The 72,089-nt window shown below is 39.7% G+C and overlaps 2 long non-coding RNA genes and 4 pseudogenes across 2 annotated transcripts; 4 read left to right on the forward strand and 2 right to left on the reverse strand.

Moving 5' to 3' along the window:
- Positions 1–4,312: 4,312 nt before the first annotated feature.
- Positions 4,313–4,888, forward strand: LOC130134816 (uncharacterized; annotated as a pseudogene).
- Positions 4,889–6,501: 1,613 nt separating this feature from the next.
- LOC130134817 (uncharacterized) lies at positions 6,502–7,468 on the forward strand (annotated as a pseudogene).
- Positions 7,469–9,432: 1,964 nt separating this feature from the next.
- LOC130134797 (uncharacterized) lies at positions 9,433–10,141 on the forward strand. Its single transcript, XR_008814300.1, has 3 exons — positions 9,433–9,552; positions 9,621–9,681; positions 9,766–10,141. It is a non-coding gene; the product is annotated as an uncharacterized LOC130134797 (long non-coding RNA).
- Positions 10,142–28,346: 18,205 nt separating this feature from the next.
- LOC115666535 (uncharacterized) lies at positions 28,347–37,032 on the forward strand (annotated as a pseudogene).
- Positions 33,383–34,835, reverse strand: LOC130134801 (uncharacterized). The gene is made up of 2 exons (XR_008814309.1): positions 34,002–34,835; positions 33,383–33,780 (listed from the first exon to the last, which is right to left on the reverse strand). It is a non-coding gene; the product is annotated as an uncharacterized LOC130134801 (long non-coding RNA).
- A 110-nt stretch (positions 37,033–37,142) lies between the features above and the next one.
- LOC130134818 (uncharacterized) lies at positions 37,143–39,590 on the reverse strand (annotated as a pseudogene).
- Positions 39,591–72,089: the final 32,499 nt, after the last annotated feature.

The raw sequence follows: 72,089 nt of genomic DNA on the forward strand, positions 1-72,089 counted from the left end.
GATATGCTTCAAGGTTTCTGAATCTTTTGAAAACTTGGAAGTAATTTCTAAAACTTCCTTTTTCAAAACAGCATTTTCTTTGGAAAGAAAATCTCGACTTTCCTTGATTTGATGAAATTCTTTTTGAAGGAAATCGATTTTTTCTTTTTGAGAAACATCCTGTTGCCTCAGTGATGAATTTTCCTTTTTCAAAGAAGAGATTCTTTTAAGAGCAGTCTTAAATTCAAAACATAATTCATCAATATAATTTGATACTTCAATAGGCATATCAGAATGCTTTACCTCAATTTCCACTTTAGGATCAGAATCTGAATCTGAATCTGAGTCTGAGTCTGACTTAGCCATTAGACAGAAATTAGAGATATCTTCATCACTGTCTTCGCACTCTGTATCACTCCAGGTTTCTGCTTTTAAGGCCTTCTTTGCTTTCTCAAATTTGGTCTTCTTATTCAGAAGTGGACAATTTGGCTTGATATGTCCACGTTTCTTACAGTGAAAGCATATAACATCCTTTGATCTCTTTGTTTCATCGAAAGACTTCTTCTTCTCAAAAGGATTCTTACCTTTGAGGTTTCTTCCTTTGATCTTCATTTTCTTATACTTCTTAATAAAGAGAGCTAGTTCTTCATCGTCAACATCTTCATCTTCAGAATCTGCATCAGAATCAATGTTAGTTTTTAATGCAATTGACTTATTACCTCTGGATTCATTCTCCTCATTCCATTTCTCAGTCTCATATGATTGAAGAGTTCCAATTAACTCATTCACTGATAGAGGCTCGATCCTTTGTGTTTCTCGAAGAGATGTTTTGATATTATCCCACTGCTTTGTCAGTCCTCTCAGTAGTTTGTTGACTTTCATCGCATCTGGGACTGGTTGTCCTTGATATGCAAGACCGTTTACAATGTCAGCAAACCTGTCATACATATCAGCAACTGATTCTTCAGGCTTCATATTGACCAAGCAAAAGATTGATTTGAGTTTCCTTGGCTCGATCTGTTCCTTCATAAGTAGTGTGGAGAGTATCCCAGATTTCCTTGGCTGATTCACAAGCAGCAATTTTTTTATATTCAATAGGTGATAAGGCACAATAGAAAGAATAAATTGCTTTGGAATCTAAGGTTTCTCTTTTGGATATCTCAGTTTGAGATAATGGAGGATCTGCTGCTTTGCTTGCATCTGCCTTTTCTTTTGAATCAGAAGATTTTGGATTGACTCCTTTGATGATGACATCCCATTGCATGTGATCAATTGACTTTATGAATATCTTCATCTTATTCTTCCAGACACTATATTCCTTGCCATCGAAATATGGTGGTTTGTTGTTGCTCTGTCCTTCAATGAGCCCTGGAGCACTCAAGTTAGCCATATAGATCGTTAGCTCAGAAGTAAAACACTTCAATAAATGAGCAACCTGCTCTGATACCAATTGATGTAGCTAGCAAGGATCGCCTAGAGGGGGGTGAATAAGTGATCTTAAACAAATTTTGAAAAATTTATGCGGAAATGAAAGAACACAGTTGAGTCTGAATAAGATTCAGATTCAAGCAGATTATATTAGACAGTGCTCTTGATGTGCAGAATGTAAATAAAGAGATAAGGGATAGAAAATCTGCACACAAGTTTATAGTGGTTCGGCTTATAGCAAGCCTACGTCCACTCTCCCACGCTTACAGCCTACCGGCTGGATTTCACTATGAATTCAAGAGGAATTTACAGATTCTGAGTGATAGCACTCTTGTGTATGATAGGACTCTCTATCTCACACAGTCACTCTTACAAAGTAATCCTCAAGATCTTAACTTTTGGCTCAGAAAGACAAGAGAAATGATTGGAGTATGCTCAGACTTTGGACTTATTGATTCTTGAATCTATTGTTTCTTCTGCTGCTCATTGATCTCCTTAAATACTCCTTTGCTTCCAAACTAGCCATTGGACAGCTTTCAGAGGATCATTTTCCAATCTTCACCTTGGACAGATTTGTATAAAAAGGATTGAGAAGCAGTTGGATGACAGATTCTGAATCCCGCTGATTCTGATCGCCCATACAATCAGAATCTTGGTTTCCATAAGTAGAGCTTTATCCGTTGTAATGCATGCTTGTCGTAATCTTTGATTGTCAATCAATTTGATTGAGATCAAAGCTTTCCTTCTGTGAAATCCATACCAGATCACTAGCTGTTGTTTTTCGTTCTGAGTTCTGCATCTGAAGAATTTCTGCGTCTGCGTCTGCTTCTAAAAAATTTCAGCTTCTGCATCTGCTTCTGAAAATTTCTCCGTCTACATCTGAATAATTTCAGCGTCTAAATCTCAGAACTTAGATTATGTGGGTCTTCAATAATGTATTTACTAGCTTGTAAAGTCTGAAAAATTTCCTTATGAGCTTCCAGAATATACATACCTGGAATAAATTAGTTCAGAATAAGTATCAGATTTACAATAACATGAAAGGTTTTGTCAACTTCAAAATCAATAGGAGTTTTCCTCAACATTTCTCACTTGAGAATTTTCAAGAGCATTGCCTATGCTCATGTCCCTGACTAGAAAAGATCGAAGTTAGAAGACACAAGCAGAAAGCTCATTTTTATTGGGTATGATTTTTCATCCAAACCTGATAGATTATTTGATTCTAACACTTTGAAAGTGTATATCAATAGAGATGTCAAATTTGATGAAGAAGGCACATGGGAAGAAAATCCAAAAGATGAAGAGAATGCTCATGGTGATTCCTTCCAAAGCCTATAGATTATTTGATCCTACATCGGTCAATATACTGATGGAATGCGGAACCAAGCTTTCGAGTTTGATAATGGTATCGATGTTGATTCAATGTACTATAGAAGCTTGATTGGAAGTTTGAGATATTTAACATGTACGAGACCGGATATCATATACAGTGTTGGAATTGTGAGTCAGTTATGGAGAAACCGTAGTCATCTTATCTTAAAGCTACAAAGAGATACTTCGCTACATCAAACGTACTATTACTCATGGCTTACACAACTATCAATCTCAATTTTGTCAGCTTAGAGCATATTCAGACAGCGATTATACTGGAGGTATTGATGATTGAAAGAGCACTCAGGCTTCGTACTTTTCTTGTGTGACACTGCTTCCACGTGGTTATTAAAGAAGCAACCTAGTGTTACTCTTTTGACATGTGAAGCTAAATATGTTGTAGCATCTTCATGTGTTTGTCATGGAATATGTTTGAGAAGACTACTTAAAGAAATTCGTATGGACCAGAAGAAAGCAATAGAGATTTTTGTCGATAAAGTTTCTACTATTGTTTTGGCGAAAAATCCAGCTTTTTATGAATGAAGCAAACATATCGATGTTCAATATCACCATATTCGAGAACAAGTGAGAGAAAATGAAATTGAAGTGTCACATGTGAAGACGGGAGATCAAGTAGGAGATATTTTTACTAAAGTTCTAAAGACCAATGCTTTTTGGAAGTTCAAGAGTCTGCTTGGAATGATCGATGGAATAAAATTTGGTTTAAGGGGGAGTGTTAGCATTTAGACCAAATTCATAAATGTTGTTGATTCAAGTGAAGAGGTTACCGACTCATTAAACGAGTTGTGGATCAGCTAACTGGTTGTCGATTTAGAAGAGATGATTGTTCAGTATATGAGTTAAATAGAGTCTTAATTATAGTGCTGTTTTCAAGAGTCTGTTTGGGTTTTTATGGCAAATCAATGTTTTGTAAATTTCGAGGAATCTATGTTCTTGAAATGGTAGATATGTTTATGAGTCATTTAAGAGTAAGGGTCATGTAACAAGTCTATAAATCGGCAAGTCTTGTAATCGTATCTGATAAGGTGAAATAAGGTGAATTAAATACAAAAAAGCCTATACGTCTCCTTCTCTTCCTTGAGTTGTGTGAGTTGTGAGTGATTTACCTTCAAATTATCCCAACACCAAAGGCTTTCACCAAGAACTATGAGCAAGGTAGCCGAGGGCTTTCACCAATAATTTTCTGCAAGCCAGGGCAATTGAAGGCTTTAACTCCTTCACCGTGTTCTAAGCAGCCAAAAGCTTTCGTTTTGAGAACACTCATGATACAGTCCCGGGCGGCCGTTGGCTTTCGCTCCCAGACAGTGTTCCAATGGACTACTAGCTTTTGCAAGAGAACACTGATGATATGGACCTAGTCGGTTGGTGGCTTTTGCTCCAGGACTACGGTCCGGTAGCCAAAGGCTTTTGTTAGAAAAACTTTTATGATACAGGTTAGGACAGCCGCCGGCTTTCACTCCAAGACCGCATTCCAGCGGCCTTAAGCCCTTTTTCATCCAGGAGCTACACAGTCATGATCTCTATTATCGGACCACCAAGGTTTGCCTTTCACAGATCAGGAGAAGATGCGTGCACAGTAGTGAGTCCAGCGGCACATCTGCCTCGGCCAGACGTCCTTTGATTCATTACTATGGGCTATTCGTGGCCTTAGATGAGCATAACCAAATAACAACTCTTGACGAGAGAAAGGCTCGAATGCAATCGCCCGACTAGTTCTGGGGCAGAATTTTGTAAGTTGTCCATATCTCGTGAGTGTTCGGGCTCATTGCTGGTGGCTTAGAAGATATTGTGCAAAGGGCATAGCACCGTGAAAAACATCTGACTTTTCGAAGTGGAATTAGAGAAGGGGACTCAGGAAGAGGTCAAGAGCTTGGGGAAGGCGACTCTCTTCTTGAGTGGCAACTCTGCGATCTCGGTGGAGTTCAATGCCGAGTCTTGCCTTCCCAGAATCAAGCCAAACGGCGTCTATTTCTTAGAGTACTTAGATAGGAAGATGAAGAGTTACAGCGTGGACGACAAAAAAGTGCAATTGGCACTCACATTTATGCACCCGAATGGATCCATAGAAGACTTTTTGAGTAATCCTTGATTCCGTGGGTCTGACCCTATCATAGAGTAGAATATGCCTAGTCAGTTCGCTTCTCTCACCAGAAAAGGAAATTTGACGTTGTAGGCATGAGCTTATTGATTAAATGTTAATAATAATTGCTCTTTTTCCTAATTACTTCTCCTGACACTTAAGACTCATCAGAACCGAAGCTGCAAACGGACGTTCATGTTCGTGGCAACTGAGTTTAGTCAAAACTCTTGTTTACCTAAAAATATGAAAATTCTCACTTGATGCAACTAGTACTCACTTTAATGTTGTATTTTTTTTTCCTTCCTGATGTCGGACCTAGGTTGGCTGGAATGGGCCCATCTCCACCCTTGATTGCAAGGGCCCTACATGTGTGATCCGCGGGATCAACGGTCACTACAAAATAAATATATTTATTTTCTATTAATTTAATAAAATGACTAAATTATGCATCGGCACAATCAAAAGTTGCGTGTTGACGATAACTTTCACTTTTTTTCTTTATCTTCTCGTTTGCTGTGGTTGTCAAAATAATTTGCCCTAGCCTTCTCTGCAAAGATGCTCCCTTAAGTCATCGGCCGAACAAGTTTCAACAATAAAAGTTGAGAGTCAAAACAGAGAGAGACTGAACCTTTTTCTAGTGCAGTCTTAGTGAATGCCCGCGTGATTTCCGATCATCAAGAACTAATAAACAAATCCAAAAAGTCATAGGTTGGCTTAAGTATGGGACACCGAAAATGATTAGAAGCGAAACTTGCCGGATATAATATGGAGGCACAAGCACAAAGATCTAGTTATCCAGAGGACCATAAAACACCTTGAAAGAACTAACTGGATAATTCTACATTAGCGTGATTTCAGATGGTCCGGAAAGAATAAACAAATCAACGAAGTCATAGGATGGCCTTAAGTAATGGGACATAATGAATGCTTGGAGGCGAAACTCGCGATCTATAATCCAGAGGCACAAACACAAAGATCGAGTTATCCGGAGGACCACGACACACCTTGAAAGCTATTTGATTGATCAAAGGAGAGGACTGTTTTCAACGATTAGAAAATGTTGGACGCACCTCCCTATTGTAGACACCCTTGGATTTGTTTTTGTTTATTTTTATTTTTTATGTAAGTAGATTGATTAGTTGGTATTTGTGACAGAAAAATTTCAGGAAGCCAATTGATGGGAGGGGGACAATTGAAAGTTTTAAAGCAACCCAGGGACCTAATCAAATTGATTGAAAGTTCAGGGGGAAAATTCCGCATATAACATAAGTCGAGGGACCGATTTACATGATTCCAAACTTCATGTATGTTATAAAACACGGGACAAAAATTTAGGATATCCCCTTCAAAAAAAAATCATGTCAGCAGGAGGGAACTATATCTTGCGGCCAGCCACGACAAAGGAACATTCATTCAAGGAAAATAAAAAGAAGCAATAAGATTTGTGAAGCAACATGTTGAAAGAGGTAGTTAAATTGGGGTCATCCTCATCGGAAAGGCAACTGAATTCCCAAAAGTTGTCTTTCCTCACATAAGAAAGGTTCTGCCTCATGTTTTGGGAAATAAATTCATCAAAGAAGTTGCACACAAGGCGAATTGATCATTCAATCGACGACGAAGCAATGGTGAATTGGGAACAACTCCCACAAGAGGTCCTAGAACTCATCACTCGTTGGCTAGGCACAGAAGACTTTTTAGCTGTTGGACGGGTGCGCACCTTGTGGCGGTCCGCTGCCGCCAAAGAGATGTACAAGGCGAAGTCCAAATCCCCGTGGCTCATGATATATGCGTGCAACCAAATAGCTGAGTTCTTCAGACCCTCTAGAGGGAGAATTCAGCAAGTGGAGTTGCTAGGATCTGGAGCCGAGGCCTTGTCGCCACCAGGATGGATACTCGTGTCAAACTCGGGCTGTGAGTACCGTATCTTCAATCCGCTTTTAGGTGTCAGCATCGAACTCCCTGCCTTGGAGAAGCTTCGCCACAAGTCACGTCTCAGTGTGGAACTAGAAGAGCCAGAGAGGCTCCTGGGCAGCGCTCCTAGAATCGACAGGATCGTGTTGTCCTCAAGCCCTTTTTTGTCCAGGAGCTACACAGTCATGATCTCTTCTACGGGATCACCTGGGTTTGCCCTTCCCAGATCAGAAGAAGATGGGTGGGTGGTAGTGAGTCCACCAACGCATCTGCCTCGGCCAGCTGATATATTATGATGGGCTGTATGTGGCCTTGGATGCGCATAAACGAATAATGACCCTTAATGAGAGAGAGTGTCGCATACAATTGCGACTCGATCTCGGTAAGAACCATATCTCGTGGAATGCTCGGGCTCACAGCTGGTGGCTTGGATGATATGGGGCGGAAGGGGTGGGACCGTGAAAAAAATCCAAGTGGATTTGGAGAATGGAACTCAGGAAGAGGTCAAGAGCTTGGGGAACACGTCTCTCTTCTTGAATCGGCAACTCTCGGTTCTCGGTGGAGCTCAACTCCGAGTCATGCCTTCCGTGGATGAAGCCAAACCGCATCCCAGATTACATAGATAAGAAGATGAAGAGTTACGGCATGGACGACGGAGATGCACCTCGATGCACCTAGCATTCGCATTTATCCACCCGATTGGTTTAACCTTAATGTTGAATTTTTTCCACTTCCTCAGTATGAAGATTTCAATGTCATACTAGGTCGGCTAGCATGGGTCCATCCCCACCCTTGATCGCAAGGGCCCTACACGTGTGACCCACGCGATCAACGTCGTCACCAGACAACTATGTCTTGGAAGATCGTAGCTATAGAATATATTCATGGCCGACTTTGCTTTAATTGCTTTAACGTGTGCCAAACGTAAGAAAAGGTACCTTACCAAAAAAAAAAAAAATCGTAAGAAAAGGTCTTTAGCGGCTATTTTCACTCGGGGCTATTCTAAGGACCGCCATCAGTGAGAGGGGAACTCTTAAGATGCACTGAAGCATTATTGGTTTGCCCATCAGTCATTTGAATTATAAGAAGAATCATGCAAAATGATGCGCATTATTGGTTTGCCCGCGTATTGTAGTAACCACTCATCTAGATTTCTATTTTTGATCGACTCGTTTCTCCGCATGATATGGATTTGGATATTTTTGGCAGGAGAATGTGTTAATATGAATTTCAAACTCGATAAAATTGAAATGGGAGATTTATTAGTTAATCGCCTTGAGATATCAAATTTTAATTATTGATAATATCTAATGTCAACTTTACTTTTTTATAGTGAGATTAATGTAAAGGCTTTTTTATCATTTGAAATAGGCTGCACAACAAATAGATTAAGAGAACTTGCAACCTACCGAAGAAATTACGAAGTTTGCTTCTTCTTCTTCTTCTTCTTTTTAGTTAATTCTTGAAGAACATGCAAAAGATTCTTTGAACATAGATAATTGGACCGTATGGAACGATAGTGAGAAATCTTGGATATCTAACTCGGCGTAATCCCCATTTGTGATTTAGAAAAGAAAACTAGTAAAGCAACCGAATTACAACATTGTGAAAAGATCCACTAGGCACATTTGTGGTGGGTTGTACTAACATGTCACTTAATTACTGAATGTACAATATAATGACCTTCCTACTTACTAGTACCTGAATTGCGTTTGGTGTGGAATGGAAAATTGATGCACTCTCGGAGAATTTTGACCGAACAATTGAACCGACTGGGTTGGCATTAATAGAAGTACGCATATGCCCCTTATTGAGCCGAGACACCGGTGGGATAGACATGTGCATGTATGACGAAAGAGTCGCCCAAACCGGAACCTGACCCCCAAAAAAAAAAATGCCGGGTCTTTTTTCATTCGGGTTTCCTTTCGATACGGGTAGTGAATAGAATAATGGGTTTCTCACAGTTCAGTATCAGCCGAAGCCGATTCGAAGCCCAACTGAACTTATTTCGAAACCAAAGCAATGAGAGTAAAAGCTTATCAATTGCCATTCTTTTCTCTAACAATTCGTAAGCTTATCATATGTTCATGATATCGGAAGTCACCATTGCCGTTGGGATGTTCGATAAACTTGAACAATGTAAAAGTTTGCCCCGTAAGATTAGAGTAAGTGCATAAACTTGATATCTTAGATGATGGATCACAATAAATCGGTACAAGTGAGCAGCTAAGCATGCATTAACCTGGCTGAAATTTGGATTAAGACAATCGAGGATGGTTGCCCAGTTCTTAAAATAAAAAGAATAATAATAATAACAATAGAAAAACGATAACCCAAATTAACCTGTTTTTTCAGTGTGGGTTCTATGCAAGTCGGGTTTAAAGGAATTTAAAAAAAAAATTCATTTACTTTGGCTTGGCATTGAGAAAAAAACTGAACTTTGTATGGTAACTACACCAAATGTCCCGACAATTGACGCATACTTTTGTATTCGCAATATAATTCGCGTACGTACGCGTGCGAGTGAACGCAACGCGCTGAGCCAATTTGACGCAGACCGCGGAAAAAATAAGAAAGAAACATTACAGAAGACAAGAATTCAACTTGAACATAAACAAACTCTTTTGTCTCTCTCGCTCGCTCGCGCGCTCTCCCGGACACTGTGCACATTTGTGATTTGGTCTCGCTCTTCCCTCTTCAGGTGTCGCACAGCGGGAGAGATATCGCTTCCCTTTGCTTCTCCTTCGTCGTGCTACCGTCAGGTCTCTCTCTCTCTCTCTCTCCCTCTCTCGACTTCGTTTGTGATTTGGTCTCGCTCTTCCCTCTTCAGGTGTCGCGCAGCGGCAGAGATATCGCTTCCCTTTGCTTCTCCTTCGTCGTGCTACCATCAGGTCTCTCTCTGTCTCTGTCTCTGTCTCTCTCTCTCGATCTCTGTCGACTTCGTTTGTGATTTGGTCTCGCTCTTCCCTCTTCAGGTGTCGCGCAGCGTGAGAAATATCGCTTTCCCCTGCTCCTTCTTCTTCGTGCTGCCATCAGGTCTCTCTCTCGACACTTCTGTGAATGTGAATATGAGCGACGATTATTGGTTTACGAATTCTGGGCATTTCGATTATTTCAAGTCTTTTCCCTCATTTTTGCAATCGTGTTGTTTCTGAGTGGTCAGTTGCAATTTTAGAGACTCTTTATTCTCTTCAGGAACCAATCTAGTGTATAGGGCTGGAGTATACTCTGTTCAATGTCAGTTGCCTCGTATTTCGGTGCAGGGTTTTGATATTGCTGTATATAGGATTTCCCTCTTCTTTTGTGTACATATATAGGCTGAGGAAGCAGACATGCCCAGACAAAGATCCATTTCGGGAATATGTAGAGCTTCTTTGTTGGAGTTGGCGAATACTTCGGTGACCCTTGTTCCTCATACCGGGAACGCCCACGTGAGCTTAGGGAAACCAAAGTATGGTTCGACGACATGTGACCCCCAAGCATGGAATGCGGGGGTTCGGGGGCAGCGCTCCCGACACGGGGGTCCCGCTGATCGGACAGCGGGCGGGGGTTCCGCTCAACGGGTTTGGGCTTTTATTTGAGCTGGCCCGTATGGTGCGAGATTAAGGTAGCGAATGATAACCATTCTGTTCCGGAATGAATTCCTGAAACAGAAATAGATTTTTCTATTTCTGGTTCCAGGATGAGTTTCTGAGAAAAGAAACCCGTTTGATAACAACAAAAAATTTCTATTTCTGGAACAGAAACCCGTTTGATAACAGCACAAAATTTCTATTTCCTGAAACAAAAACTCGTTTGATAAACAACACAAAATTCTATTTCTAGGAAAAAAAATCCATTTTTTTTTAAAAAATGGAATAAAAATAATTAGAAAATCCAAAAAATTCCTAAAAATCTCAAAAAAAATTCAAAAAATCCAAAAAAATTGAAAAATTCTAGAAAAATTCATCACAATTTCCAAAAAAAAAATTCAGATTTTTCTAGAAAATAGGAAATTTGTTGAATTTTTAAAAAAAAATCAAAAAATCAAAAATTTCAAAACTTCATAGAATGACTTAAAATACCTGTGGCCACCCACTTTTAGTGAAACTTAAATTTTTTTAAGTGCCCAAAAAAAATCAAACAATCAAAAATTCCAAAAATTTTAAAAATTCACAGAATAGTTTAGAATACATGTGGCCACCCACTTTGAGTGAAATTTAAATTTTTTAAGGTGCCTACAAAAATTCAAAAACTCAAAAAATTCAAAATTTCACAGAATAGCTTAAAATACCTGTGGCCACCCACTTTGAGTGAAATTTTAATTTTTTGAGGTGAAAAAAAGTAAAAAATCAAAAATTTCAAAACTTCATAGAATGACTTAGAATATCTGTGGCCACCCACTTTGAGTGAAATTTAAATTTTTTTAGGTTTCGAAAAAAAATAACAACATAAAAAAATCAAAAATTTTAAAACTTCACAGAATGACTTAGAATGCCTCTAACCACCCACTTTGAGTGCAATTTAATTTTTTTAGGTGCCCAAATGGTATTTTTGATTTTTAAATTTTTTTCGGCACCTAAAAAAAATTAAATTTCACTCAAAGTAGATGGCCACATGTATTCAAAGCCATTCTGTGAAGTTTTGAAAATTTTGATTTTTTTTCTTTTTTTCGGCACCTAAAAAAAATAAAATTTCATTCAAAGTTGGTGGCCACAGGTATTCTAAGCCATTCTGTGAAGTTTTGAAATTTTTGCTTTTTTGCTTATTTTTATTTTTTTCGGCACCTAAAAAAATTAAATTTCGCTCAAAATGGGTGGCCATAGGTATTCTAAGCAATTCTGTGAATTTTTGAAATTTTTTATTTTTTTATTTTTTTCGGCACCTAAACAAATTTAAATTTTGCTCAAAGTGGATGGCCACAGGTATTCTAAGCCATTATGTGAAGTTTTGAAATTTTTTCTTTTTTGCTTATTTTTATTTTTTTGGCATCTAAAAAAAATTAAATTTCGCTCAAAGTGGGTGGCCACAGGTATTCTAAGCCATTATGTAAAGTTTTGAAATTTTTGATTTTTTTATTTTTTTTCGACACATAAAAAAAATTTAAATTTCGCTCGAAGTGGATGGCCACAGGTATTCTAAGCCCTTCTGTGAAATTTTGAAATTTTTTACTTTTTGCTTTTTTTAATTTTTTTCGATATCTAAAAAAAATTAGATTTCGCTCAAATTGGGTGGCTACATGTATTCTAAGACATTCTGTGAAGTTTTTAAATTTTAGATTTTTTTATTATCTTTTATTTTTTTGGCATCTAAAAAAAATTAAATTTCGCTCAAAGTGGGTGGCCACAGGTATTCTAAGCCATTTTGTGAAATTTTGAATTTTTTGATTTTTTGACTTTTTTTTATTTTTTTCGGTACCTAAAAAAATTTAAATTTCGCTCAAAATGGGTAGCCATAGATTTTAAACCATTATGTGAAGTTTTGAAATTTTTTATTTTTTGCTTTTTTTTCCCACCTCAAAGGTCGTGACTTCCAGATGAACATGTGTTTTAAAGAAAGAGTTCTCTCAGAAATGATTCTCATTTTTGGTCTAGAAATAGAAAACCAACTTTTTTTTGGTTCTGATTTCTGGTTCAGAATCGGTTCTGGAACAAAAACTTGTCCCAAAAATAGAAAAATGAAATTGCGTTAACAAACAGGTTTCTGGTCCAAAACTGATTCTGGGAACAAAAAATCAGTTCTGGACATAACCAGAATGGTTATCATGCGGTACCTAAGAGATTAAGAGATTTCGTATAGGTTCAGGTTTTGGGCCCGTTTGGGGCACATATATATTTTGCTTGTTTTTCTGATCATTGTAACGAGTTGAGTGGCTGTAAACCTAAAATATAGTGAAATCTCTTTGCAGGATGTAGCCCTATTCGAGGGTGAACCTGGGTAAATTCGTGCATTGTCTATTTTCTCTGATTTCTGCGTGATCGTTCTGTTTCGGTTCTCGATACATCCCTTCAATTGGTATCAGAGCCGGAGTTGTTCGAGGAATTAGGGTTTATTCGAGATGTCAGGAGGATCACGAATTGAGATAGAAAAATTCGATGGGACGCGATTTGATCTGTGGAAGATAAAGATGGAGGATCTTCTCTGCGATCGAGATCTTTGGTCGGCAATCGAAATGGAAAGGCCTGTTGCTGCGCAACCTGGTGTCGTGATAGGCAAGGAAGCGGTGAAGGAAGGGGATTCAACTTCCAAACAGGTAGATCCGAAGGAGATTGAAGACTGGAATCGGATTGATCGAAAAGCAAAGGGTTTGATTCGGCTTTGTCTCGCAGACTTGATTATGATAAACGTGATGAGGGACCCTATAGCCAGGGACCTATGGCAGAAACTAGAGTTGTTGTATCAAAGTAAGTCATTGGTTAATAAGCTGTTTTTGAGTAAAAAGCTGTATAATCTTCGGATGCATGAGGCGACTCGTTTTCTGCACATCTGTATAACTTTAACACATTGATTAGTCAACTCGTATCAATCGGTGTTAAGTTCCAAGATGATAATAAGGCAATAACACTGCTCTGTTCACTGCCGGATTCATGGGATAACCTGATTGTGGTGATTGGTGGTGAGGATAAGGAATTATCGTATGAAAGTGTGTGTTCTGCCTTGTTATCGGAAGAGACACGAAGAAAGGGATCAGGAAATTCCGGTAAAGAGGCATTGGCGGCTAGGGGAAGGCCAACAGAGAAGACTCTGAATCAGAGACGGTCCAGATCCAAATCTTGTGGGCGATCGAAGAGTAGGGAGAGGAGGGTACAGTGCTGGAAATGTCAAGAGTGGGGCCATGTGAAGCGGGACTGTAAAAACAAGCCAATTTTTAAGAAAGAAGCTGAATCATCCTCAAGTAAAAAGGAGGTCAATGCAGGAGATATGTATTTGGCTGCTGCATGTATGGCGCAGTCAAACAAGGATATTTGGTTGATCGATACCGGTGCTTCATACCACATGACGCCTCATAGACACTGGTTTTGTGAATATGAGCAATATAATGGTGGGGATGTCATGCTCGGAGATGATACTGCAGTTCAGATTGTCGGGTGTGGCAAGGTGAAGCTGAGGATAAGTAATGGCACGGTGAAGACTATTCCAGACGTGATGCACATACCCTTGATGAGTAGAAATTTGTTATCAGTCGGTACGATGGCTGATTCGGGGGTTATTTTTAGCTGTGATAAGGATTCGTGCAAGATGACTTGAGGTTCTATTGTGATTGCACGAGGAGTCCGTTATGGGACATTATACAAGCTGCTCGGGGAAACAGTGACTGTTGGTAGAGGGTTCATTTCTGAAAAGGCCAAGGAAGATGGACATGATATGTCCATGTTGTGGCATCAGAGGTTAGGGCATATCGGTGAAAAGGGACTGTCTACCTTAGCTTTGAGTCAGATGGTATAAGGAATTCCAAAATGCTCTATGGGTTTCGGGTTCTATGAACACTGTCTTCATGGAAAATAGAATCGAGTTAGTTTCCAACACACCGGTACGAGAACAATAGAGATTCTGGAGCTGATTCACAGTGATGTTTTTAAGCCTACTCCGACTGCATCTATTGGAGGATCCAGGTACTATGTATCGTTCATAGATGATTTTTCGAGACATAGTTGGATTTATTTTATTAAAAGTAAATCAGATGTATTCGAAAAATTTCGAGAATTTAAGGCTTTGGTTGAAAACCAATTGGGCAGGAAAATCAAGATACTTCGTACGGATAACGGAGGTGAATTCTGTTCGGACAAGTTCGAACAGTTTTGTGTAGATAATGGTATCGCGAGGCAGAAAACGACCCCATATACGTCTCAACAGAATGGGGTGGCCGAAAGATTAAATCGGTCACTCATAGAAAAGGCAAGATACATGCTGAGTTGGGCAGGTCTGGATCTTGAATTTTGGGCAGAAGCTGTAGCCACGGCCAGTTATTTAAAGAACCAATCACCGACCACATCAATGAAGGACCGTACACCATACGAGGCAGTGTTTGGGAAGAAGCCGAATCTGTCACATGTTCGGGTGTTTGGGTGTGACGCGTATGTTCATGTACCCAAGGAGAAAAGAGGTAAGCTTGACAATAAGTCTGAGAAGAACATATTCGTCGGATACAAGGAAGGGGTCAAGGGCTATAAGCTGTAGAATCCAAAATCAAAGATCATCATATATAGCAGGGATGTTGTCTTTTGTGAAACACAATCCCAGGCAGGCATACAGAAAAGTGATGAGCCCAAGAAAGTGGTATTGCTTGAAGAAAGTCCTAAGACTGAAACTGTGGAGATGGCTCCACAAGATATACCAGCAGAGCCTAATTCTGATCCGGAGCAAGGGGACTTGGTTAATGAAGTCGAGGATGCAGATTCGGATGAAGACCCGAACACCAATAGCATGCCGGTCCTCAGGAGATCAACACGGGAAAGGCAGAAACCACTTCGGTACTCACTTAGTGCATTGAGTACGTTTCATGCCTTAAGCATTACCGGAGATGATCCTAGTTCTGTAAAAGAGGCGAGATCCATGGATGACGTGAATCAGTGGGAGCTCGCAATGATAGATGAGATGCAATCGCTTGATCAAAACGAGACATGGAGCTTATGTAAATTGCCTAAGGATAGAAAGGCAATTGGGTGCAAATGGGTGTTCAAGCGAAAGCTGAAACCGGATGGGACTATGGAGAAGTACAAGGCAAGGCTCATGGCCAAGGGGTATTCTCAGATCGAGGGAATTGACTATGACGAGGTTTTCTCTCCAGTGGCGAAATTGACCTCGATACGGTTTGTTCTATCTGTAGCAGCTGCATACGATCTTGAGGTGGAACAGATGGATGTAAAAACAGCTTTCCTTCATGGGAATTTGGAGGAGGAGATTTATATGAGGCAACCAGAAGGTTTTGAAGCAAAAGGAAAGGAGAATCTGGTATGCAAACTGAAAAAGTCTTTATATGGGCTGAAGCAGTCACCGAGGATGTGGTACCAAAAGTTTGACTCTTACATGCTGCAGCTTGATTTTATGCATTCAAATTCTGACCATTGTGTTTATGTGAAGAGGATGGACGATCAGTTTGTCATTCTCACGCTATACGTGGATGATATGCTGTTAATCGGGAATAGCGTGAAGATGGTGAAATCCATAAAAAATTTGTTGGCTAGGAAGTTCGAAATGAAAGATTTGGGGCCTGTAAATTTTATTTTGGGCATGCAAATTACGAGGGACCGTGAGAAACGAAAGTTATGGCTAGGGCAGGAGAAATACATCAAAGAAATGTTGAAGAAATTCAACATGACAGAGTGCAAGCCTGTTGGTACCCCTATACCTTTAGGGACCAAGCTATCTACGGAACAGTGCCTTAAAACGGATGAGGAGGTTGAGGAAATGGCCCGAGTTCCATACGCAAGTGCAGTGGGTAGCTTGATGTATGCTATGGTGTGCACGCGTCCGGATATAGCCCAAACAGTGGGAGTCTTGAGCCGATATATGTCTAACCCAGGTAAAGAACATTGGAATGCGATCAAAAGAGTTTTAAGGTATCTTCGTGGAACTTGAAATTTTTCTTTATGTTTTGAAGGTACATAGAATGGAAACATCCTTGATATCGTAGGCCATGTAGATGCAGATTGGGGTGGGGATATTGATAGTAGACGATCCACTAGCGAGTATGTTTTCACATTATTTAGGGCTGCGGTGAGTTGGATGAGTAGGAGGCAAAGCATGGTAGCGCTCTCTTCTACGGAGGCTGAGTACATGGCTCTTACCCATGCCGGAAAAGAGGCCATATGGTTACGATGGTTGTGCTTGGTGCTTGGTTTTGAGCAAGGTGCCGTGGAGGTGAGATGCGACAATCAAGGGGCTATTTATTTAGCTAAGAATCCAGCGTTTCACTCACGTACAAAGCACATCGACATTCAATATCACTTTATCCGAGAGAAGGTGGAGAAGAAAGTGGTTCGGCTTGAAAAGATCGACACGGTGAAAAATAGTTCAGACTTCCTTACTAAAGCTGTCACGGTTGCGAAGTTTGAATGGTGCTCTGTTGCGATTGGATTGAAGAGGAGTGATGTTGGAAAGGCTCTTATTTGCGCTAAGTATCCACCAAGTGGGAGAATATTGGCATTGGCGAATACTTCAGCGACCCTTTTTTCTCATACCGGGCACGCCCACGTGAGCTTAAGGAAACCGAAGTATGGTCCGACGACATGTGTTGTAACGACCCGTTCCGACGAGGGCGGGGAGTGGTCGCCGGGGCCAAAAGGGCCTGGACAAGGAGCGGCTTCCGGCAGGCTTCTAGGATGGCAAGGGGGGGCATGTCTCCTATCCCATATCGCCTAGGGAGGGAGCCTTGGGCTTGCTTATAAAGGCTTGGGAAACCTTAACTTGCAAGAGGCCTTTTCTGGGGCTAGTATGGGCTGTCCTCGGAGGAACAAAACCGTGAGGACTTAGTGTCCAAAGCAGACAATATCTTGCGAGTGGGACCCAGGTCGTTACATGACCCCTGCGCACGGAATGCGGGGGTTCGGGGGCAGCGCCCCTGACACGGGGGTCTCGCTGACCGGACAGTGAGCGGGGGTTCCGCTCAACGGGTTTGGGCTTTTATTTGAGCTGGCCCGTATAGTGCGAGATTAAGATATTAAGAGATTTCGTATAGGTTTAGGTTTTGGGCCCGTTTGGGGCACATATATATTTTGCTTGTTTTTCTGATGATTGTAACGAGTTGAGTGATTGTAAACCTAAAATATAGTGAAATCTCTTTGCATGACGTAGCCCTATTCGAGGGTGAACCTGGGTAAATTCGTGCATTGTCTATTTTCTCTGATTTCTGCGTGATCGTTCTATTTCGATTCTCGATACATCCCTTCATTCTTCCGGATGGCAAATTTAAGTGCCAGTATTGCGGCAAAAAATTTGCCAGTAACCTACAAAGGGTTTGTTTACACCAAAATCGGCATAGATGTCAAGTCGGTTTAATGTAAAAATCCGACAGACAATGGAGCTCAGTCGTCTGCCGAAGTACGTTTGGATAAAATTCGGGAATGCTCTGATACCATGTGAATGGCACCATGTCCCGAATTCGGTGATTGGAGAGAATAGGTAATTTTACCGAAATATGAAAAGTTTACATTTCGGGAAATGCCGAAACTACCGAAAATCGGCAAGATCACAACCCAGCCACGTGAATCGTGACAACAGGAAGTTATGAGCAGAAAGCGGAGATAGTGAGCACGAGCAGATCGTGGGAGATTATTTATCCAAATTGGAAGTTATCCCGGCGATTGAGATCAAGTTTTGGTGGACAATGAAATTGGAAAACGTGGATAGAAAAGGCAGTTATTGAAAGCGCCAAGATTCAAAGTTTGAAAACAAAGAAGTAACCGACGAGCAGTTGCAGGATAAGGGGAGATACAAATACTTAGAGGAAGCAAAGACGGAATCATCAACAACAATACAAAAACACTCAAGCTTATCTGCACTTTAGTTTCCTCTGCACTTTTACTTCCTGCGTTTACAGCTTCCTGTAGTTTTGGTTAACCTTCAAGTCCTTTACAGCTTTCATAGGAGTATTGTAATGTAGTTAGAAACTTTGTTGATCTCAGATCCATTTTTAATCCACTCAATTTCCACCCGCTTCCATATAACCCTGCACTATACTCTGTTTTTCACTACGATATTCCTAGAAATCAAGCTACAGAACCTACTTTAATAAAAATCGAAAAAATCGAAGTTTCGGTGAAGGATATTCCTCGTCATAAAACGAGCGAACATCTTTTTGGCACGCCCGGTGGGACCTGCGTGGTAAGATTTGAAGAAATGGTGAGAACTAGGCAATATGAAGGACTACCAGTCGGTAACGTCAACAATCCAGTTGATGAAGCACGTTCTGAACATTCTGCGGCTAATCAAGTAGAGGAGAATGCCGACATTCCTCGGCAATTAACTGAAGAACAAGCCCGCGCGTTGGCACCAGGTAATACCTTGGTAGCCACGATGAAAAGGATGTTTGAGGAACAGCAAAACGACCTTACCAATCATATGGTGCGACATGTGACTGATGTGATAAAGCCCATGGTGATTAATGCTATAAATGAGGTAATATCACATCCCGGTTCATCTTCTCAAGTTCCACCCTTTTATGCAAATCCTTTTGGGTCAACATCGTTCCCACCAACATTGGGACCTCCTCATGTGGGATATAACAGTAATGGGGGATCAAGTTCTCAACCTTCTGTTAGGATTATACCAAGACCAGAGAATCCTACCCTTATAAACCTCGTGAATGGTGTGAGTGCTTATAATTTCCCTCAAAATGTCCCGAATGATGTTAATTTGGTTAATCCCATGGTCACAAATGCTCCACCAGTGATGAATGTACCTCCACCAGTGAATATGCCCAATGTTGACCATATTAGACCACCTGCGCCTCAACCGTATCCTCATGTGATAGAAAACCCTCTTTATAGGCCACCACTACCCGTTAATTTCAACATGGAGCAGCAAGGGGTGAATCGACCTCAACAGTTCGATCCTAGAGGTCAAGATCCTTAGTTGGGCCAGCAAAATTTAAGGCCATGGAACCTAGATAGAGTTGCAGAACTGGTAATGCAACAATTGGGAGCAGAGAGAGGAATGCCAAGGCTAGTGTATAGGAAACCACATCCCGATTAGGTTGACAATATACCATATTCGAGGGGTTTCAAGATGCCAGATTTTGCTGTATTTACAGGAGAAGAGGATCAGTCAACTGTGGAACATGTAGGTCGATTCTTAGCACAATGTGGAGAAGCTGGAACTAATGAATATTTAAGGTTAAGGTTGTTCCCACTGTCTTTGTCAAAAACAGCGTTCACACTGTCTTTGTCAAAAACAGCGTTCACTTGGTATACGAATTTGCTTGCGAATTCTATTCAGACATGGACGGAAATGGAAAGGCAGTTCCACTCTCAATTTTACCGAATGGTACCAGAGGTAACGGTAGCCGATTTGGCCAGGATGTATCAATATGGTACCGAAACGGTAGATCAGTTTATTGCACGTTTCAAGAAATCCAGAAACCGATGCTTAACATCACTTACCGAAAAGGAGTTCACAGATTTGGCTTTTAATGGCTTAAGGTTCAACCTTAAAGAAAGATTTGAAGGACAAGCATTTGACGATCTCTTTCAGTTGAACGCACGGGTTTCCAAGTACGAACACTTGTTAAAGGAGAAAGATAAGAAGCCGAATAAGGACAATCGGCATACAGTGGCATTTGCTGAAAATACCGAACAAGGTGATATAACCGAAGAGGAGAATGAAATAGCCGTAGCAACTATGGTGCTTGAAAAACCATATGTGTGCCCAGCACTAAAGCCAGCCAGGACGAGAGATGCATCCAAGTTCAAGGCTAAGGAGACAAATAACTACTCATTCGACATCTACAAGTTGGATGAAATAATTGACCTGTTGTTGAAGGATGGAGTAATCAAGTTATCTAAAGGGCAAATAATTCCACCAAAGGAGGAAATGACAAATAAGAGGTATTGCAAGTGGCATCACTCTATAACTCATGATACGGTGAATTGCATTGTATTTAGGAAGACTATTCAAGAGGCAATTCGCCAAGGCAAGATTAAGTTTGCTGAAGACAAAGGTAAGGCCCCAATGGAAGTGGACACAGACCCTTTCCCGAACATGATTAGTATGGTTAACATACGAGATATGATAGGCGATGATAACAAGCAACTTTGCACTCGTTGTCATCAAGAGCTAATTCATCAGGATCGGGAAATACCCAAGTTCCAATACATGAGAGGAACAAGGGGGAGATATCGATCGGGATCGTTTGTCCGCAGAATAGGTAGACCACAGGTAAAATCTGAGATTGTTGCTACCGAAAATTGTACGGTACAAGCTAGAGATCAGGAAGTTCAATCAAGACAAACAGCACATGTTCCCGAAAGAAAAGATGTTAGTCGTAGATATGAGAGGAAGGAATATCACCATGATTCATCGCAACCAGCTTTCCCACTTCGGGAATCGGCCACTCAGGTCCATGAAGAAAAAGAAACATTACCCAAGCCTGCAAAGAAAAAGAACTTATGGCAACGATATAAAGAAGGTGATCCTAAAGTCGGATTGCTTGGAGAACCTAGTGGGAAGTTTGACTATGTGGTCTATTACGGAGACACGGATGACTATACACCTCCATCATTACCAATTGTGCCGACTGGCTGGGGAGATGAGTTTGATGATCCATCACCATCAAATTTCCAGGAAATCCACAAGCGAAAAACAGTTAAGGTGCCACATAATCCTCTCGAAGGAAAATGGTCAACAGTTAAATCGCTAGGACAAACGTCTTACAAAACCATCAAGAGGCGTTTTCAGTGGATGAAAAACAGGCAAAGGAATTTTCAGAATAGTCAAGCTAAAGGTACAGCAAAGCAGGATTTACCTTTCATATTTGTCAGTAAGAAAGGTAATTGGGTCTGGAAAAGGAACCCTGATCAAAAAGATCAGATTAAATCAGAACCAGGGGATTTGGGAAATAGCTCTCGAGTTGAAATGAGAAAAGAAGAAGTTTCACAAGCTCCTCAGATAGTTAATTTTGGGCAGTTCACTGTAGCCCTCAACCCAAGACATTAAGGAAAGGTGGGGCAAAAGAACTTGGGTCCTAAATGGTCACGAGGAAATGACAGGAGTTACCGAATTGGCTACTCCAAAATGTCAAAGGAATATGGTCATCCATTACGGATAAATATGATCCATGCTAAACTTCCAGCGGAGTATGGAACTAATTTGGTAGTGGAAGAAGATACCGAACACATTTCGGAAAAGGAGATAGCCATGGTAGAATTCCAGTTCCTCGACAAAGAAGCCATTAAGTTTGATAAGGCACCTTCTGAAAAAGCAAAGCATCTAAGATCCTTGGTTATTTCAGGAAAGGTCAATGGTAGATCTGTCGGTAAAATTTTCGTAAATGCTGGAGCTACTTTGAACCTCGTATCTTACAAGTACTTCAAGAAATTAGGAAAGGATGATGATGACATTATCCCTTCCAATGTTCAGTTGGCTGATTTTCTTGGGGAAGTTACCGAAGTCAAGGGGGCAATAGTGCTGGACTTGATTATAGAGTCCAAGTCATCCAAAACGACTTTCTTTGTAATAGAGTCTGATGGTTCATATAATCTGCTGCTCGGAAGAGATTGGATACACTCTAATCAGTGCGTACCTTCAACTTTACATCAAGTCTTGGCATTCTGGAATGGCGAGAAAGTGGAATATGTTGAGGCAGATTCGGGATATGCTTCAATCGGGTGGACTGACATTTGCCGAAAATATCGAGCTGTGCACATGAAGGTTATCTTTGTTGAAACACCGAGGAAGATCCACGGTCCCTTGCTTATTGCCGCCGGGGATGTGAAATTTGAATGGATCCCTAAGTCAAGCTTGGCATTGGAAGAACTACATACTCTATATGGAAAGCGAGTCAGTATTGCAAGAAGTTTGTGAAAGGTACTTTACACATTTGGCGGAAATGGCGCATCAAAAGGTTGGAGCCTCAGATTGTATAGATGAATGGGAAGACCCATTAGTCAAAGAAGACAGGACAATGGAGGCTCAAGATCCATATTAGAGGTTGATATAGGAGAGCCTGGTTGTTTCCGCCCAGTGTATGTAAGTACGTTTTTGCAAGGGGGCATGAAAGAAAGTTCATTAACATGATCAAAGAGTACAAAGATTGCTTTGCATGGGACTATCATGAAATGCCTGGTTTGTCAAGAGATATTGTAGAGCATCGCCTTCCAATCAAGAAAGGGTTTCATCCGCATAAACAATTAGCAAGAAGATTTGCTCCAGATGTGATCGATAAAGTCAAAGAGGAAATAGAAAGGTTGCTGAAGGCAAAATTTATTGAAACAACCAGGTATGTTGAGTGGCTTTCAAATATTGTCCCTGTGAAAAAGAAGAATGCGAAGCTGAGAGTTTGTATTGACTTTCGGGATTTGAATAATGCCACTCCAAAGGATGAATACCAAATGCCCATGGCAGATATGTTAGTAGACTCAGCATCGGGAAATGAAATATTATCCCTGATGGATGGTCATTCGGGTTATAACCAGATATTTATCGCTAAGGAAGATGTCCCGAAGACAGCATTTAGATGTCCTGGTGCAATTGGGACTTTTCAGTGGGTGGTTATGCCTTTTGGACTAAAGAATGCAGGAGCTACGTACTAGCGGGCAATGAATTTGATTTTTCATGATATGATCGGTAAATTCTTAGAAGTTTATATTGATGACGTGGTGGTTAAATCAGCCCAAGAAGATCATCTGGATTATCTCGAGCGAGCGTTTATTAGGACGAGGAAGTACAAATTGAAGATGAATCCAGCCAAGTGTGCCTTTGGAATACAAGCAGGAAATTTCTTGGGATTTTTGGTTAATCAGAGGGGAATCGAAGTTGACAAGAACAAGACAAAGACTATCATGGAGCTTTCTCATCCTACATCAAAGAAACAATTGCAGATGGTGATCGGGAAAATAAACTTTCTAAGAAGATTCATTGCCAATTTGTTTAATAAATTGGAGCCGATGACACAGCTTCTGCGTCTCAAAAAGCAGGATGAATTTATGTGGGAAGAAAAACAACAGAAGGCGTTTGATTCGATCAAAGCTTATCTAATGAATCTGCCTGTATTAGTACCGCCAAAAGTAGGCAAACCACTGAAATTGTACTTATCAGCTACCGATATAACTATCGGGAGTATGTTGGCTCAAGAAAATGAGAATGAGAAAGAACAAGCGGTATATTATTTGAGCAGGGTGTTAACTGATGTTGAAAAAAGATATACCGCAATTGAAAAATTATGTCTATCTTTATACTTTGCTTGTATGAAGTTAAGGCATTATTTGCTGCCAACTACAGTACATGTGATCAGTAAGACTGATATAATAAAATATATGCTATCCCGACCTGTTATAAAAGGGCGTATAGCAAAGTGGGCCTTTATCTTGTCCGAGTTTGATTTGATATATGTGCCGATCAAAGCAGTAAAAGGCCAGGCCATTGTTGATTTTCTTACCGAATATCCATGTTTACAACTGGAAGAAAATGAGCAAAGTCTCAGTCAAGTGCTACCATGGACTATGTATTTTGATGGATCGCGTGCTAAGAGCATGGCTGGAGCTGGATTGGTAATAATTTCTCCCGATGGGAAACTTACAAGGTGCATCTATAAGTTAAATTTTGAATGTTCAAATAATCAAGCCGAATACGAAGCATTGATTATCGGACTGGGAATATTGATTGAGTTGAAAGCACAGTTTATCAAAGTATTCGGTGATTCACAATTAGTGGTGAAGCAATTAAGGGGAGAATACCAGTGTTTGAATGAAAATTTGATTGGTTATTACTATCTAGCTAAGAAGCAATTAGAGCAATTCAGGGGTACGACATAGTCCATGTTAAAAGAGATACAAATTTTGAGGCTAACGAGTTGGCTCAAGTAGCTTCTGGATACCGAATATCAAAAGAGTTGGCTGACATCACAACCACCATAACACTATCGGTACCTTCTATTGAACAAAGAAAGATACCGATAGCAGTTAGCGAGGTAGTCCAAAAAGAGGATTGGAAGCAAAGTATCATCGAGTATTTGAAGAATCCAGATTCAAGAGATCGAAAGCTGAGAAGACAAGCCCAGAAATATGTCGTATTAGGAGAAGAATTATACCGAAAATCCTCAGATGGATTGCTTTTGCGTTGTCTTGATGAAGATAATGCAAAATTGGTTATGGCAGAAACATATAAAGGCGTATGTGAAGCCCATCAAGCAGGAATCAAGATGAGGTAGCTGTTAAAAAGGTATGGATATTTTTGGCCAGCAATGATGCAGGATTGTATCAATTATGCCAAAGCATGTCTTTCATGTCAAAAACATGGACCGTTGCAACATGTACCTGCTATGGAGCTCTATTCTGTTATAAAGCCGTGGCCATTCAAAGGATGGGTAATGGATATAATTGGTAAGATCTATCCATCCTCTTCTCATAAGCACAGTTACATTTTGTTAGCCACAGATTATTTTACGAAGTGGGTGGAGGCAATTCCATACAAGAGTATAACACAAAAGACCGTGATCAAATTTATGGAGGAAAATATAATTCATCGATTTGGCTTGCCTGAATCAATTACCGCGGATCAAGGTACAGTGTTCACTGGAAGTGAAGTAAAGGAATTTGCGCGATCAAGAGGAATCAAAATGATTTATTCCACACCATACTATCCTCAAGCAAATGGACAAGCTGAGGCTACTAACAAGGTTGTTATTGGTCTGATCAAGAAACATCTAGAAGAAAATCCAAGGGAATGGGATACTTTATTGTCAACAGTATTGTGGGCATACCGAACGTCACGAAGATCAAGTACAGGTATCAGCCCTTATATGCTTACATATGGACAAGAGGCAGTTTTACCAATGAAAATAATAGTGCAATCTTTAAGAGTTCAATTATAGAGTGAAATGTTGCCTGAAGATTATAAAGATTGGATGCATATAAATCTGGATGAATTAGATGAAGTTCGTGCGGCTTCTTTGGATCAGTTGATTGCACAAAAGAGAAGAGTAGCCAGAGCTTTTAACAAAAGAGTTAAAGTTAAGCAGTTTGTGGTAGGGGATCTAGTATGGAAAGCGATATTGCCTTTTAATTTCCAAAATAGAGAATTCGGTAAATGGTCATCAAATTGGGAAGGACCCTATTTAGTTACCGAAGTGCTAAGTGGAAATGCATACAGGTTGATGGATGTCAATGGAAAAGAACTATCACGTTCTATAAATGGGAAATTCTTGAAGAACTATCATCCATCAATCTGGGAAACATAAGGAGATTTATTCATCCACTAGACGCCAAAATACATTCTGATCTTGGTTACAAAGATTTGCAGATCCTTAACAAGTTTGAGATTTTGGGCTACAAGATTAGAATGTAAGGCAAGATTCGGGTGAAGTTCAGAAAGTTGTTCTTCAAGATACTTCATGTGACGAGAATGGAAGCGGACAACTTCAAACTTCTCCCAAGCTTATCGAAGCAACTGCCTGTACCTGTTTGAAGAAACTTCAACCATAGATCTAATTCGAGAAATTTCATCTCTGATCACTCTCCGTTCTACACGACGATGATTCAAAAAGAAAGTAAGGAGTCGACGTGCCATCTCAACGTCATCTTTAGCTTGAGTACAAGACTCTTGGGTTTGAGCATATTCAGCCTTAGAATCTTGCAATCAGGAAAACTCCTTCTCAATCTAAAGTTGAAGATCATCAGCTTCCACAACAACAGGTTCCAAATTTCAAATCTCCCTCACATTATGTTTGAATGTATCAAAGTTATGAGGGAATAAAGAACATAGCTCCCAGACCAGATCCAGAAAGGTAGAATCTGCAGATAGAAATACTTTGGATCCGAAGAAGTCTGTCAGGTCGGTAACTTCTACCTTATGATTGTTGTTCAATAATAAAGCATGGTGTCCTTGAGACAGTAGTTCGTGTAGTCGCCTCCATAAGGATCGATCACCTATAGAGAACGAAGCAAGTTGTCCATGTTAAAGGGAATGAAGAATGGTCGTCAAAGTTCAACTTTGATAATGTTCAGTAGAAAGTTTACCTTCATAAGTATTACGACCATTCTGTGATCGAGACCAAAGAAGCAGCCGAGATGAAGAACCATGTGAAGACATCATGAACAGGATTGTGAGTTTGCAGGGAATCTGTGGCAAGCTTAAGCAGTTATAAAGGGAGCAGATTGTGGAGGATGATGTGTCAGAATTTTCTTGGAGAGATGGGATGGAGATGGAATTTGATTCATGCATGTGGATAAGCAGTTATTAAGTTGGTAACCAATAAGTTCAGAGAGAATGAATGAGAGGGAAGATTAGCGTTTAATCTTTCAGTTACGCAAGATGCAGAAGAACGAAAAAGGAACAATTTTTATCAAAAGTGTTTTGGAGACGAAAGGGTAAGCGCGCGAAGCAAGGTGACGAAGCGACGTCAAGAATAGGTACTATTATTTTGACATTTAAAAGAATTAAAAGTTCTTTTAATTCTTTTAAAAGGGGGCATTTATTTACACCAAAATCGGCATAGATGTCAAGTCGAATGGAGCTTAGTCGTCTGCCGAAGTACGTTTGGATAAAATTCGGGAATGCTCTGATACCATGTGAATGGCACCATGTCCCGAATTCGGTGATTGGAGAGAATCGGTAATTTTACCGAAATATGAAAAGTTTACATTTCGGGAAATGCTGAAACTACCGAAAATCGGCAAGATCACAACCCAGCCACGTGAATCATGACAACAGGAAGTTATGAGTAGAAAGCGGAGATAGTGAGCACGAGCAGATCGTGGGAGATTATTTATCCAAATTGGAAGTTATCCCAGCGGTTGAGATCAAGTTTTGGTGGACAATGAAATTGGAAAACGTGGATAGAAAAGGCAGTTATTGAAAGCGCCAAGATTCAAAGTTTGAAAACAAAGAAGTAACCGACGAGCAGTTGCAGGATAGGGGGAGATACAAATACTTAGAGGAAGCAAAGACGGAATCATCAACAACAATACAAAAACACTCAAGCTTATCTGCACTTTAGTTTCCTCTGCACTTTTACTTCCTGCGTTTACAGCTTCCTGTAGTTTTGGTTAACCTTCAAGTCATTTACAGCTTTCATAGGAGTATTGTAACGTAGTTAGAAACTTTGTTGATCTCAGATCCATTTTCAATCCACTCAATTTCCACCCGCTTCCATATAACCCTGCACTACACTCTGTTTTTCACCACAATATTCCTAGAAATAAAGCCACAGAACCTACTTTAATAAAAACCGAAAAAATCGAAGTTTCGGTGAAGGATATTCCTCGTCATAAAACGAGCGAACAAGGTTAAATGGCATTTATCTAGAACTAGAGGGGGTGGTGTAGACATTTGCAGCCAGGTACCAGAAGATGTTCGACTTGCCGCTGCTGAAGCAATTCCTCCCCCTAATAAGAGAGCCAAGGGTGAAGGCTGTTCAGGTAAGACTCAAGAGACTTCGGCCAAAATGGTCATGAGTAAGGATGGGGTTTTCCTGGATAAATTGCTCTCTAAGTTGGTCCTGTTGAATGACATCGACATCGATATTGTTCGGAGGTCGTCTTTCGTTGAGTTTGTGATTGCTGTGGCTGAACACGGTTCCCATTATAAGTTGCCATGCTATTCTGTAGTCAAGACAAAGTTAGTGCTTCAGGTGTCGCGCAGCGGCAGAGATATCGCTTCCCTTTGCTTCTCCTTCATCGTGCTACCATCAGGTCTCTCTCTGTCTCTGTCTCTCGATCTCTGTCGACTTTGTTTGTGATTTGGTCTCACTCTTCCCTCTTCAGTGTCGCGCAGCGTGAGAAATATCGCTTTCCCTGCTTCTTCTTCTTCGTGCTGCCATCAGGTCTCTCTCTCGACACTTCGTGAATGTGAATATGAGCGACGATTATTGGTATACGAATTCTGGGCATTTCGATTATTTCAAGTCTTTTCCCTCATTTTTGCAATCGTGTTGTTTCTGAGTGGTCAGTTGCAATTTTAGAGACTCTTTATTGTCTTCAAGAACCAATCTAGTGTATAGGGCTGGAGTATACTCTGTTCAATGTCAGTTGCCTCGTATTTCGGTGCAGGGTTTGATATTGCTATACATAGGGTTTCCCTCTTCTTTTGTGTACATAGATAGGCTGAGGAAGCAGACATGCCCAGACAGGGAGATCCATTTCGGGAATATGTAGAGCTTCTTCCGGATGGCAAATTTAAGTGCCAGTATTGCGGCAAAAAATTTGCCAGTAACCTTCAAAGGGTTAAATGGCATTTATCTAGAACTAGAGGGGGTGGTGTAGACATTTGCAGTCAGGTACCGGAAGATGTTCGACTTGCCGCTGCTGAAGCAATTCCTCCCCCTAATAAGAGAGCCAGGGGTGAAGGCTGTTCAGGTAAGACTCAAGAGACTTCGGCCAAAATGGTCATGAGTAAGGATGGGGTTTTCCTGGATAAATTGCTCTCTAAGTTGGTCCTGTTGAATGACATCGACATCGATATTGTTCGGAGGTCGTCTTTCATTTGTGAATGCTGTGGCTAAACACGGTTCCCATTATAAGTTGCCACGCTATTATGTAGTCAAGACAAAGTTAGTGCCCGATTTGGTTAAGGAAATTGGAGAGCATGTGGAAAATGTGAAGAAATCATGGGACACAACCGGCTGCACGCTCGTCTTATATTTGGTGCGATAAGGAGAGATCCTTCGTTAATATCTTTGCCCATTCTATTGACGGGATGATACTATTGAATGCCCTGGATATCCCCATTGATGATGAGTTAACAAGCGGTTTGCTGTGGGAGATTGTATATTTTGTCACTGAAAGAATAGGAGCCAACCATGTCCTGCAGTACATATCCAACAGTGCTCTAGGAGAAGGATTATTTGAAATTTTGCTCAATGACAACCACCCCCGCGTCTACGAGACTCATTGTGTTGCTCGCGAAATACATCTGCTCTTGGAGGTATTTACAATGATGTTGAATGGGTAAGAAAGGCATTCGATCGAGCAAGAGCTGTTGTTCACAGGCATGGTGCCATCTTAACATCAACGAACCCGTTCGCAAAAAACTGGGATTTGGAACAATCATCCTCAGAAAATTGTGCTCAAACTATTACATGCTCCAATCGATCATGGGGGTTGAAAGTGAGCTGCGATCGCTTGTTTCATCATCGGAGTGGCTTTCGTTGAGTTTTGAGGAGGATGAATTAGGTGTAGAAGTGGGTGAAATCATTCGCAGTTTTGAGTTTTGGATTGAAGGGAAAGAAGTCTTGCATGCTCTAAAATCGATATTTCAAGTACTTCGTCTAGTTGATAGCTATGGCGCTACTTCTGGGTTCTTGTATGCAGCCGTGGAAATGGCGGATGAGGCTATTAGACAAATATATGAGACTAATGTACATAAGCATCAGAGGTTATGAGAGATTTTCAAGCCATGGCAGGGTAAAATCATTCATCCAGTGCATGCTGCTGCAGCTTTTCTTAACCCTGCTTACATGTGTAGCGAGAAGTTTATACTGAAACAGGCAATGAAATAGGGGATTGATTTCATATTGGAAAGTTTGGTAGGTGTTGAAGAAAGGGAAAAATTTATGGAGGAAGTGCATCTCTACCGTAACAGAGAGCCAAAGTTGTTCACTTGTACAGCAATGACAATGCTACAAACTTCTCACCCTTGTCGGCATCTATTCTTTAAACCAATTAACCGCATTGATTTAATTTCACATTTTATTCGTTTTCGATGTGTGAATTGCATGTTGATAGTTGTTTCGTGCATAGGTGACTGGTGGGACTATTGCGGTGATGTCCTTCCTGTTTTAAGGAAGTATGCAATTCGAATTCTAAGCCAACCCTGCAGTACTTCGTCCTGCAGGCAGAGTTTGAGTGCATTCGAAACTGCTCAAATTAAGAAGAGGAAGCCGCTGATGCCTGCACTGAAGGACAATTATCTATATTGGAGGACAAATGCATTACTGATGGAGAATTTCAATGCAATGAAAGGAAAAATTAGGAAGCCACCTGATCTTGAGAAACTCGATGAACTTCCTGATTGCACAGAGTTTGTCAATGACAATTTTACTCGTGATCTATTGAATGAGACCAAAGTTCAGATAAATTGTTGGTAAGAATCTCTGTTGGGACACTTTAGAGATGATTGCGACTTAAAAGCATGCCAAGCTGATTTGTCAACCACAACGTGGCATGATTTACTAGAGTTAGAATCAAATATGACAGTAGTGAATGATAATGTCACTGAGACATGTTTTTGCTTGTCTTTTTCTTTATTGATCTTCCACAAGAACTTGCCTTAAGTTTATTTGCAACTCTGTTTGGATTAGTGAAGTCCTTCCAAGCCTATGTCTGTATGGATGACAGGCAGGGACGGCATCATCTCTTTTGATCATAACTGTTAGTATCTGTGTTTGTTTTCCATACTTTAATAGATCTAAGTGAAATCAATGTGTTTGTAAGTAGAATAATGATGTGTATTTTATTGATCAGAAAATACGGTATATATACACATCAAAATCCGAAAGACCATTATACCCTTTAACACTCCCCCTCAAGCTGGAGCATGGATATCAAGCATGCCCAGCTTGTTACAAATATACTCAATCCTACTTCCCCCTAGAGATTTGGTAAAAATATCAGCTAGTTGTTCACCAGTCCTAACATGACTAGTAGAAATAACTCTAGCTTGAAGTTTCTCACGGACAAAGTGGCAATCAACTTCGATATGCTTGGTACGCTCATGGAAAACTGGATTTGAGGCAATATGGACGGCTGCTCGATTATCACACCACAACTCCATTGGTGCAGGGTCTTCAAATCCAAGTTCAACTAACAATTGACGCATCCAAACTAGCTCACAGGTAGCTTGAGCCATAGCTCTGTATTCTGATTCTGCACTTGATCTAGCCACAACACTTTGCTTCTTACTCTTCCAAGATACTAGGTTTCCTCCTACAAAGGTACAATACCCTGATGTAGACCTCCTATCTATAGGAGATCCTGCCCAATCAGCATCTGAGAAGGCTTCCACCCTTCTGTGACCATGATCCTGATAAATGAGACCACGACCGGGAGCTTTCTTCAAGTATCTCAAAATTTTGATTACAGCAGCCCAATGTGAGGTACGGGGAGAAGACATAAACTGACTCACAACACTCACTGGAAAAGAAACATCAGGTCGAGTGATAGTCAGATAATTTAGCTTTCCAACAAGTCTTCGATACCTCTGCGGATCATCCAACAGCTCACCATCTTCTGCTGTCAATTTAGAGCCCACTTCCATTGGTGTATCCAGTGGTTTAGCACCTAGCATACCTGTCTCTGTAAGCAAATCCAGAACATATTTTCGTTGTGAGATATAAATACCTTTCTTCGCCCGTGCTACTTCGATACCCAGAAAATATCTAAGAAGACCCAAATCCTTTGTATGAAACTGCTGTTGCAAATACCTTTTCAACTCTTTAATCCCTGTAGAATCATCTCCAGTTATGACAATATCATCCACATAAACTACAAGGAATATCCGACCAGCTCCAGAAACTCGATAAAACATAGAATAATCTCCAGTACATCTACACAACCCAAACTGGAGTACCACCTCAGTAAACTTCCCAAACCAGGCTCGGGAGACCTTTTGTGCCATATAAAGATTTGTTTAAGCGACAAACATGACCGGACTCCCCCGAGCAACAAACCCTGGTGGTTGCTCTATATACACCTCTTCCTGTAAATCTCCATGAAGAAAGGCATTTTTTACATCGAGTTGAAATAGAGGCCAACAAGCAGACGCAGCCAAAGAAAACAAAAGACGAACGGAGGTCATCTTAGCCACCGGAGAAAAAGTATCATCATAATCAACCCCATAAGCCTGTGCAAACCCTTTAGCAACCAGTCTAGCTTTGAGACGAGCAAGAGAACCATCAGGGTTAACTTTAACAGTATATACCCACTTACAACCAATGGCTGTTTTCCTCCAGCAAAGGAACAAGATCCCAAGTCTCGATTTTGGTCCAAGTGCTCGTAATTCGTCTTCCATAGCCGCCCTCCACTGGACTAGATAATGCTTCAAAGAACAGTTTTAGGAATAGGATGATTATCAATGGTCATTAGACTAGCTCGACAAGAAGCAGATAAACCAGAATATGAGACAAACTGGGCAATAGGGTGTTTGGTACAACTACGAACTCCTTTGCGATGAGCAATAGGAATATCGAGATCAGTATGTGACCGACTTACCTCAGGTTGAGAAGACGAAGTAGATGAGATAGGCTGAGGTACATCTACAGGGGGCTCCACATGCTGACGAGGACGTCGACTATAAACATACTGGACAGGTGGAGGAATAACTGGAGAGTCCGAAGTGGGTGTTGATTCCATAATAACATATGTTAAGGAATCATCATCCACTGTAGGAGTCTCCATCGAATTATCAAAATAGACAGTAGACTCGAAAAAGGAAACATCTGCAGTGGTGAAGTACTTATGCAAAGAAGGACAATAACAACGGTAACCTTTCTGTGTACGAGAATACCCAACAAAAATGCATTTAAGGGATCGAGGATCAAGTTTGGAAAGTCCTGGACGATGGTCACGAATATAACAAACACAACCAAATATACGAGGTGGCAAATGAAACAAAGGGTCAGAAGGAAAAAGAAGAGAGTGAGGAATGGCACCCTTAAGAACAGAGGACGGCATGCGATTGATAAGATAACATGCTGTCATAACAGCATCAGCCCAAAAGGATTTATCTACCTTCATTTCAAACATCAAACAACGAGTAATTTCTAACAAGTGACGGTTCTTCCTTTCGGCTACACCGTTTTGTTGTGGTGTATCTGAACAAGAAGATTGATGAAGAATGCCCCGTTGGGACATGAATTCAGAGAATGTTCTAGAAAAATACTCCTTGGCATTATCACTTCTAAGAATGCAAATAGAAGCAGAAAATTGAGTATGTACTTCATTAACAAACGCACAAAAAATAGAGAATAATTCAGAACGACTTTTCATTAGATATAGCCAAGTGGCTCTTGAATAGTCATCTACAAAAGTCACGAAGTACTTGAAACCCAACTTTGAAGCAGTAGGACATGGACCCCAAACATCAGAATGAACTAAAGAAAACGGCCGAGAAGCCTGTTTATTGACTCTTGGACTATAACTAATACGATGCAATTTTCCAAACTGACACGACTCACACTCGAAACTAGATAAAGAATGAAACTGAGAATCAATTTTCTTCAAACTTGCTAAAGAGGGATGTCCCAAGCGACAGTGAACTTGATGTGGAGAAACTGCTGAACAAGCTACACTGGTAGCATTATCAAACACATATAGTCCCCCTGACATATGTCCTTTACCAATCGTCTTCTTCGTCTTCAAATCCTGAAAAACACAGGAATCAGGATAGAAGGTTATAGAACAGTTATATTCTTTGGTAAGATGACCAACAGACATAAGGTTAAATGGAAAATTTGGGAGGTACATGACAGAGGATAAAGATATGGAGGATATCAGTGGTACTGTGCCTATCCCTTTTATTGTGGACAGAGAGCCATCAGCTAATGTAACACTAGACGAAGACTCGTGAAAGACAGAAAAGATACCTGAAGATCCAGTCATATGATCGGTAGCACCTGAATCAATGACCCAGGGGCGAGAGGTAGATGAAAGACATGCTGTTGCATTACCTGTCTGAGCAAAAGTAGCTGTGGAAGAGGAAACTGGCTGAGAAATCTGGAACTGATTGTACCTAGCAAGTTCCTCTTCTGACATTCTAATCAGTGTTCCTCCTTCAGAAGACTACGAAGAAACACCCAACTCTACTGCATGGGCTACATTAGCGACAGCCGAATGAGGGGGCTTTCCATGAAGCTTATAGCAAAAACGCTGAATATGTCCAGGCATACCACAATAATGACATGTTCGTGCAAGTCCGGTATTACTCCCTTTGTCACTAGAGATGCTACCGTATGACTGTGATTGGCCTCTATTGAACCCACGGCCACTACCACCACTATTAAAGCCACGGCCACTACGACCACCACCACGACCTTGACCACCACCTCGATTTCCTTGGACTGCCAAGGCAGAACTATCACCTGTGGGGGATATATCCTTAGATGACTCACGTGAAACCCTTAAGACCCGAGAAAAGGTCTCCGTTAGTGAAGGCACAGTATTTCCCCCAAGAATTTGTGAACGAACTACATTGAACTCTGGTCCAAGTGCTCCCAAAAATCCCATAACAGCCAATTGTTCTCGTTGCTCCTGCATCGTCTTAACATCAGAGGTAATTGGCAAAAGATGATTAAACTCCTCATACATTTGTTTAAAATCAGCAAAAAATTGAGTAAGAGACCGATTCTTTTTGTCAGCTCTAAAGAAATCTTGGGAGATTTCATAGATCCTTGAGAGATTATTTTCCCCAGAATAAAGGACATTCAAGTAATCCCATAAATCCTTAACAGTAGTGGCATGTGTAACTAAGGCAGCCACGTGAGATTCCATAGAATTCCACATTTGCCCAAGAATTCTGGCATCCATGGTATCCCATTTAGTATCAGCAGCAGTTCGTGCACCTGTCAAATGGTGATTTTGCTCTCTTCCGGTCAATACTATCACCACAATTCTCTTCCAATGCTGAAAGTTGGTGATCCTAGCTAATTTTTCCTCAGTCAAACGATTAGAAGATGTAGATACGACTTCAGTCAATACTCCTTTGTTCTTATCTGCCATAATCACTCACACTAAACCAGAAACAAAACTCCACAACCTATCACAACAACTTCAAAATGATCGACCAAATCCGAACCAATCAACACATCAGCTCAGTACCAGTAATTATACGCAACAGTTCTCAGCCCCCCGTCTCTCAATCTACATGTATAGCACTACACGTAATCAGCCAATTAGCCAAACCAACATCACATCCAATCATCCAAACCAACATACACAGCGATAATCTCCCTTCCCGCAAGCATATCAGCAACCAAGTCAAACTCCTCACTTAGTGACGTCAGAAGACGTCGAAGTGGGTCGCCTGGCCTGGAAACCTTCGATCGACGCCTGGAGGACTTAAATCGGCGCCGGAAATGGCTTCGCCGGGCCTGGGCGACCTCAGATCTGGCTCGCTGGCGCTTCGCCGGGCCTGGGCGACCTCAGATCTGGTTCACCGACGCTTCGCGAGGCTTGGGTCTGGCTCGCCGGCGCTTCGCCAGGCCTGGGCGACCTCAGATCTGGTTCACCGGCGCTTCGCCGGGTCGCCGACGCTTCGCCGGGACGCCGGGATGAGGTCGCCGGCCTTGTATGAGGTTGCCGGTCTTGGGTTCTACGGTGGTTGGCGGTGGACGACGGTAATTTTAGGGTTTAGGCTCTGATACCATGTAAGTAGAATAATGATGTGTATTTTATTGATCAGAAAATACGGTATATATACACATCAAAATCCCAAAGACCATTATACCCTTTAATAGTGTTCAAGCTAGTTATTGCTAAATGGCCGTAGGTTTTGATCGTCAATTGATTCCGATTGTTATGGTAATGTGAATGACCTACTAGAGCGATTTCATAGGTTGGATTTGGTTCTCAGCATTCTCTTCCTTTGTATGACGCTGCTGTTGGCAAGAAGGCTGTCCTCATAATGGGTGTACCGTGCTCTATCTTATGCCGTGCAGATTTCTCTTGGTAAATCGTTAAATTCATATTTCTACTGACAGGTCCGCATCGGCGAGGAATGACGGTGAGAGTGAAAAGGATTTACGTCTTCATTTTATAACTAAACTACCAACGAGCCTACTTACAGGTAATGAGGTTAAGAGTGAGAGAGGAACCCCCATTCATGTCATCTTGGTAGATTCCAGTACAGGCAGTGTTGTGCTATCTGGACCCTCGTCGGTACTAAAGTTGATGGTGACGGTGATTGGAGGCGACTTTGATGAGGAAACTGGTCAAAATTGGACTAGAGAGTTCTTTGGGAGTAATGAAATAATGGGGCGAGAGGGGAAGATGCCACTCTTGACCGGTGATCTTTCTGTAATCCTCGATAAAGGCATGGGGGCATTGGGTGCTATCACTTTTAACGACGTATCAAGCTGGACAAGAAGTCAAAAATTCAGGCTTGGAGTCAAAGCTGCATCGGGTTATTGTGAAGGAATCCGTGTCCATGAGGGCACATCTAATGCCTTTGCTGTCGAAGATGGTAGGTCATTTAAGTTTAGACACTTGGCATTAAGTTGTTTGATGAATGTGCGGTTGATATTTAAACACTGCAACCGTTGCCTTATCCAGTTACTTTTTTTATGCATACAAAGCAACTAGATATATGAGTAATAGTGTCCAATCATTTGATTGATCAGTAAGCAATTTTCCTGAGCACTTTTTTGCTATGTATTCACAGTCAGGAGGGATGATCCAAATATTTGTGGGGACGGAATCTGGAATCCGATTAATGCATGTGAAGATGCTGATGATGCTCTGACACCTTCCATGGAAGAATATGTGAGAAGTGTAAGGATTTTTGCCTGCACAATCACCTGTACTCTATGTTTCCGCATTCCTCCTTCATCCTTAGACCGTGAACATGTCCATAGTTGTGTTGTTTCTTGTCGGATATTGACATGCTGTATGGCTCCTTAGAATCAAAGAAAACATTGTCACCAAGATTCTTGCTACTTGCAGCTACTGCCACCCACTCCATAATGAAATTCAGAGAGCCATCAATGGTATTCAGAGAGACACGATTGTCGTTAAGCCCACATTGCCAAATTGGGAATGCATCTCCCGTGATGAGCAGGAGCTTCGGTGATGCCCGAGAAGCTGCTTGCAGCTGAGTAAGTGATGCAGTTTCGGTTGTTGGTACTTCTTGCCTTGACGGAGATCTGTATATCTGTCCTTTGTGCGAGAAAGAGATTGAATCGGCATGGCCACTCCTACTCCTCTTCTTAATTTGAGCAGTTTCGAATGCACTCAAACTCTGCCTGCAGGACGAAGTACTGCAGGGTTGGCTTAGAATTCGAATTGCATACTTCCTTAAAACAGGAAGGACATCACCGCAATAGTCCCACCAGTCACCTATGCACGAAACAACTATCAACATGCAATTCACACATCGAAAACGAATAAAATGTGAAATTAAATCAATGCGGTTAATTGGTTTAAAGAATAGATGCCTACAAGGGTGAGAAGTTTGTAGCATTGTCATTGCTGTACAAGTGAACAACTTTGGCTCTCTGTTACGGTAGAGATGCACTTCCTCCATAAATTTTTCCCTTTCTTCAACACCTACCAAACTTTCCAATATGAAATCAATCCCCTGTTTCATTGCCTGTTTCAGTATAAACTTCTCGCTACACATGTAAGCAGGGTTAAGAAAAGCTGCAGCAGCATGCACTGGATGAATGATTTTACCCTGCCATGGCTTGAAAATCTCTCATAACCTCTGATGCTTATGTACATTAGTCTTATATATTTGTCTAATAGCCTCATCCGCCATTTCCACGGCTGCATACAAGAACCCAGAAGTAGCGCCATAGCTATCAACTAGACGAAGTACTTGAAATATCGATTTTAGAGCATGCAAGACTTCTTTCCCTTCAATCCAAAACTCTGAACTGCGAATGATTTCACCCACTTCTACGCCTAATTCATCCTCCTCAAAACTCAACGAAAGCCACTCCGATGATGAAACAAGAGATCGCAGCTCACTTTCAACCCCCATGATCGATTGGAGCATGTAATAGTTTGAGCACAATTTTCTGAGGATGATTGTTCCAAATCCCAGTTTTTTGCGAACGGGTTCGTTGATGTTAAGATGGCACCATGCCTGTGAACAACAGCTCTTGCTCGATCGAATGCCTTTCTTACCCATTCAACATCATTGTAAATATCCTCCAAGAGCAGATGTATTTCGCGAGCAACACAATGAGTTTCGTAGATGCGGGGGTGGTTGTCATTGAGCAAAATTTCAAATAATCCTTCTCCTAGAGCACTGTTGGATATGTACTGCAGGACATGGTTGGCTCCTATTCTTTCAGTGACAAAATATACAATCTCCCACAGCAAACCGCTTGTTAACTCATCATCAATGGGGATATCCAGGGCATTCAATAGTATCATCCCGTCAATAGAATGGGCAAAGATATTAACGAAGGATCTCTCCTTATCGCACCAAATATAAGACGAGCGTGCAGCCGGTTGTGTCCCATGATTTCTTCACATTTTCCACATGCTCTCCAATTTCCTTAACCAAATCGGGCACTAACTTTGTCTTGACTACAGAATAGCGTGGCAACTTATAATGGGAACCGTGTTCAGCCACAGCATTCACAAACTCAATGAAAGACGACCTCCGAACAATATCGATGTCGATGTCATTCAACAGGACCAACTTAGAGAGCAATTTATCCAGGAAAACCCCATCCTTACTCATGACCATTTTGGCCGAAGTCTCTTGAGTCTTACCTGAACAGCCTTCACCCCTGGCTCTCTTATTAGGGGGAGGAATTGCTTGGGAGGAATTGCTTCAGCAGCGGCAAGTCGAACATCTTCCGGTACCTGGCTGCAAATGTCTACACCACCCCCTCTAGTTCTAGATAAATGCCATTTAACCCTTTGAAGGTTACTGGCAAATTTTTTGCCGCAATACTGGCACTTAAATTTGCCATCCGGAAGAAGCTCTACATATTCCCAAAATGGATCTCCCTGTCTGGGCATGTCTGCTTCCTCAGCCTATCTATGTACACAAAAGAAGAGGGAAACCCTATGTACAGCAATATCAAACCCTGCACCGAAATACGAGGCAACTGACATTGAACAGAGTATACTCCAGCCCTATACACTAGATTGGTTCCTGAAGAGAATAAAGAGTATCTAAAATTGCAACTGACCACTCAGAAACAACACGATTGCAAAAATGAGGGAAAAGACTTGAAATAATCGAAATGCCCAGAATTCGTAAACCAATAATCGTCGCTCATATTCACATTCACAGAAGTGTCGAGAGAGAGACCTGATGGCAGCACGAAGAAGAAGAAGCAGGGGAAAGCGATATTTCTCACGCTGCGCGACACCTGAAGAGGGAAGAGTGAGACCAAATCACAAACGAAGTCGAGAGAGACAGAGAGAGAGAGAGAGAGAGAGAGACCTGACGGTAGCACGACGAAGGAGAAGCAAAGGGAAGCGATATCTCTCCCGCTGTGCGACACCTGAAGAGGGAAGAGCGAGACCAAATCACAAATGTGCACAGTGTCCGGGAGAGCGCGCGCGAGCGAGCAAGAGAGACAAAAGAGTTTGTTTATGTTCAAGTTGAATTCTTGTCTTCGGTAATGTTTCTTTCTTATTTTTTCCGCGGTCTGCGTCAAATTGGCTCGGCGCGTTGCGTTCACTCGCACGCGTACGTACGCGAATTATATTGCGAATACAAAAGTACGCGTCAATTGTCGGGACATTTGGGCTGCGCATGACAACGATTCTGTGCCCGGGAATAAATTCTGTTCAGAAATGATTCTTTTTTATTCTGTGCCCGGAATTGATTCTGAGCATTTTAAGGCGTTTGTTAACGGCCCAAAATTCCATCCCTGGAATAGAAAAAGAACAGAAATGCGTTTGGTAACGCCACAAAATTTCTTTTTATTAATAATATTTTTAAATATTTTAATATTTCTTTCTTTTTTTTATTTTCTTTTTTTCTTTTCCTCCTTCTTAGCCATGGCCTGCTCGCCGGCCATGACCGGTAAAATATTTTTTTATTAATAATATTTTTATTAAAAGTATTTTTTCTTTTTTTTTTACCATGGCCTAATCGCTGGCCATGACCGGTAAAATATTTTTTTTATTAATAATTTTTTTTATTAAAATATTTTTATTAAAAATATATATTTTTATTTTTTTGGCCATGGCCGGTAAAATATTTTTTTATTAATAATTAAAATATTTTTATTAAAAATATACATTTTTATTTTTTTGGGCCATGGCCTGGTCGCCGGCCATGGCCGGTAAAATATTTTTTTTATTAATAATATTTTTTATTAAAAATATATATATTTTTTTTTTGCCATAGCCTGGTCGCCGGCCATGGCTGGTAAAATATTTTTTTTATTAAAATATTTTTATTAAAAATATATATTTTTCTTTTTTTTTGCCATGGCCTGATCGCCGGCCATGGCCTGTAAAATATTTTTTTATTAATAATATTTTTTATTAAATTATTTTTATTAAAAATATACTTTTTTATTTTTTTTTGCCATGGCCGGTAAAATATTTTTTTTTATTAATAATATTTTTTATTAAAAATATATTTTTTTTCTTTTTTTTGGCCATGGCCTGGTCACCGGCCATGGCAGGTAAAATATTTTTTTTATTAATAATATTTTTTATTAAAAATATATATTTTTCTTTTTTTTGGCCATGGCCGGTAAAATATTTTTTATTTTAATAATATTTTTTCTTAAAATATTTTATTCTCGTCAGATCCGGCGAGGGCGGGCCTTGGGCCGGACATTAGAAACTACATTAAAAACCAAGAAAAGGAAGAAGAGAAAAAAATTGATTCTCAAAATTGTTCCCAAAATCAAGAAGCTACTTTTTTTTTATTCTTGAAAACTGATTCTGGGAACAATTTTTCACAAAATTGTGCCCAGAATCAAAAAATTAAACAAACACATTTCTGTTCCCAAACTGATTCTGGGAACAAAAGAACAGAATCAAACACTGTTTGGCAAGTTATCATGCGCAGCCACCAATAAACAAAAGTACGCGTCAATTGTCGGGACATTTGGTGTAGTTACCATACAAAGTTTAGTTTTTTTCTCAATGCCAGGCCAAAGTAAATGAATTTTTTTTAAAATTCCTTTAAACCCGACTTGCATAGAACCCACACTGAAAAAACAGGTTAATTTGGGTTATCGTTTTTCTATTGTTATTATTATTATTCTTTTTATTTTAAGAACTGGGCAACCATCCTCGATTGTCTTAATCCAAATTTCAGCCAGGTTAATGCATGCGTAGCTGCTCACTTGTACCGATTTATTGTGATCCATCATCTAAGATATCAAGTTTATGCACTTACTCTAATCTTACGGGGCAAACTTTTACATTGTTCAAGTTTATCGAACATCTCAACGGCAATGGTGACTTCCGATATCATGAACATATGATAAGCTTACGAATTGTTAGAGAAAAGAACGGCAATTGATAAGCTTTTACTCTCGTTGGTTTGGTTTCGAAATAAGTTCAGTTGGGCTTCAAATCGGCTTCGGCTGATACTGAACTGTGAGAAACCCATTATTCTATTCACTACCCGTATCGAAAGGAAACCCGAATGAAAAAAGACCCGGCATTTTTTTTTTTGGGGGTCAGGTTCCGGTTTGGGCAACTCTTTCATCGTACATGCACATGTCTATCCCACCGGTGTCTCGGCTCAATAAGGGGCATATGCGTACTTCTATTAATGCCAACCCAATCGGTTCAATTGTTCGGTCAAAATTCTCCAAGAGTGCATCAATTTTCCATTCCACACCAAGCGCAATTCAGGTACTAGTAAGTAGGAATGGCATTATATTGTACATTCAGTAATTAAGTGACATGTTAGTACAACCCACCACAAATGTGCCTAGTGGATCTTTTCACAATGTTGTAATTCGGTTGCTTTACTAGTTTTCTTTTCTAAATTACAAATGGGGATTACGCCGAGTTAGATATCCAAGATTTCTCACTATCGTCCCATACAGTCCGATTATCTATGTTCAAATTAAGAATCTTTTGCATGCTCTTCAAGAATTAACTAAAAAAAAAAAAGAAGAAGAAGAAGAAGAAGCAAACTTCGTAATTTCTTCGGTAGGTTGCGAGTTCTCTTAATCTATTTGTTGTGCAGCCTATTTCAAATGATAAAAAAGCCTTTACATTAATCTCACTATAAAAAAGTAAAGTTGACATCATTAGATATTATCAATAATTAAAATTTGATATCTCAAGGTGATTAACTAATAAATTTCCCATTTCAATTTTATTGAGTTTGAAATTCATATTAACACATTCTCCTGCCAAAAATATCCAAATCCATATCATGCGGGGAAACAAGTCGATCAAAAATAGAAATCTAGACAGGTGGTTACTACAATACGCGGGCAAACCAATAATGCGCATCATTTTGCCTGCAAAACATTTCCCGGAAACGTTACGTTTTCTGTGAAACAAACGCATCCTTAGATAAATTAAGTTTTCATTCGATCTTTTTCATCCATTATTGATTTTTCATGAAATTAAAACAATTAAATGATTAAAGATTCCACTACCATATTGTTTTCGCATTATTTACTACCTTCTAAACTCATGATGGTGTAGAAATAACTACTCTTTTGATAATTATCTTTTTCTAATTGAGTCATCACAGTAAATATTACTTTTTAAGAAAAGTAGATAATTTGTTCTGTTTAAACTTCACGCGATGACTGTAGGGTGGGTTGAGTACTAGCTTTCATTAACTATGAGTAAATTTTGGCAAACCTCAACATTGCCTGTTAATACTGAAAACTTGTGATATCCAAGAGAAATATATACTATAAGTTATATTATAAAAAATTTGAACTTCATATAATGTTTACAATTTCTTTGTATATCCATAACAAGCATATTGAAAAATAAGAAATAAACTAACATAACTACAATCCATTATTATCTACAATACACATTGTTTTTTTTTTAGCTCGAATGTAATGCACATTGTTCGCGCTCAAATTTTGGTCAACAGTTCAATTTTCCATTCGTGGAAAAGTACAAAAATAAAGATAGCGAGTTATATAAATGAAAAATAAAACGGGAGCTGATTCCTTTGTTTTTTTTTGGACGCTAAATGGGAGCTAATTCGAAGGTTCCGTTCATGCAAGTTCCATCTTGACCCAAATTGCCTTAATTCACGTAAAAATCAGCCCATGCCCCGAACTTAGCCCATGTTTAATTGGCTTATCAATTCAAGTGCATTTAGTTAGAGTTGATCAATTCAGGCCCATAAAAAATAAAGACCCACAAGAGGAAAAAATGGCCCCGTTTGAAGAAATAAATATTTTATTAAAAATGATCGCATGTATCGCTTGAAATAATTAATCAATGAAATATTTTTTCATTACCGACGATAATTTATGCTGACAATTTCGTGAATGATGATATTATTTTTAATTTGTTCATTTTTATAAATAATATAAGTGATCATTTTTAGATAAATATGTTTCAAATCATTTATTTTTCTCAGGACAACGAAGTCAAAAGACCCTATCCAATTTTTTTTCCTTCCTTCGTTCCAGGACTGGACAGAAGAAGAACGCTTGAGAAATTGACGTCAACGAGGCAAGGAAAAGTTTCTAGAGTATTTTAAGAGTACTTCGTCACCTCCACCACGGACGGAAGTTCTTCGATGTTCATCGCTTGCTTGTTGCTGCAGATCTCTTCGAGTTTCGATCGCTTCTAGACACCGATCACCACCGTCGCTGGTCATTTTTTACGTTGCCGTGCATCAGAGTTTCGCTCTGCTCTGTTCCTCGGTCGGAAACGAAGTAATACGTAATCCCTTGAATAAGGCTTTTAGACTAAGAGGGTAGGTTAAGGGTGCGTATGACAATCATTCTGTGCCCGGGAACTATTTCTACTCAGAAATGTTTCTTTTTGATTCTGTGCCCGGAAACAATTTCTGAGCATTTGACGGCATTTGGTAACTGTCCAAAATTTCTATTCCTGGGATAGAAAAGAACAGAAATACGTTTGGTAACTACACAAAATTTCTTTTTATTAATAATATTTTAATAATATTTTAAATTGTTTAATATTTTTTTTCTTTTTTTTTCTTTCTACCCTTCCCTTCTTTGGCCATGGCCGGTCGCCGGCACCGGCGACCGGCCACAGGCCAGGGCATCGCGGCCCTCGCCGCCGCCGTGGCCGCCTGCCTTACCGCCGGCCTCGCCCGATCGGGGCGAGGCCGACTCCACCGTGGGTCGCGACGGCGCGACCACGGCGCAGCCGACCGACCGCCGTCGGATCACGACGGCGAGGCTGGGCCTCGCCCGATCTGGGCGAGGCCGACCTCGCCATGATCGACGGCGAGCCGCCTCGCCCAGGCGACGAGGGTCCAGCCCTCACCCTCGCCGGCGGGGGACCGTGGCCTCCGCCGGCGGGCGAGGGCCGCGTCGCCCTCGTCGGCCCCGGGCTATGGCCGGCCGCGGTCGGTCGGGTTGGCGTGCCGGGCCGGCCGCCGCATGCTGCTTGGCCACGTCACGGCGACCGCCACAACCCGGTGGAAGAACAACACAAAGAAGAAAAGAAAAAAAAAGAAAAAGAAGAAAATGAACTCATTCTCAAAATTGTGCCGAGAAACAAGAAGCAACTTTTTTTTACTTCTTGTTTCTCTTCCAAAACTGTTTCTGAGCATAAATTTTTGCAAAAATGTGCTCGGGAAACAAAAAGTTTACCAAACGCATTTCTGTTCCCAAACTATTTCTGGGAACAAAAGAACAGAAATTTTCACTGTTTGGCACGTTACCAAACGGGCCCTAAGTCATTTCAGTTGGGTTTGAACAGTAAATTTGTAATTTAATTTTGAACATAGATTCGTTTAAAGGCAAAAAGTAACAAGAGGCACCGAAATTAGGAATGATCAGTTCCCGATTGGATCGGTCCCTGACCTTGAACTAGGAATTGACCCTATGGATCCCAATTCCAAAATTTTATAATCGGAAACTGGACTAGACAGTTCCAAAATGAGGGATTGCCGTTCTACCCAAGAACTAAGCCAAATACACCTGTTCGCAAATATATTTTCTTTTCATTTTAAAATGGTTTATTAATTGAAGCAAATAAAATTGTAAAGAAAGATATCTCACTACTTTTTTGAGTTTTCGTTGGACCAAAGAAACATTCTCGGTTTGCACTTGGAGCTCTATGCCACCTCATTTGGATAGAGCGTAACAACTTCCTATTTAGAAATGGGACCATTTTCCTGCCTGCGATGCGGAACCATCTTGTCAAAGCTGTTCGAGATAAGGCTCTTTCTCTCAAGCCTGTTGCAGATACTCCGTGCAATAGAAGAATCCAGGCCAGCTGGGACATCCCGACATCTATTTTTCTTAATGTTCTGTAGTTGTTGTTCCTTTGTGGCTCTTTAGTCCGCTTGTTAGAGGCTCAGCTCGTTCTTCTTAACACTCGGGCCCCTGCTGCTTGTAGCGCCCGCTAGCTTTAGTCAGCAGCTACACCTTTGCAACTATCGCAACACCTGTGTTGCGTTAGGTACGAGGTTTTTGTGTACGGCTTTTCTGTTGTATCTTGTGAATTGAAAAGTAGATAATCCTCTTACCTTACCAAAAAAAAAAAGAAACATTTCTCGGGCAAGTGTGCGGAGAGTGACTGACATCAACTAAGGAAATATTTTTATCGATGTCCCTTTTTCTTTTATTATTAAAACACCCACACCTCTCCCTCTCTCTATATGCTTCCTCTCTACTATCCCTCATCTGCATCATCAAGCACCCAACGGTTCCTATGTTGACAAAACCTCTTTCATCTCTCTCTCTTTCACCCTTAGTTTCGACATGATGTGTTTTACTTTCATCTAGCTTCACTGTGACGATGACTCTACTTTAGTCTAGCATCGCTGTGATGGTGGCTGTGCGAGACCGTATTGGTGGCTGCGTGGGATAGGAGGCGAGAGCATCCAGCGCAAGAAAGGGAGAGGAGAGGTTGAGAGTGTCAAGCGCGAGAAAGGGAGGTGAGAAGTTGAGGTCTAAAAGAGAAAGAAAGGGCTTTAATCTTATTTAGGGGTTACCTCTAAGCGACATTAATGATGGTTCAACGATGATCCGGTCCTAATTTTCCTGGTGTTGGCTACAGAAGTTTCCACAATGCATTTTTATTCAAAGTTATGTGAGCAATGAACAAACAAAATTAGAATGGAGAAATCATGTTTGATGATACAAAGTTAACATGGGCCATATTAAAACACATTGACATAGATTTAGGTGAGCCGTCATCGTATTGATACAACTAAGCATAATTCAAAGTCGAATACCACATTCTCTTACTCTCATAAAATAAATCCGTACACATATCTAACGAGCTAAAATGATAATTAAAATGGTTAATACTATGAAAAATCCCAAATTGGTACATTTGTGACAAATTTATCCCAAACTAATTTTTTTACCACAAAAAACCTCAAATTGGAGCACTTGTGACAAATTTATATTTTTTAGCCACAAAAAACTTCAAACTATTACACATATGAAAAATTTACCTCAAACTAATTTTATAACTACTAAAAACCCCAAACTAGTAAAACTGTGACAAATTTACCCTTCGTTAGTTTCTGTCAAATTTTACCGTTAAATTTGCTGACGTGGATGACATATAGTGATATAATATGGTGACGTGGTAATTCCATGTGAAAATCCATAGGGTAAATACCGCCAAAAATCCCAAACTAGTCCGTTAACGAACGGTAAATTTGTCACATGATCATCAATTTAGAGTTTTTGGTAGTTAAAAAATTAATTTAAGGTAAATTTGTTAGGGAAAAGTGTTGAAAAAGTCCTAAACCTATTGCATTTATGCCAATTTAAACCTAAACCTTTTTTATTATGCCAATTCAGTCCTAAACCTTTTGTCTTTGTGCCAATTCACTCCTTCCGGCTAATTTTGATAGGATTTTGCTAATGTGGACGCCGGGCGGCATACATGGCACCATCAGCGATGACGTGGACAACTTTTAATAATATTTTTTCTTTTTTTTCTTTTCCTTTCTTCTTCTTCCAGCCGGTCGCCGATTCGGCGACTTGCTGGAGGCCAGGGTTGGCGAGCCTCGCCAGTCTCTAGCGAGGGTGATCGCGACCTCGCAGCCTTTACCAGCAGCTGGGCGAGGGTCGAGCCCCGCCAACCTTGCCGGCTATGGGTGAGGCTCGACCTCGCTAGATTCGACGTAGTTGTGCCTCGCCCAGCCGCTAGCAAGGGCTTAAGCCTCCGCCAGCGGCCGCGAGGTTGCAGGTGAGCTTTGCTAGCGACTGGGTGAGGCTTGCCGTCGCCGTCGCTAGCAACGGCAAGCCTTGCCAGTGGCTGGTGGGGCTCGCCAGAGGCCGGCGAGGCCTCTAACTGGTTGCCAGACTGGTGACTGGCTAGAGAAAGAAGAAAGGAAAAGAAAAAAAAAAGAAAACAAATTAAAAAATTCGAAAAATATTAAAAGTTATCCACGTCATCGCCAATAGTGCCACATAAGCTGGCCAGCGTCCATGTCAGCAAAATTCGATCAAAATTAGCCGGAAGGATTGAATTGGCATGAAGATAAAAGGTTTAGGACTTTTTCAACACTTTTCCCAATTTATTACATCTGTACCAGTTTTGGATTTTTTATAGTGAAAAAATTAGTTTGTGATAAATTTGTCATAGGTGTACCAGTTTGGGATTTTTCATGGTATTAACCCTAAGTAAAATTTCATTGTATATCTCGGATGAGCTCAAAAGACAGCTTCCTCTACGTAAAACTCTCCCTCATATCCATGGCCTCAAATGCTGTCAAAAGTGATTCCTTTTCCAAAAGTCACTGCAAAAGCAACTGATCGAGAAAGCACATTAGAAACTCCAAATCAATTTTGCTTGCTATGAGTAAGTTTCGGGAATTCAACTTCGCAAAATTTTCGATTAGGAAATTCAAACAGGCAAGTGTTAGGGACCAAAAAAATCCAAGCCCAATAAACCAAAGAAATGACACAAGAGCCCAAAATAAAGCCTCGAAACTTCTAGAGGCCCACAACTTTAGATGTTTCCAAGGGTAATATAGGAAATGTGCACGTCGAGATATTTCTCGAGATAATATCTAAATACTTCTAAGGGCATAGATATTTGTAGGGGTAATATAGGATATATGTTCTAGATATTTCTTAGGATTAGATATCCACCATTAAATCAAAAGGAGATCCAACGGTTGTAATTAGAGGGGTTCAATTATAAATAGGGTTCCCCAAATCAAAGAGAATTGAGTAATATACAGTATTCTTGGAAACTTTTCTTTATATAATTGTCTCTTTAACATTCTCTTTCTCGAGTGTGAGAGATAAAGTTTGTTCTTTTTTTCAAGCATACCCCATTTTAAGGATCATACATTATGCAAACACTAACCAAACCTAATGCTACTATTGCAAGTTTCTTAGCTTAGTGTTTGTATCATATTATGTTGTTCCAAATGTCCCATGTCAAGAAAAAAGAACAAAAAAACAAAACATAATTGTCATCAAGTGTCTAAACCTAAATTATGACTTACCATCTCCAACAGAAGGCATCCAAGGCAACCTAAATGATTTACCATCTTCCATAGAGGTTCACAATGACTCTTACCACCCATTCCTTGTCGTTCTTGTGAGGCAACCTCATAAAAACGTTCGTTTGTTTTGTTGTTGCTATTCTTAGTATTCCCCTCTTTTTGCCAATCGTACTTCATGGGACTTCACCTATTTGAGATATGTTTTGCGATTTCATAGTCATTCGCTTCAACATCTTTTCCATATCCCATGTGTTTTGGCCGAAATGGCGGTGTTAGTTCGTAAGCAATGGCTGGAATGATGGCATCCCTATGTTTCTGTTTATTTGTCAAGAGTTGGTATTATTCTCCATGTCACAATTTCTTACCACCCATTCCGTCTCGTTCTTACAAGGCATCCTCCGATAAAAATGTTTGTTTGTTTGTTTGTTTTGTCTTGCCTATCGAACTTCATGGGACTTCACCTATTTGAGATCATTCTGCGATTTCGTTGTCGCTCGCTTCAATATCTTTTCCATATCCCACATGTTTGGGTAGTTGATAGCATAGATTATAATGGGAAAAGCGCCGTTTTAACTCCAAGCCTGAATTTTTCACTTCTTGTCCAGCTTGATACGTCATTGAAAGTGACAGTACCAATGTCCTCATGCCTTTATCGAGGATCACAAAGAGATCACCAATCAAGAGTGGCATGTTCTCCTCTCGCCCCATTTTTTCATCGCTCCCAAAGAACTCTCTAGTCCAATTTTTACCAGCTTCTTCATCAAAGTTGCCTCTAATTACCGTCATCATCAACTTTAGCACTGACAAGGTTCTACATTGCACAACTCTACCTCTATGTAAATCTACCAAGATGACATGAATAGGAACTCCGCTTTTCATTATCACTATATTTTCTTACTAATTTGAATCTGAGAAGTGGCTTGTTGCGATGAATGAAGAGATAGACTCTCTTCATAAGAACCAAACTTGGGATCTTGTGAAATTACCTAAGGAAAAACAGTTGTTGGATGCAAGTGGTCTTCAAAAGAATGAAGGGAGTTCCAGGGTTTGACGATAAAATATTCACGGCATATTTGGTAGAGAAGGGTTTTTATCAGAAGAAGAGGATCAACTTCAATGAAGTGTTCTCTCCAGTTGTGAAACATAGGCTGAATAGCATGCGTTGCTGAATCTGCTGTTTTGGGCCTGACTTTGTGTGGTCACTCTTGGTAGTGAGGGAAATAGGTCTTGTGGCATTTGATTAACGTTCTTCTGGAGATTTGAAGTCAAAGTGGAGATTTGTTGAATTTTTTACTTCAAATTGATGACAAGGGCATTTTAGATGAAGCGCATTTGTTTTATGGCTTTTTTTAAGGGGACTATAAAAAGGATGTGTTGCAGAACACATCTCAAGAAAAGAAATTCTAGTTTCCACATTCTCTCTCTTCTTTGTTCTTCCTATCTTCTTGTTAGATTTTTAGATCTTGTTGCTCATAAGCGGTTTTATGAGCTTTTGGATTGCTCTTGTACTCATTGTTGAATATAGTGAAACCCCTCTCTCTTCTAGTGGTTTTTCTTGTTTTGGATTTTCGCGTATATCTTGTATCTCGTGTGATAAGTTAACACAACTAACTTATTTTAGAATTGATGGTGTCGGAAGCTAACCAAATTAAAAATGAAAAAGGGTATAAGACAACATCAATATTAAAAATTACACTAAAAATAAGTTATGTATCATTTTTTTTTTTGGTAAGAAGTTATGTATCATTTTAATCTCTTCTTTAATCAAAAAATTAAATATATGTACTATCTTTCATATCTGGCTATAATGTTTCGTGCTATGACATGTGTTAAAAAAATCACTTTAATAAATTGATATTTTTTGGCCCAAATAATAAATTGATTCAATTCAAAGATATTGTGGTAATCTTTCCATTTTGTCACTTTCTCCACTCTTCCACTATCTTCGTTACTTTCATTTTATTTTCATTTTATTTTCATCAATAATCGATGCACTCCCCTACTTTCTTCACTCACTATCACTATCTAAATCAATCCTTTTTTAAATATTGTGAGTAAGTGAAGAGGATAAGAATGCATATTTTCTTAAATAAATTATTAGAAGTTTCAGTTTAACGTGATGCACATGCAAATGAAATATATAACATTAAATAAGATTGATTCAATAGAAATATTCTCTTATATCGTAATGGAGTTTGGATGAAGTAAATCAATTAAATTATTTGTACTATTTTTTGTAATTTGGCCATAAAATTTCGTGCCATGCCCTTCGTTAAAATAATCACTTTAATTAATGAGTTGATTGAATTGAAGGATATTATGGTAATTTCTCCCTTTCTACTCTACCACTACCTTCGTTACTTTCATTTTATTTTCATCAACAATTGATGCCCTCCCCTTCTTTCTTCACTCGTTCTCAGTATCTAAATCAATTCTTTTTTAAAAAAATATTGTGAGTGAGTGAAGAGGATAAGAATGCATATTTTTTAAAAAAAAATTATTAGAAGGTTTAGTTTAAAGTTACGTACATGCAAATGAAATCTCATATATAACATTAAATAAGAATGATTGAATAGAAATATTCTCTTATATCGTAATGCAATTTGGATGGAGTAAATCAATTAGATTATTTTAACTGTTTTTCGTAATTTGGCCATAAAATTATGTGCTGTGCCCTTCGTTAAAATAATCATTGTAATTAATGAGTTGATTGAATTGAAGGATATTGTGTTAATGTTTATATTTTTCACAGTTTCTCCACTCTCCCACTATCTTCATCACTTTCATTTTCTCTTCTTCAATTATTGATAAAATCCCCTACTTTGTCCACCCTCTTCTTCAATTATTCATCTTCCATGTTGTGAGTGAGAGAAGAACATTAAAATGCGTAAACATATACGGCAGTGGTCAAAGATACTTTCCTAAGTTTTTAACTGAATATTACGTAAATGCAATTGAATGTACACGATGTTAAATAAGAACAATGAAATTAAAGTATCTTATTTCGCAATAGAGTTTGGATGGAGTAATTGAAAAATGTATGCATGTTAGAACAGGATATGTCCATGGAAAAGGGTAGAATTTTTTCTTAAAAAGTGAAGGGGTCGGAGTGAACATACAAATTGACCCTTTTTTTAATAGAAAAAAAGGGAGTCAACATACAAATTGACAACCGTTGGATTTGTTCCAATGGCCACTCTTCCTACTTGGGAAGGGAGAGGTGGGAAGTTCGATTCTCCACCTTCTCAAGGGAGCTAGAGATAGAGACGTATAGTTTCAGATGTGGGTTTCGACTTTCACGCTTTACAAGAGGCAGAGCAAAAATATGAGAGTAAGTTGAGAGTTAGAGTAGGACAGACAAAAAAAAAAACATACAAATTGACTACACCTTCACCAATTATGTGAGGAATTGAGGAAGAGAAAACTTCAAGTTAGTGGAGATTATGGAAGAGTCGAGAACGTGAATAAAACATAAAAAAAACGGCTACAATATTTTTCAATTCGTTAAATTGTATTAATCTAACGCAAAACTTTTTATGGCCAATATGTTTTAACTGAAATTACAATTTATATTTTATATTTAAAATAGTCGATATGATTTCACTATTTTATTGAGGAAGAGGTTAAACTGACATATTGTGGGGACCTTCCCGTAAGTGAATCACCAAGTGAAAGCTAATGGATTACTAAACGGAAACGAAGGTTCATGTCATGAACCTCTCACGAGACAATCGCTCGTGTTTTGGCGCGGACTCTCCCAAACCCTACCAATCGTAACTTGATACTTAATTTAACCCTGTAATTTATCTTACCCTTTCGAGCCGCGACTAATCAGTTAGGATCAATCATACACCCAAGTAAACTGTGTGAATACATTTTACTTCTGTGAACCAGAGTTTTGCTGGATCCGGGGACTTAATTACACTATAACTAACTAACACCCTTTTTTCTTTTTATTTGGAAAATGTTTGCAAGCAGACTTAGCAAATTTTAATCCTGAACCACTAACATGCAATGGTGATTGTGCGGGTGCGCAAGCAAATATTTAATACTCAATAACTTAATCAATAAATAAATTGCTTGAGATAGAAAAAAAAAAAAAAAAACCTTGACGTGCTAAGCAAAGCTTTTTGTAAATGTTCTGCGAGATGTTAATTGAAGACCCAACAACCAGGTAATGTATGCATGACTATTAGATATGATTTCTAAATATGATTATGCAATGTCAACTAATTCTTTTTTGGGTTTTAAATTTAAATAACATGAGTAGAATTAATTATAGATTAATCCTACAACGCCAGCTATATGAAATACTGTTTTATGTGTATTTTCTTTTATGCTATGTGAGCTATGTGCAATGCGGGTAATGCAATTAATAACTAAAATTTTCTATACGATGTACACTATTAACTAACTAGGAATTGAACCTATGGCTCCCAATTCCAAAATGTTATAATCGGGAACTGGCCTGACGGTTTCGAAACGAGGGATTCCGGTTCTAACCAGGAACCATGCCAAATATACATATTTGCAAATATAATTTCTTTTCTTTTTTAAATGGTTTATTAATTGAAACAAAAAAAATGAAAAGAAAGATATCTCACTACTTTTTTGAGTTTTCGTTGGACCAAAGAAACATTTGTCAGGCGAGCGTGCAAAGAGGAACTGACACTCTACTAAGGAAATATTTTTATGGATGCCCTTTTCGTTTTATTATTAAAACACCCACACCCACACCCTCTCTCTCTCTCTCTCTCTCTCTCTCTCTCTCTCTCTCTCTCTCTCTTCTCTCTCTCTCTCTCTCTATGCTTTCTCTCTACTCTCTCTCAGCTATATCATCAAGCACCCAACGGTTCCTACGCTGACGAACCTCTGTCACCTTTCTCTTTTACCCTTAGTTTCCACATGATGTGTTTTACTTTCATCTAGCTTCACTGTGACTATGACTTTACTTTAATCTAGTTTCGCCGTGGTGGTAGCTGCGCGAGACTGTGGTGGTGGCTGTGTGAGAGAGGAGGTGAGAGCGGTTGAGCGCAAGAAAGGGAGGTGAGAAGTTGGGGTCTAAAAGAGAAAGAAAGGGTTTTAATCTTAATTTAGGGTTACCTCTAAGCGACATTGATGATGGTTCAATGATGATCCGGTCCTAATTTTCCCGGTGTTGGCTACAGAAGTTTCCAAAACGCATTTTCATTCAAACTCATGTGAGCAATGAACAAATAAAATTCGAATGGAGAAATCATGTTTGATGATGCAAAGTTAACATGCGCCATATTAAAACACATTGACATAGATTTAGGTGAATTGATACAACTAAGCATAATTCAAAGTCGAATACCACATTCTCTTACTCTAATAAAATCAATCCGTGCACATATCTAACGAGCTAAAATGATAATTAAAAGTCCACTGTATATCTCGGATGAGCTCAAAAGACAACTTCCTCTACCCAAAACTCTTCCTCATTTCAATGGCCACGAATGCTGTCAAAAGTGATTCCATTTTCAAAAGTCACTGTAAAAGCAACTGATCTAAAAAGCACACTAAAAACTCCAAATCTATTTTGCTTGCTATGAGTGAGTTTCGGGAGTACAATTTCACAAAATTTTCAATTAGGAAATTCAAACAGGCAAGTGTCATGGACCAAAAATTCTAAGCCCAATAAACCAAAGAAATGGCCCAAGAGCCCAAACTAAAGCCTCGAAGCTTCTAGAGGCTCTTAACTTTAGATATTTCCAAGGGCAATATAGGAAATGTGCACGTCTAGATATTTCTAGGGGTGTACATATTTGTAGGGGTAATATGGGATATATGTTCTAGATATTTCTTAGAATTAGATCTCCACCATTAAATCAAGAGGAGATCCAACGGTTGTAATTAAAGGGGTTCAATTATAAATAGGGTTCCTCCCCCTCAATTGGAATCAAGGAGAATTGAGTAATATAAAGTACTATTGGGAGCTCTTCTCTTTATAACTTTCTCTCTAACATTCTCTTTCTTGAGCGTGAGCGAGAGAGAGTAAGAGTGATAGCTAGTAAGGCTGACGTATGCCATACGATTAAAAATGTCGAAGGATTATATATTCTGCAAACACTAATTAGACCTAAATTCAGACAATTGCAGAGTTTGCTTCGCTCTAAAGCATTTTTAAATCAGAGCCTACCAATTTCTGATTAAACGAGATGCCACCATTGCAAGTTTCTTAGCCTAGTGTTTGTATCTTATTATGTGGTTTCGAATGTCCCGTGTCAAGAAAAAAATACAAAACAAACATAATTGCCATCAAGTTTCTAAACCTAAATCATGACTTACCATTTTCAACAGAAGGCCAAGAAAAAAGAACTTATCACAAAAGATCTCACCAATCAAGAGTGGCATCTTCCCCTCTTGCCCCATTATTTCATTGCTCCAAAAGAACTAACTAGTTCAATTTTAACCATCTTTTTCATCAAAGTTGCCTCCAACCACTGTCATCATCAACTTTAGCAATGACAACGTTCAAGATTGTACAACCCTACCTCTGCGGGAATCTACCAAGATAACATGAATAGGAACTCCTCTCTCACCCTAAATCTCATTACCTCTAACTGGGCTCAATGGTAGTTTAGTTATAAAATGTAGATGTATATGCTTTTCATTCTCTCTAGATTATATTGCTGATTTGCCTCCAATAGAAATTTACAGTGCAGAAGATAGTGCCTAGTGCACACAATACAAGGACAGCCTTCTTGCCAACAGCTAAGGCATACAAAGGAAGAGAATGCTGAGGGCCAAATCCAACATATGAAATCGATTCTAGCAGTCATTCGCATTACCATAATAATCTCAACCAATTGACGATTAATTGTGATGATCAAAAGATATATATCTGGAAGCAATTCACTAAATCAAATAGTGTTACAAATAAACTTAGGGTGAATTCCCGCTAAAGATTAGAAAAAAAGGCAAAAACAATCTCAATGACATTGTCATCCAGTACTGTCATATTTGATTCTAACTCTAGTAAATCATTTCGTGTTGTTGGTGACAAATCGGCTTGGCATGCATTTAAATCGCATTAATCTCTAATGGGTCTCAACAAAGATTATTACCAACAATTTAGCTTTCCATCTGATAAGGGAACTTTGGTCTCGTCCAATAGATCAAAGTAATATTCTAATTGATAAACTCTGTAAAATCAGGAAGTTCACCGAGTTACTCAATATCAAGTGGCTTCCTAATTTTTTCTTTCATTGTTGATGGGTTTTATAGGTGGGCCGCCCATGTTGTACTAACCCCGCCTAAAACCTGTAAATGTCAGTTACGTTCTTTTACTTTTAAAGTGAAAAGAAAAAAGGGGGAAGGAGAAGAATACTTCTTCTCTCCCCAACGAAAACAAAAGGATCTTCGTCACCGGCTCGCCGGACATGGAGGATCACCAGAGGAGCCGATTTGCCGGCGTTTTCTCGCCGGAGAAAACGCCGATCGCTCGGTCCTAGAACCCTCAACACGTCTTGCTAACTCTATCTCTCTCTCTTTCTTGCTCTTTCTCTCTCTTCTTTCTCTCGGGAATTTTCTCCTTTGGAGGCAAAGTGATGATCACAGGCTGAACCTCTTTATCTTCGATCTTTATTTGACCAATTGGGAGCTCCATGGTAATTGGTTCAACATGACCCTTCTCTTTGTCAAGTCCATCCACTTCATCAAGATTGATCAATAGTGGTGTAATCATGGACACCATGCTTTTGTCAGCTTCAATAGTATCCATTCTACCCCAACCGCCAGGCACAATATTTTTCTCTTTGAATGCCCATAAAGGTGGTGTGTATTTGACACGGTAGTTATACCGACCACTGTTTTGTCCCAGATAATCCACAATTTCGCCTTGTTCTCGTGCTTTGCGGACAAATTGCCTGTCTCCTTGGCGAGCCTTTTTCTTCATTTTCTCGTCTTGATCATCTTTCTCCTCAAGACTTATTTTGTTGATCGGGATTTCATCCATGCCTCCCCATCCATCGGGCACAATAGTTTCGTTTTTGAAAGCCCAAGGTAGGAGTGTGTACTTAACACGGAAGTTGTATTTTCCACTATCTTGACCAAGGAAGTCTACAGTGTCACCCTGCTTAAATGAAGTTTGGGTAAATCGCCTTTCACCCTGCCGAATCCTTTTTTTTTGCTCTTCAAATTGATCCTTTTCATCACAGGAAGGAATCTCTTCTTGTTTGATGAGCTCATCGTCCATACCGCCATACCGCCCCATCCATCGGGCACAATCACTTCATTTTTAAAAGCCCACGATGGTGGAGTATACTTTACTTGGAAGTTGTATTTGCCAGAATCTTCTCCCAAGTTGTCTATGACTTCCCCTTTTAAGAATGCTTCGCGGCGAAAGCGAGCATCTCCTTGTCGGGCTGACTTTAATTTGGCCTCATATTCATCTTCTACATCAGGCCTTATTATTTCTTCCTCTGTAAGGACCATACTTACCACATTGTGCTCAGGAAGAGGGTTCTAATGCACATTTGGCTCTGGCTCTTGAAAACTTAATACTTTCTTGTCTATGAGTTGCTGGACTTTGTATTTCAAGACTGTACAGCTGTCCACATCGTGCCCTCTTTCTCCCATATGGTATGTGCAAGTCTTCGACTCATCGTACCAAGGGAACCTTATAGGATTATCTCTTGGCACTTCTTTGGCTACCAAATGCCTTTCTAACAGCATCGGTAGTAATTTTGATAAGGGCCGTGGCAACGGGGTGATTGCTTTACGGGTCTTTTCTTTGGCTTAAATTGTTTTGGATTTCTCCAAGGGACGTTGGACTGCTTTGGGAATGAAGCCTGATTAACGTTAGGGCTAGATACCATAGCCACATCACGTATAGGTTCTTTATCCTTTCTTCCAGGATACGGTCTCCGTGCTGTCGCTTCTTGAGATTTCTTCTCCTTTAATGACTAATCGATTCTTTCACCAACCTTCACCAGCATGGTAAATGTTTGGTAACCTGATATATGCAACTTGTCGTAATACTCAGTTGGTAACGACTTCAAGAAGAGTTCGATAAGCTCGTCCTCACTTATAGCCGGTTTGACTTGTGAGGCTACAGCTTTCTATCTTTGAGCGTAGGCTCTGAATCCTTCGTTTCTTCGTTTCTCGGTTCTGACTAAATCTTCTCGGGTTGGAAGTACTTCGACATTGAATTTGTATTGGCGAAGGAATTCTCCTGCCAAATGGTCCCATTCGGTAAAATCCTCTATATCAGGAGCGGTATACCATGCCAAAGCTGCTCCCTTCAAACTATCTTGAAATGTGCTGATAAGGAGTAGCATATTGTCTGAATATCTCGCCATTTTGCGGAGATAATATTTCAAATGGCTTTTAGGACAGCCGGTTTCGTCATACTTGCTCACGAACTCTGGTTCTTTGTAGTTTTCTGGAACAACCACCTTCGCGTATGGTGAGAACTTGTCGAATCTCTGAAGTTCATAGCCCTGACTTGCTAGGCATTCTTCAATTTTGGCCAATCGTTCGGCCTCCTCTTCATCCTTGGATGTCTTTTTAACCTGAACGTCCTCTTCTAGATTCACTATTTCCGGTGTCGATTTTGGAGGATTCTCCTGAATTGGTTCTTTATTTCTCATAGTCTATTCAACAGGTACCTCAGCGGTATTTGCAGTTCCTGGATTTGAAACTGTAGGATAAGATCCCTTCGCAGCTATAAGTTTCTTCCTCGGCCATTTTAATTTGCAAGCGAATTCGAGGTCTTCTACCTTCCGTTGCTAAACAACCTGATTTCATGAAAATCAATGAGATATTAGATTTGATGAAATGGATATGAAGACCTATATTCTTTCAATTATATGTTTTCTTGTGATTAACAAGAATAAGAACTTTTACACAAGCCTTAGCCTTGTATAAAGCTTCTCATCAATGTTTTTTTTTTCTCAAGGAATCATACAATCCAAAGAATTGTAATCCATGGTGATTGTTTCTTTTATGCGAAATGTGCTTTAAAACTTCATCAGACAATCATGCATCAAGTAATTGCTTTAATTTTGAAGATTCATCTTACAATGCTTTACATCAAAATGGGGAACACTAGCTTAAACAAGCCTAGGCCTCTTGCTAGCTAAGGTAGCTTCAGCCTCTTCATATTCTTTGACTCGTGTCTCCCATTCTTCCACGTCAATTGTAACCTCCTCGGGAATGTATGGCTCGACACCTAGCGTGTTCAGCACAATATACTCCGGAATGTACGGCTCATCAAGATGGGTAATAATACTCAAAGGTACATATGGTTCGACATCAATTGGTCTTTTAGCCTTCAACCATTCTATGTACTCTTTGGATGCCAAGAAAAGCTTCATTTCTCCTTGTAAATCTTCAGGCCATTGCACTATTTGCTTAGTTGATTTCTTCAAGAAATACATGATCTTCTGAACCTTTATTTGCAACTCCTTATTTTCTTTCTCCGATTGAGATTTTTGTGGTATATCAAACGTGAATTCCTCGGGATGCCAAGTAGGTGGAACTTGTTGAATCATTCCAAATTGTCGTACCACTCTTAACGGGCAATAAGCGGCTCCACCATTCAATCCAAGCAATGGCACCAAGTTGCCTTCTTGATAAGTGATTTGAGCTGTCACTATCTTTGGCCATTGAATTCTCCATTGGAATTGGTCGGGAGTCAATGCCCTAATGAAATTTGCCCACTCATGAAAAAAGTATTTTGGTAATTTGTCTTGGAGCTTCAAATACCTCTCAATAAGGTTGGTAGATGAGTCGATCTCTTTAATGCGCATATGACGTTCCCAAGGTCGCGTATGGAAAATGAGCCATACAGAAAGTAACCCGGCTGAGGCTTGAAGTACACCTTTTTGGTGACGTTGGTATTTGTTCAAAGAAATGATGGTTTCCGCTAAAAGCATATTGGAGAAATCCCACTTTAGGCAAGCTTGCCTAGCAATCACTGCAACAAGAGGATTTAATCTGGTCCTTGATGTAGGGAATAAGACGAACCCGAAGAAAGCAAGGATGAAGACTCTCGCGGAAGTATTCCCAGTTTCCTTTGGCAACTTAGAATAATTAGCCACCAAGTAGGATAAAGGAAAATTCCCGGTGTTTGACTTGATCAACTTTTCCACTTGAGGAGTCTTCAAGTTCAAAAATTCGGCTATGACACTCGTGGGTGTCAATCCAATTGAGGGCTCAACGATTCTTGATTCGAAATCAATCCCAATGGTTGCCTTATACTCTTCTAATGTATGTACCATCTCATGCTCGCCTAATTGGAATGTGGCGGTGGTAACCTCCCAAAAATGGGATAATGCTTGAATCAAACTCACTTGGTACTCTAGATTGATGAGCCTGAACAAATATCCCAATCTTTCCCTCACATAGGCTTTGTTATCTTTAGTCATGTTCATCCATCATGCCAAAAGCTCTTTCCTTGAAACCGGGATGACTTGTATATCTAGTTTCCCCATTTCGATCTAGTCATGCAAAAAGTTCATTATTAGTCACCATTGATTAATTTTAAATGCCCCTATTTTAATTATATGTCCTTTTATGGACAAAATGGAGGTAAAGCACATTTGCATTCTTATGACGTAATACAAATGCCACTTCTAATCCATTTATGCCTTAAAAGAGCATATACTTGAAAATGTGAATGAAATCAATGTTTAAAGCAAATGCCTTTTGACATGCTCCATTTTGACCATAAAGTACTACCATATGGTTTACAACTTCGAATACATCGAAAATAGACTTTCGGCAAATGGGATTGTACATGTCACATCTTGAGCATTCAATCTATTTGAATTACATTGAAAATCATCATGGACCTATACATTCCATCTAGAAATGAAAAATGTGACCAAATGGAGCGTGTCACCCTATTCATTCATTCTAGTATGAAAAGGCATTTTGTCCAAACATTGATTGTCATTTGGGCATTTTTTAACCAAATTGAGAGGTCAATTAACTTGCATAATTGAAAAGATGAAAGAAGTGGAACAACACTTACTTACCGACACATTTTTGCTTGGTTTTAGGTATACCAACCACAAAGACAAGCATATGCAATAAGTGAGGTTTTGACACCTACAAAAGTGGGATATACTAAAGGCTCAGGGTCACCACCTTAATGGACAAGGGATTCCATTCCGATAGACGATCGGCCTAAAGTAATGGAATATTATTCCATCTCGATGATCGGTATTGTATTTAAACGATCCCATGAGCAATCATATACCTCCTAAGGGTGATCCTAAATGTAGCCGGGGTTGGGCCACGGGTAGTGTGTGCGAGAAGTGTAGTGCTAAAGCAATTTAAAGGCAAGCACAACAATTTATAACCAAACAACACTTCTAAAATTTGGTCAAAATCACTTGGCGACTCCGTTGGGGAATCTTAAATTTCTAAGTGGACTTAGGTCTAGATAGAACGATATGCATGTGTTTGTGCTCTCAAGGATCCCAGGTACGTTCCACTAATGATGTGTTAAATGGTGATGCAGGTGGGAGGTATAAGGGGTGTAGTCTATGCTTACCTTTGTTTTGCAGGGTGGTGTCGGGATTGAATGTGATTTTGACCAAATTTTAGAAGTACTGTTTGGTTATAAATTGTTGTGCTTGCCTTTAAATTGCTTTAACACTTCACTTTTCACACACACTACCCGTGGCCCAACCCCGGCTACATTTAGGATCACCCTTAGGAGGTATGTGTTTAGGCGAAACTATGAGCCGATTGCTCATGGGATCGTTTAAATACAATACCGATCACCGAGATGGAATAATATTCCAATACTTTAGGCCGATCGCCTATTGAAATGGAATCCCTTGTCCATTAGGGTGGTGACCTTGAGCTTTTAGTATATCCCCACCCTTTTAGGTGTCAAAACCTCACTTGTTGCATATGCTTGTCTTTGTGGTTGGTATACCTAAAACCAAGCAAAATGTGTCGGTGAGTAAGTATCGTTCCACTTCTCTCATCTTTTCAATTATGCAAAATTAATTGACATCGTTTTGTTAAAAATGCCCAAATGACAATCAATGTTTGGACAAAATACCTTTTCATACTAGAATGAATGAATAGGGTGACATGCTCTATTTGGTCACATTTTTCATTTCTAGATGGAATGTATAGGTCCATGATGATTTTCAATGTAATTCAAATAGATTGAATGCTCAAGATGTGACAACTACAATCCCATTTGCCGAAAGTCTATTTTCGATGTATTCGAAGTTGTAAACCATAAGGTAGTACTTTATGGTCAAAATGGAGCATGTCAAGAGGCATTTGCTTTAAATATTAGTTTCATTCACATTTTCAAGTATATGCTCTTTTAAGGCATAAATGGATTAGAAGTGGCATTTGTATTACGACATAAGAATGCAAATGTGCTTCACCTCCATTTTATCCATAAAAGGACATATAATTAAAATGGGGGCATTTAAAATTAATCCATGGTGACTAATAATGAACTTTTTGCATAATTAGATCGAAATGGGGAAACTAGATATACAAGTCATCCCGATTCCAAGGAAAGAGCTTTTGGCATGGTAGATAAACATGACTAAAGACAACAAAGCCTACGTGAAGGAAAGATTGAGATATTTGTTCACACTCATCAATTTAGAGTACCAAGTGAGCTTGATTCAAGCGTTATCCCATTTTTGGGAAGTTACCACCGCCACATTCCAATTAGGCGAGCATGAGATGGTACCTACATTAGAAGAGTATAAGGCGACCATTAGGATTAATTTCAAATCAAGAATCGTTGAGCCCCCAATTGGATTGAAACCCACGAGTGTCATAGCCAAATTTTTGAACTTGAAGATTCCTCAAGTGGAGAAGTTGATCAAGTCGAACACCGGGAAGTTTCCTTTATCCTACTTGGTGGCTAATTACTCCAAATTGCCAAAGGAAACTGGGAATACTTCCGCGAGAGTCTTCATCCTTGCTTTCTTCGGGTTCGTCTTATTCCCTACATCAAGGACCGGATTGAATCCTCTTGTTGCAGTGATTGCTAGGCAAGCTTGCCTAAAGTGGGATTTCTCCAATATGCTTCTAGCGGAAACCATCATTTCTTTGAATAAATACCAACGTCACCAAAAAGGTGTACTTCAAGCCTCAGCCAGGTTACTATGGTTCATTTCCCATATCCGACCTTGGGAACGTCATATGCGCATTAAAGAGATTGACTCATCTACCAACCCTATTGAGAGGTATTTGAAGCTCCAAGACAAATTACCAAAATACTCTTTTCATGAATGGGCAAACTTCATTAGGGCATTGACTCCCGACCAATTCCAATGGAGAATTCAATAGCCAAAGATAGTGACAGCTCAAATCACTTGTCAAGAAGGCAACTTGGTGCCATTGCTTGGATTGAATGGGGGAGCCGCTTATTGCCCACTAAGAGTAGTACGACAATTTGGAATAATTCAACAAGTTCCACCTACTTGGCATCCCGAGGAGTTCACATTTGATATGCCACAAAAATCCCAATCGGAGAAAGAAAATAAGGAATTGTAAATAAAGGTTCAGAACATCATGTATTCCTTGAAGAAATCAACCAAGCAAATAGTGCAACGGCTTGAAGATTTATAAGGAGAAATGAAGCTCTTCCTGGCATCCAAAGAGTACATAGAATGGTTGAAGGCTAAAGGACCGATTGATGTCGAACCATATGTACCTTTGAGTATTATTACTCATCTTGATGAGCCGTACATTCCGGAGTACATTGTGCCGAGCACGCCAGGTGTCGAGCCATACGTTCCCGAAGAGGTTACGATTGACGTGGAAGAATGGGAGACACGAGTCAAGGAATATGAAGAGGCTGAAGCTACCTTAGCTAGCAAGAGGCCTAGACTTGTTTAAGCTAGTGTTCCCCCATTTTGATGTAAAGCATTGTATTATGAATCTTCAAAATTAAAACAATTACTTGATGCATGATTGTTTGATGAAGTTTTAAAGCACACTTCGCATAAAAGAAACAATCACCATGGATTACAATTCTTTGAATTGTATGATTCCTTGAGAAAAAAAACATTGATGAGAAGTTTTATACAAGGCTAAAGCTTGTGTAAAAGTTCTTATCCTTGTTAATCATAAGAAAACATACAATTAAAAGAATATAGGTCTTCATATTCATTTCATCAATTTTAATATCTGGATGGTTTTCATGAAAACAGGTTTTCTAGCAACGTAAGGCAAAAGACCCCGAACCCGTTTACAAATTAAAATGGCCAAGGAAGAAACACGCACTCGACTAGCTGAAGTCGACAACCAGATGACGCAAATGACTGCCATGATGACAGAAATGAAAGCCTTCATTATAGCTGCGAAGGGATCCTATCCTATTGTCTCAAATCCAAAGGTTGCACTTGAAATAATGGATTTGAAGGAAGACATTCGGATCAAAAAGACATCTAAAGGTGAAGAGGAGGCCAAAAGATTGGCCGAAATTGAAGAATGCCTTGCAAGGCAAGGATATGAGCTTCAAAGGTTCACCATATTGGTGAAGGACAGTGAAAGAGTTGAATGGTTGTTAAAAGAAGAGAAATCTCAAGAAATGACAATGCGAAGACCTTATCTTGGGAAGAAGGATAAAGAACATTTGCGTAATGTGGCTATGGTGTCTAGCCCCAATGTTAATCAGGCTCCATTCCCAAAACCGTCTAACGACCCTTGGGGAAATCCGAAACAGTTTAAGACAAAGAAAAAGTCCGTAAAACAATTCACTCCGTTGCCACGACCCCTGTCAAAGTTACGACCGATGCTATTAGAAAGATGTTTGGTAGCCAAAGAAGTGCCAAGAGATAATCCTACAAGGTTCCCCTGGTATGATGAGTCAAAGACTTGCACATATCACATGGGAGAAAGAGGGCACGATGTGAACAACTGTACAGTCTTGAAATACAAAGTTCAGAAACTCATAGACAAGAAGATATTAAGTTTTCAAGAGCCAGAGCCAAATGTGCATCAGAACTCTCTTCTTGAGCACAATGTGGTCCTTCCAGAGGAAGAAATAATAAGGCCTGATGATGAAGATGAATATGAGGCTAAATTAAAGTCAGCCCGACAAGGAGATGCTCTCTTTCGTCGTGAAGCATTCTTAAAAGGGGAAGTTATAGATAACTTGGGAGAAGATTTTGGCAAATACAACTTCCAAGTAAAGTATACTCCACCACCGTGGGCTTTTAAAAGTGAAGTGATTGTGTCCGACGGTTGGGGCGGTATGGATGATGAGATCATCAAACAAGAAGAGATTCCTCCCTGTGATGAGGATGATCAATTTGAAGAGCAAAAAGAAAGGATTCGGCAGGGTGAGAGGCGATTTACCCAAACTTCATTTGAGCAAGGTGACACTGTAGACCTCATTGGTCAAGATAGTCGAAAATACAACTTCCTTGTTAAGTACACACCTCTACCCTGGGCTTTTAAAAACGAAACCATTATACCCGATGGATGGGGAGGCATGGATGAAATCCCAATCAACAAATTAAGTCTTGAGGAGAAAGAAAATCAAGACGAGAAAATGAAGAAAAGGGCTCGCCAAGGAGACAGGCGATTTGTTCGCAAAGCACGAAAACAAGGCGAAATTGCAGGAAGGAAATTACGAAAAACAAATCCTCAGCGGAATCAAACTGGAAGCGCATAAAAGTTGGCGGTATTATTCCAATTGATGATGAGGATTATGCAAATAAACTCTAACACTCGATTTTTAATCCTTTCAGAATTTTCATCAATCCAAAAAGGTGAGTTGTCATTCAAAAGGATTCCAATTTCCCCCAAGTGGGGTAAATCAAAACAAGAGATCAAAAGAGATAATCTTTCATGAATGATCAAGACAAGACGAACAAGAGGTTGGTTGTATCGTTTCAATCAGAAATGAATAATTCTTGAACCAACGTTAACACTGGGTTTTAATTTTACAGGGATCTCATCAAGTCGATCAGGTAAGTATCCCTAACCCATAAATTTGAGCTCAAATATTTCATTTTCAAATCCCCAACAGAGCAAATTAATGCAGAAGCTTAAAAAGATGATTTTTCTTGAAAAAATCAAATCAAAACAATCAAAAGGGATATTGACAAGCCGATCAGGTAAGTATTCCTAACTCGTAAATTTGGGTCTCGAAGAAGTTAATTTTCTTGAAAAATGAAACTTCTTTTCCCCAAGCGGATTAATATGAAAGATTGTTTCAAAAATTATCTCAAAAGTGCTTTAAACAAAAAGTTTTGAAACACACATTCTTTGAGCATGCATTACGCATCAGAATTCCTTTAAAAAAGGAAGTTTTGACGAAAGGCTTTGAAAAATTTTAGAGAAAAAGTTTGGATCAAATCAAATGGAAAGACCTTCAAATGATGAAAGGTAAGCCATATTCAAACACGTCTCCTATACGCTCAAAGTCAAAATGTTGAAACGAGTGAGAAAAACTCATCCGAAAGAAATAGGGGATATTTGCAATGATTACATGGATTAAAATGATGAAAGGTAATCATTTCACTATCCCAAACACATGATTATCCCTTGCAAACCAAATTTGAGCCTAAACAGTGGAGAAATTTCCCAAAAACAACCCTGTTAAGAACCACCCCACACTGGGGCAAATTAGGAGGTTCACGGTTGACATTTATGGAGAATAGGATCAAGAAAGATTTTATTGCATATACTTGCATCAATCTTTCTGTGATAACTTCAGATGAATTCATATGGAAGCTCACAATATCCTAAGAAGAAGAAGAGCGTTTCGTTTCCATATCCCAAACACATTATCCTTTGCAAAGCCCAATTGAGCTTGAATATTCATTTCAAAATCCATATTGGTGATCATCTCCACACATTGGAGCATGATATATGATCCACCTAGATCGACAAAAACCAAAAGGCATGACAAAGAGTCCTTAGAGCTCAAAAGGTCAGAAAGCCAAAAGAATTAGAAATACAAGTGCAAAAGAGTCTGGGGCATGAAAAAGCAGTGTGCCTGGTAAAAGCAAGGCCAATGCCCAGAAAAAAGAGAAAAAGAAAAAGAAAGAAAAGCATTCAAAAGAAAGGATGACAAAAGTCAAGTCAAAAGAAAAGCAAAGGTTGTGCAAAATCAAAGATCACAACAAGTTAGAAGTTGAAAAGAAAGACCATGATGAGCATCTAGGAGACTCTTGTGGTCATGAAAAGAAAAGATCCCTAATGGACAAAAGAAAGGGGTGGTGATGCCAAGAAGATCACCAATTTCACAAAAACCCTGAATTCAAAAACAATTGAGCTTTTTGAGCCTACCCAATACCAACATTACAACCTCTCCCCAAAGACTCTTCAGATTGGGATGTTGAGAGTGAAAATATGATTTCATGATAGAAGCCATCACTTAAAGAAGTGTGTGCAATATTGTCTTATCTTATCCTCCAGGTTCTTAACTTGAAGACCCGAAGTGAGTTGAAAGATGATAAGATCTTTTTCTTGGCCTCCGAATGCCTATCCTTTGATAGCCATTGACCAAGCCAACATTACAACCATTTGAAAGACCTTATCGGATCAATTGGATTGTATACATTGCGAATATCTCCGAACACCTAAGGATTGATTAGGAGAGATAAAATTGAGGATATCAGAAAATCCCCTTTCAATCAAATGAAAGAAAGACCAAATTCATAGATCGAGACAAATCATTTCTAATGAAGGCCTTCTAAATGATCATTCAAAACATTTCTCGAAAGATTTCGAGTCATTTGCTCAAATACTTCCTTTAAAAGGAAATTTGATTGTCAAAATGCATCGACATGAAGAATGTTGTTTTTTTCAAAACCACGTTTCAAAATAGTTTTTGGTTAACTAAAAAACCATACAAAAGTTTTATTTTGTTAAAATAGATATTTCAAAGCAAATTGCAACTTCGTAGCCTCTGAATGATGATTCTCATCAGTGATCGCGATTTTACAGCTTTGAATATGGTGATTTTTACAATTTTCTCAAGTGATTGCAGGTTTGTAGCTTCGGAGCCATCACCCTTCGAGTGTTCGCAGCCTGTAGCCTTGGATTACTCTTTTTGGCCCGAAGAATGGCCTATTCATGGTGATTTTTATGGTCTTACCAAGTGTTCGCAGGTTTGTAGCTTCGGAGCCATCACCCTTCGAGTGTTCGCGACCTGTAGCTTTGGATGACTTTCTTTGGCCCAAAGAATGGCCTATATATGGTGATTTTTTTGGTTTTCTCAAGTGATCGCAGGATTGTAACTTCGGAGCTATCACCCTCCGAGTGTTCGCGACCTGTAGCCTTGGATAACTCTTTTTGGCCTGAAGAATGGCCCATTCATGGTAATTTTTATGGTTTTCTCAAGTGATCGCAGGATTGTAGCTTCGGAGCTATCACCCTCCGAGTGTTCGCAACTTGTAGCCTTGGATAACTTTTTTGGCCCAAAACATGGCCCCATCCAAGTCCTATTAGCAAAGAAATCTTTAGGCAATTTTCAAAATCCTACGGGTAAATTACATGGCAGGTCTCCAAAATTTCAAGTCTATTTTGTGAGGAGCCACTAGACAAAACAGGTATTCTAAAGCAAATTGCACTTCGTAGCTTCTGAGTAATGATTCTCATGAGTGATCGAGATTTTGCAGCTTTGAATATGGTGATTTTTATAGTCTTGCCAAGTGTTCGCAGGTTGTAGCTTCGGAGCTATCACCCTCCGAGTGTTCGCAACTTGTAGCTTTGGATGACTCTTTTGGCCCATAGAACGGCCTATTCATGGTGATTTTTACGGTCTTGCCAAGTGTTTGCAGGTTTGTAGCTTCGAAGCCATCACCCTCCGAGTGTTCGCAACCTATAGCTTTGGATGACTTTTTAGGCCTAAAACATGGCCTCGTTATAGTTCTTCTGAGTGATCGCGGATTTGTAGCCTCGGAGAATTGACCCTATGTAAGTAATCACAAACCGTAGCTTCAGAAAACTATTACACAAATCCTACAGGCGAGGAGCCCCTAGGCAAATTCAATTCTTACTGGTGAGGAACCACTAGGTAAAATCCAAAATCCTACAGGCAAGGAGCCCCTAGGCAAATTCAATTCCTACTGGCGAGGAACCACTAGGTAAAACCTAAAGTCCTACAGATGAGGAGCCCCTAGGTAATTTCAAAGTCCTTAGGTGAGGAACCACTAGGCAAACTAAAGTCCTATAGGTGAGGAACCCCTAGGCAAATTCAGGTTCTACTGATAAGGAATCACTAGGCAAATTCAAATCCTCATGCGAAGAGCCTCAGACGTTCATGGTTCGTGAGTTCGTCCTTAAACCGCGAAATCAGAATAATCATCATAATCATCACCACCATCAATTCATGCCCTTGGATGAGCAAACAAAGAAACTTTCACAAACAAGTAAGTTTCTCTCTCTCTCAAATCATTAAGAACCCTTTCAAAATGTGTTTCAAAAAGAACCTTTGGATTAGATCACGAATCTCAAAAGCAAATACCCTAATCAGTTGTTGTGAAATTTTCATTTCCATTTTGTTTAGTGAGTCGACTAAAAATTTAAGGTGTCACCTTGTCTTTGAGATCAACCTCTAACGAGCTCAATCTCAAAGAGGGGCAGCTGTTGACACCTAATTTTTAGCTCATTTTTTGTCATATTTTCAAAATTTTTAAAATTAGGTCTAGGGATCTTGACCAAGCCTAGAAACCTATTTCTAAACCAAAAAATAATTTTTCTAGCATTTTTCTGCATTTTTTGTTAATTTCTTTTAGTCAAAATAAGCAAGAAAATCAAGACAAATAGTAAATGGAATCAGAAAATTCCATAAAAATAGTCAATAATCTTATTTTAAATCCAATTTCATAAATACACTGTCAATTTTAGAAAATCTCATTCGGGTACATGTTTTTCCCAAAATTGGGCAAAATTAAACCCGAATTGGACCACAAGTGAAATTAAATTTTTTCTAGACATTTTTAGGTCATAGTGTCTTCACAATAATTGATTCTGGGACCTTTAATTGCACAATGGTCAGTCCAATTGCACAATTTGATGCAAAAATCAAAAATCCCCAAAAATTGATTAAAAATTAAGAATTTTGAACCTAAATTGGAAATCGTGCCCAAAATGAAATTGACGAAATGTGAGACTATCATTTCTAGGGTTAATCAGGGGTGGGCAATGTAATTTTAGGATCAATTTTGCCTAATCAGGTCATTAAGACCTCGAATTGAACAAAACCCTATTAACCCGAATATAAAAATGAGAAAATTTTGGGCACAATTATAATAAAAATTGAGGAAAATTATATTTTTGGGTTTAGAACATGCTGGGGAATGCAATTTTGAGGTTTAATTTGAAAAATTCGGTCAAAATAAGGTCCAATTTGCATTTTTGATCAAAACCGGAACTGCCGGGTCGGACGGGTCAACCCGACCCAACCCGCACAATTCATCTTCCTCACCCGACCATGACCCGCGAGAAACCCATAGGAAAAAAACTGTTTGAGCCCGTGACTTCGTTGACTAATTCGGGTTAATTAGCACGTTTTTAATCAAATTTTCAAGCTGAATATTATCCAGCTGGCTTCATTCAACAACGAAAACGGATTAGCATTCAGTTCCAACCGAATTTTGGGCGGGAAATCAATGAACAAAAAACTGAAAAAAACTAACCCGAACGAACAGAACCTGTTCGACGAAATTCCAGAAAGAGAAGAGAAAGAAAGAGAGCGAAACGTTGAAAAATTTAGAGAGAGAGAGGGTTAGAGGTTCCCCCATGAGTGTTCGGCGCCGCCCTAGACGGCGGGGCACCGGCGAATCACGAGTTGGCCGTGACCTCCCCTCACCGTGCCAAGTCGAGAAACTTGACCGCGAAGGCCTGAAATCAAGTGTTGTTCGATCAATTTGGACCTGTTCCGACGAAACAAAGCACACCGGGAGGAAGACCGAGAGTCAAGGAACAATCCCCGGGGCCCCGTTCGGTTCAATAATTTCATCTGATCGTTGGACAAATCAGGTAAAAACTCTTCCCGATCAGCTTTATTGAAAAATTCCAGAATTTGATTTTGTCATCGATGTGCATGTTTAAGTGATTGCTTTGACTAATCTTGGTATATTGATGTTCAAAACATGTTTCTGACCATGATTTATCTGTTTGATTGCATTTGTGGATGAAAAACGACATAAACTGAGTCGGCCATGTTTTAAAACCTTCTCACCGGAGCTCCGATGACCTCGCCGGAGAGTCGCCGTGGCCTTAGGCCATTCAAGTAGGTTTCCTTAAACTTTGATTGTTGATTTTCTAGTCATTAGGTTCGTGATAGACGGCTAGGGCGATCGGAATTAATGTTCGTGTTATGGAAAATCTAGAGTGCACAGTTTACAAGTTAGTATATTTGGGCCAATTTTTCGCCGACCGGCGAACGTCCGGTGGCGATCCGATTGGTCTATATTGATACTAGAATACATGAACTTGCAAATGGTGTAAGTGGAATGGCGAGATGGTCGCCGGAAGGTCGCCGACGGCGAGCCTAAAGGCGCGGCCTTGAGAACTAAAAACACAAATCCACGCACACCAACTGTTTGCAAAAATGTCCCAATGAAAATGGGCGAAACGGCGCCGTTTTGGGCATGCCGTGCCCGCCGGAGAGGGTAATCGGCGACGGCCGGTTCGGTCTTGGCCGAACCGGTCTGAACCGGTCCGGTCCGGAAAAAAAAAAATCAAAAATCAAAAATTTTAAAAATCCACAGAATGATTGAAAATCATTGTGGCCAGTCATAAAAAGTGAAATTTGGATTTTCCAAAATGCCCAAGTGGCATAATTTGGAAAATTCCAAATTTAAGGCCAAAATCCCTAAAAAAACCTAAACCCTAAAAAATGAAATGAACAAGCTATTAGAGCTTTGTTAGGGTTTGGGTAGTTTTTCATTTCTAGTGGCCAAATTAGGGTTGCTATGATTGATTTGCCATTGGATGTGCATTTGATTCTTGGAAGCTTAATTGTCTGTCCATGATTAGATTAGTGAAGTGACCTTAGGGATCCGTGTGATACGCTAGACATGCCATATTGTTCTTAGGTACCGAAAAGGCGTTAATGGTCTCAATTTGAGATCGTTAACGTAACCAAGTCCCTTACCCAGAATCTTTGGTTCGTAGGATCGCGGTACTTCTCCTGTACCTCAATTAGGTTTCTAGTCGACCTACCGTAAATGACTAGTGGCAACTCCAAGTTTAAATTTAGATCAAAACTCTCTTTTTTAAGGCTGCAATCAAGGCATTTAATCTATGGAAATAAGGTATGTTCTGAAATGTAACATACCCAGTTCGATCAGTGATACAAGAATTTCTTGGGCATGTTTCTCATGTGTTGGAATATGGAATTTGTTTCCTACATTGGTGTCAGAGCATTTTATACTTGTCTCCTGATCATAAAGATATATGTAAACGAACCAGGTCATGA

The sequence above is a fragment of the Syzygium oleosum genome, unplaced genomic scaffold (assembly GCF_021117445.2).
Source record: "Syzygium oleosum isolate NSW1041296 unplaced genomic scaffold, Sole_v2.1 Sole_v2.24, whole genome shotgun sequence".
In the NCBI taxonomy this organism is placed as follows: domain Eukaryota; kingdom Viridiplantae; phylum Streptophyta; class Magnoliopsida; order Myrtales; family Myrtaceae; genus Syzygium; species Syzygium oleosum.